General features: G+C 45.8%; 2 protein-coding genes and 1 pseudogene across 3 annotated transcripts; 1 reads left to right on the forward strand and 2 right to left on the reverse strand.

The window, feature by feature from the left end:
- Positions 1 to 13,911: 13,911 nt before the first annotated feature.
- LOC136530797 (UMP-CMP kinase 3) lies at positions 13,912 to 17,859 on the reverse strand. Of its 2 annotated transcripts, XM_066523518.1 has the most exons (10): positions 17,546 to 17,856; positions 16,606 to 16,664; positions 16,203 to 16,254; positions 15,885 to 16,002; positions 15,568 to 15,724; positions 15,361 to 15,441; positions 15,177 to 15,284; positions 14,600 to 14,671; positions 14,310 to 14,361; positions 13,912 to 14,214 (listed from the first exon to the last, which is right to left on the reverse strand). In XM_066523518.1, the coding sequence occupies exons 2-9, from the start codon at positions 16,648 to 16,650 to the stop codon at positions 14,353 to 14,355; spliced, it is 642 nt and encodes a 213-aa protein (XP_066379615.1). In that variant the 5' UTR covers positions 16,651 to 16,664; positions 17,546 to 17,856; the 3' UTR covers positions 13,912 to 14,214; positions 14,310 to 14,352. The 2 variants fall into 2 exon arrangements, with proteins under 2 accessions (XP_066379615.1, XP_066379616.1); XM_066523519.1 differs by lacking the exon at positions 16,606 to 16,664 and having other exon boundaries at positions 17,546 to 17,859.
- Positions 17,860 to 27,050: 9,191 nt separating this feature from the next.
- Positions 27,051 to 29,791, forward strand: LOC136530796 (subtilisin-like protease SBT1.4). Its single transcript, XM_066523517.1, is given in 2 exon segments — positions 27,051 to 28,623; positions 28,625 to 29,791. Coding segments are annotated over 2 exon segments (2,340 nt in total). The 5' UTR covers positions 27,051 to 27,102; the 3' UTR covers positions 29,444 to 29,791.
- Positions 29,792 to 31,745: 1,954 nt separating this feature from the next.
- On the reverse strand, positions 31,746 to 39,020 carry LOC136530798 (putative protein phosphatase 2C 24; annotated as a pseudogene).
- Between the last annotated feature and the right edge of the window lie 20,980 nt (positions 39,021 to 60,000).

Consider the following 60,000-nt stretch of genomic DNA (forward strand, 5'->3'; position numbering starts at 1 on the left):
CGTGGAGTTTATATTCCACCTGGGCTGACCGAGATGAAGTTGGGAGAGTTCTTGGCGTTGAATCAGGGCACCAAGACCGTGATGTAATATTTGCATGCCTTCAACAACTTGTGTTGTTATGCTCCCCACATGGTTGACACCGATGCTAAGAGAATCGCCAGTTTCAAGAGAGGATTCAATCCAAAGATGATGAAGCATGTGGGTACCAACACCCGCGTTAGAGTCAATGACTTCATCAGTGATTGTCTAAAGCAGGAAAAGAACAACAACGCCAGCACCATAGCTAAGACTCGCAAGAGAGCCCTAGAAGGTGGTCCATCCCAAGCAAGAGCACCTATGGGAGGTCGTCCTCCCTATCATCCATCAGCACCTGGCGCTAGGTTTAGGCCATCTTAGCAGAGAGGTCATACTTTTAGGGGACCCTAGAAGCCTTACAAGATGGCGGTGCAGTCCAACAAGGCAGCCGCAACTGCGGTATAGGGCAGTTCCAAGGGAGCTGTGGGATCTGCTAGTATAGTGAGGGGACCCTGCTACAATTGTGACCAACCCAGCCACTTCTCAAGGTTCTATCCTTATCCACCAAAGAAGAAGCAACAGACCTATAATGCTAGGGTGCATAGTACGACTATGGATGAGATTCCTAAAGGAGAGCCCGTAACCGCTGGTAAGTTTCCTGTCAATGAAAACCCTACAGTTGTTCTATTTGATTCTGGATCATCGCATTCTTTTATGAGTCAAGCATTTGCATAGAAACATGAACAATTATGCATAGAATTGGGTTATGGTTACCGTATAAGTTCAGTAGGGGCTGATGTTTTGACCAACCGGATGGTTCGAGGGGCAACCCTTGAATTAGGTAGCTGAAAGTTTCGAGTGAACTTGATAGTTATGCCTAGACTAGTTCTAGATGTCATTATAGGGATGAATTGGATGAAGGATTGGGGAGCAGTTATAGATACCGGAAGTCGGGTACTTACCCTTAAGGATCCCCTAGGTGAGGGTACTTTCCAAGTACCATTACCTCGGAGAATAGACCTTATAAGTGTGACATGTGCTACTGAAGTTATTCCTATTCATCAGATTCCGGTAGTGTGTGAGTTTCCGGATATATTCCCAGATGAGTTACCTGGTCTTCCGCCAGATAGGGATATTGAATTTGGAACTGAGTTAATCCCCGGAATAGCTCCAATTTCAAGGAGACCCTATCGGATGCCTTCAGATAAATTGGTTGAGTTGAAGAAGCAACTAGCAGAGTTATCAAAAAAGGGGTTTATCCGACCAAGCAAGTTTGAATGGGGATATCCCGCCTTATTTGTGAAGAAGAAGAAAGAGGGCACGTTGAGAATGTGCGTAGATTACAGGCCACTTAACGCTATAACCATCAAGAATAAGTATCCCTTGCCTCATATTGATGTTCTATTTGACCAGTTAGCTAAGGCTAAGGTGTTCTCAAAGATAGATTTGAGATCCGGTTATCATCAGATCAAGATTAGGCCCCAAGATATACCAAAAACCACATTTTCCACCAGATACGGGTTGTATGAGTATCTTGTCATGTCCTTTGGCTTGACAAATGCTCCTCCATACTTTATGTTTTTTATGAATATAGTTTTCATGCCAGAATTGGATAAGTTCATGGTTGTGTTCATTGATGACATTCTGGTGTACTCTGAGAACGAGAAGGGTCATGAAGAGCATCTGAGAATTGTCTTGACCAGACTTAGAGATCATAAGCTATATGCTAAGTTTAGCAAATGCGAATTCTGGTTTGTCGACGAAATATGGTCGGCAGTCCACCGAGGGGGGTGCCCGTGGTGGTAGATTATCGGTAGGATGCGTGTAATCAGGAACCAGATGGTGACACAAGGCGCAGAGACAGCGATTTAGACAGGTTCGGGCCGTCTGATCGACGTAATACCCTACGTCCTATGTCTTTGGTGTATTGTATTGAGATGTAGATGGATTGTCCTGTATGATCTGTCCTTGAGGGGGACCCCTGCCTCTCCTTATATACTCTAGAGGAGGAGGGTTACAAGTAAAGTATCCTATTTGGTACTATTACAATATCTAGCACAACTTGTAATCTTGATGTGCATGCCTTGATCTTACAGGCCGGGCCACCTCGGATGGTGCGGCCCATGTACCATCTTGTGGTACCTGGGGGTATATCCCCCACAGCTAGTCCCCGAGCGCCATGTATTCTGATGCGACACGCCGTTTCAACCTTCTCCAAATAGTGAGGCTTGAGTTCTTGACATCTCCGACCACCGTTGTCGCTGGAGAAGTAGGTTGTCCGAAGAATGTATGGTGCTCTTAAGAAGAAAGAAAAAGATTTCCGTCCTAGGAAGTGTGCCCACTTGTATTTCTGAAAAGAAATGTAAGTGCGTCTTGAAGCGTAGCATCTTTGATCATCAGAGGCGTAGTGGTCGAAAAATAAGCACATTCACCGCAAGGTGAAGTGTGCCCACTTAGTCCCCGAGCCTGGTAGTAGGTGACTTAGGCACGTGGTGCCAGGGTCTAAAAAGAATTTCCAGTTAAATTGAGAACTCAATCGTCGTACAGGTGATACAAGATGCACCGACAGGTGCATCGTACCGATGTAGTCCCCGAGCTTGCTGGAAGGCGAGGTATGAGCCTTGTAGCAAGGTCTAAGTGAGAAAAAATATCCCAACTGTATGCGAGTTGCCAGTCACATGTAGTCGAGACGCAAAGTCTCTGAGCCATGGTCGGAGAGTGGTCGAGGCAGTCCCCGAGCTACGGTCGAGGAGCGAGATGCAAAGTCCCCGAGCCGTGGTCGGAGAGTGGTCGGGGTAGTCCCCGAGCACAGGTCGAGGAGCGAGCGACAAAGTCCCCGAGCCATGGTCGGAGAGTGGTTGAGGCAGTCCCCAAGCTACAGTCGAGGAGCGAGACGCAAAGTCCCCGAGCCATGGTCGGAGAGTGGTCGGGGTAGTCCCCGAGCACAGGTCGAGGAGCGAGCGACGAAGTCCCCGAGCTGTGGTCAGAGAGTGATCAAGGCAGGCAGTCCCCGAGCACAAGTCGAGGAGCTAGCGATGAAGTCCCCGAGCCGTGGTCGGAGAGTGGTCAAGGCAGGCAGTCCCCGAGCACAAGTCGAGGAGCTAGCGACGAAGTCCCCGAGCCATGGTCGGAGAGTGGTCGATGCAGTCCCCGAGCATAGGTCGAGGAACGAGCGACGAAGTCCCCAAGCCGTGGTCGAAGAGTGATCGAGGCAGTCCCCGAGCGTAGGTCGAGGAGCGAGCGACAAAGTCCCCGAGCCGTGGTCGGAGAGTGATCGAGGCAGTCCCCGAGCATAGGTCAAGGAGCGAGCGACGAAGTCCCCGAGCATAGCTCGACATTCCTGCAATATAAATATGTAGAATGGTAGTACATGATGTACAAAATAATAAATTATGGAGAAAAAATCAGCGGTGAAGAAATAGCGTATGACGCTCAGCAGTCATGAGCATGATGTGATAAAGCAGTTGGTGCTTTGTAAACATCAGTGTTAATGTGAAGTTTGTGTTTATACTTAATACAAAACGTTCGACTAGTTAATATGTAGCTGAGTCTCCAGCCCTAGCTAGCCTGTGAACCGTAATGCGGGGCGCGGAGCCCGTGCACGTGTAGGAAGAACAAAGTGTCGCTAAGGAGCCGCTGCCGACCACCCATAACGCAGAGGGCAGACGCTCATGCACGTGTAGGGAGGAGCCAGAGACAGGGCCTTTTCTGGAGACATCGAGCATCAACATGACTGGTCGAGGAATTGCATTAAGTATAGCTATATGTTATATTTAAGATTGTATACATGGATAAACGTTATTTGAAGAATAATCATGACAAGGATGTTGTGGAGAAACGTCGTAATGAAAATTATATTAAATATAAATATTTGAAGTGTACTTATCTTTGGATAGAAATCTGGTCGGTGGCGATGAAGTTGTCCGGTCCTCGAGATTTCCGACTTGTCGTCACGACGATGGTCGCGGTTGTCGTAGCGCCGTTCTTCGCGGCGATCTTCATTATGATGTGGTCTAGTGATCGAGGTGGTCGGAGCTCGGCGGAGCCGCTCAGGACGTGGTCAACGTGGTCTGTGGTCGGAGTTCGGCGGAGCTGCTCGGGATGTGGTCGGAGCTCGACAGAGCTGCTTGGGACATGGTCGACGTGGTCGGAGCTCGACAGAGCTGCTTGGGACATGGTTGACGTGGTCTGGTGGTCGACGTGGTCCGTGGTTGACGTGGTCAGAGCTCGACGATGCCGGTCCACGTACGTGCAGTCGATCTGCTTCATACGTAGATGTACCTTCCTTCCCGATGCATGTGTACAGGCAAGTCTCGGTAGCTTGCATGGCGGTGTAGATGCAAGTACGTAAAGTAACTTGATTGGCTTGCATGTCTTTTCATATGTACGTGAGCATGTACAGATTAATTGGCTTGGCTTGCATGACGATCTAGCTTGCTGGCTTGTTGTCATTCGGCTGACGCAAAGGCACGTAACCATGTACGTACTTGTCCATACCAAATCTATCAGGCCTCACGGACTCAGCGATAGGCTCCTCGGTGACGCGAAAACAACGGGCTCCACAAAAAATAGAACGGCAACGACCAAAAAAAGAGACTCAGGCAGTACGAGATGTAGCAGATGCGGTGCATGGACTCGCCTGGATCTGGCGCCTCGTACTCGTCCGATGCCTTCACCAAGTTGATGGGAACCTGCTGGCCCCACCTTAACCAGAGTAGATGTCGAGTTCGATTGTTGCACGACCACGCGAATCTTTGATCTGGGTTGCTGGTCTTGGCACGACAACTTGAGTTCGGCAGCAAATCTCCATGTTGACGTCGCAGGCAAGATGAAAGTCGATCTCGCCAGGACATAAGTCTTGAGATCCCATCTGGTTCACCATAGATCAGCGCGCACACCCCTAAAGGGGGCCCCTATCTGGCGCGCCACTGTCGACAAAATATGGTCGGCAGTCCACCGAGGGGGGTGCCCGTGGTGGTAGATTATCGGTAGGATGCATGTAATCAGGAACCAGATGGTGACACAAGACGCAGAGACATCGATTTAGACAGGTTCGGGCCGTCTGATCGACGTAATACCCTACGTCCTATATCTTTGGTGTATTGTATTGAGATGTAGATGGATTGTCCTATATGATCTATCCCTGAGGGGGACCCCTGCCTCTCCTTATATACTCTGGAGGAGGAGGGTTATAAGTAAAGTATCCTATTTGGTACTATTACAATATCTAGCACAACTTGTAATCTTGATGTGCACGCCTTGATCTTACGGGCCGGGCCACCTCGGATGGTGCGGCCCATGTACCATCTTGTGGTACCTGGGGGTATATCCCCCACATGGTTGAAGAAAGTTCCTTTCCTTGGTCACATTCTGTCAGAAAAAGGAGTTTTAGTCGATCCAAGTAAGGTGCAAGAGGTTATGGATTGGAAGGCACCGACCATAGTTCCTGAGATTAGAAGTTTCTTAGGATTAGCCAGTTACTATCGTTGTTTTATACCGGACTTCTCAAAGATTGCCAAGCCAATGACAAGTCTGCTATAGAAAGATCACAAGTTCGTGTGGATAGAGGAGTGTAAAGTAGCTTTCCACACCTTGCGAAAACTGTTGACCACTGCTCCTGTTCTAGCACAACCGGACATTGAGAAACCATTTGATGTGTTTTGCGACGCATCGAAAACTAGTTTGGGCTGTGTTCTTATGCAAGAAGGAAGAGTCATTGCTTGTGCCTCACGTCAATTGAGAAAGCACGAGGGCAACTATCTGACACATGATCTTGAACTTGCTGCAGTTGTGCATTCCCTAAAAATTTGGAGACATTATCTACTTGGTAATGTGTGCAATATTTTCACAGATCACAAGAGTCTTAAGTACATCTTTACCCAACTCGAGCTGAACATGAGACAACGAAGATGGATGGAATTGATCAAAGATTACAACTTGAATGTGCAATATCATCCTAGAAAGGCCAATGTAGTGGCAGATGCGTTGAGTAGAAAGTCACATTGCTTGAATGTGCAGCCATTACTTAAAGATGGGTTCAATCTGATGCATCCTGCTATATTACATAGTATTCAGATTAGTTGCTCTTTGGAGAGTAAGATAATAGAAGGCCAGAAAACAGACAAGGGAATATTCCACATTAAAGAGAAAATAAAAGAAAAACCGTCTAAGCACTTTAGAGTGGATGAACATGATGTGTTGTGGTTTGACGACCGTCTTGTGGTTCCCAAGGATCAAGAGCTTAGGAATAAACTCATGGATGAAGCTCACCTTTCTAAGCTATCTATCCATCCGGGAAGTAGTAAGATGTATCAAGAACTAAGACCTCGTTATTGGTGGACCAAAATGAAGAAAGAAGTTACAGCATATGTTGCTAGATATGACACGTGTTGTAGAGTGAAAGCTATTCATATGAAACCTACCAATTTATTGCAACCTTTGTCCGTACCTAGTTGGAAGTGGGATGATATAAGTATGGATTTTATCTTAGGTTTGCCCATGACTCAAAAGGGACATGATTCGATTTGGGTGATTGTGGATCATCTTACCAAGACCGCTCATTTCTTACCTATCAAGACATATTATCGACCACCTCAATATGCCGAGAAGTATATCGCAGAAATTGTGAGGTTGCATGGTATACCAAAGACTATAGTATCTAATAAAGGGCCACAGTTCACGGCTCACTTTTGGGAACATTTACACAAAGGCTTAGGAACTAGTTTGATTTGTAGTACCGCTTATCATCCTCAGATAGATGGTCAGACTGAACGAGTGAATGCTGTTCTAGAGGATATGTTAAGAGCTTGTGTGTTGTATTCTAGGGGTTCATGGGAGTCATGGTTACCATTAGCTGAGTTTGCTTACAATAATAGTTATCAAGAAAGCATCAAGATGGCTCCATTCGAAGCTTTGTATGGCAGAAAATATAGAACACCACTAAATTGGGTCGAGCCAGGAGATAGAAGGTATTATGGCATTGACTTTATAGAAGAGACTGAGAAGAAAGTTCATATTATTCAACAAAATATGAAGGCGGCCCAATCGCTTCAGAAAAGTTATGCAGACAGAAGAAAGATACCCCTTGTGTTTGAAGTTGGTGACTATGTTTATTTGAAGGTCACACCAATGAAGAAGAAACGGTTTGGAGTTCGAAGAAACCTTGCCGCTAGATTCATAGGACCATACAAGATCTTGGAAAGAAGAGGTCCAGTAGCTTATAAGTTAGAGTTACCTGAGACAATGAGTATCGTCTTCCTAGTTTTCCATGTATCACATTTCAAGAAGTGTTTGCGTGTTCTGGAGGAAAGAATAGAACCTCGGGGCATCCAACTCAAATCAGATTTGGTGTATTGTGAGCAACCGGTCCGTGTGTTAGACACTAAAGAACGTGCTACTCAGAATAGTGTGGTGAAAACATACACAATACAGTGGAATCATCATGATGAGGGAGATGCAACTTGGGAAACGGGAGAATATCTACAAAAAGCTTATGAAGATTTTTATAACAAATGGTTCATAACCCAAATCTCGGGACAAGATTTTTATAAGGGGGGAGGGCTGTAACACCCTGGTGTTATACAAGCATTTAGGCACTGCAAATCATGCATATTGTGCATCATCAAGCATCCTAATCATACATGCCTAATCATGTAAGTAATAAGTGAAACCATGCTTCGAAACATATGAAACATGCTCATGAAACATGAATGTTGCATACACTTGTTTAGAGTTGTTTTTGCCCTAATTATGCTTGCTAGGTTAGTAAAACATGTTTGGCTATAATTGTAAATCATCTAGAATTATTTAGCACAATTTTTGGAGCAAAGTTTGTATTCAAACTTTTGACAAAATATACATTTGAAATCTTTATTGAAAATGGTCAAAAATCCTCCCTATTTAGCTTTTACTTCCCAATTCAAAATCTATGCAAAATTTTTAGTTGGTCCCTAAAGCAAAGTTGTATATCTCGAAAAATGGAGCAACTTTCATTTTTGCACCAAATCTTGAAAATGATTTTTGTTGCTCAAAATGATGAATTTGGGGCTGTTTGAATTTAGATTTTAAAAAGAAAATCGTTTCATTTCCTTAGCGGGCCGTCGCCCTCGCTTCTCGGCCCACGGCCGAAGCCGGCTTGGCCTACCTCCGCGCCCACCGCTCGCTCGGCCGCCCTACGTCTGGCCCAGCAACGCTTTGCCGGCCCAGGCCCATGTCGCGGCCGCTCCTGCGCGCAAACACGCCCGCCTTTCCCGCCTGCCCGGTCGCCACACGGCGCCCGTACACCGATGGCGAGGGGTGGTGCCTGTTCCGACCGGCTGTGCTCTGCCTTCAAAGCTGTCCGAACGCGCGCACGCCACTCCACCCCGCACGCCATCCTGTCACCTCCTCCTTTCTCTCCAGTTCAGAGCTCCACGGGAGCTCTCGCTACCGAGCGCCGCCGCTGCCCCGCCGGCGACGTACCCCTCCTCATACACCTTTTTCTTCGATTCCCGCTGCCAGCAGCTCCGCCTTGGGTCCCTGCCTCGCTTGCGCTCGCTCGCGGCTACCGTCGTCGAGGTAAGGGCCGAGCTTGGCCACCTCCTTTGTCTCCGACGAGTGCGCTGCCACGGTCGCATGGACCGTCACACCGCCGGGCCAACTCCACCCTTCCAGTCGGTGCGGCTCAGCATGGTGTGCACGCTGGCACCGCCTGCGCCACCGGAAGAGCTCGCCGTCGGTGAGCACCGGTCAGCGGGGCTCCTCCCCTACTCTCGGGTCACTGACCCATGGGGCCGCAGGGCCTAGCCATAGTGGCCGGTGGAAGTTCTGGGTGCACAGCACCGGGTGCACCCAGCGTTTGCGCCCAGCTGATTTTTGTTTTTAAAAGAAAAAAAAAGATTTCTGGAAAATGCTTTTAAAGGATTCTAAAATACATAGTTGCTGTTGTGGTGCCCCAATTTTGGTGAAACAAATTTCTTTATGTTTCTTATTCTTAGATCTACAATATAAAAATGTTGCATGTCAGTTTTGGGATACATTTATGTAGAGCTTTATTTAATTCTTGATATTGCTGATATCTTGTAAAATGGTTAGTAAATCCTATATGTATCAGAAAAATATGATTCCAAGTTTATTACTCTTCTTGTGTAATGTACTTTCTATGAAAAATATATTCCATGCATGTCCTATAGAAAAATTATGAGGTGTAGTTCAAGTGCCTTTAATGGCTGATTTTTATTATTTTTGCTAGAGAGCAAAATTTGTATAAAACATGCATGTGATAATTTTTGTACAGTGATTGTATGCTATGAAGATCATGGGAAAAATACTAAATCTGTTGTTTGACACTTTTCATAATACAAAGTATTTTCACATTCATAATTAGGTCCAAGCTTGTCATTTTTGTGTAGGCTATTCCACTTATCCAAATGCTATAAAAATCTGATGGTAGACTACTTAGGGTAGTACTGTGCTATGGTAATTTTCTAAAAATTTTCTAAGCTATAAAAATAGATGTTGCTATTCAAACCTATTATTAACTAGGGTTAATCAAATGTTGCTTTGTGTATGCTTAAGAAATTAGTGAAGCTTTGGTGTATCTTTGAAGCATTTAATGAGATGTGTTGACTTAGCATATTAGTAGTAGAAGAGAATGCAGTAGATGACATGTGCTTGTAGTACATGTTCTTGGATGATGTTGACTACCTTGCAATCAAGCATATTCATTGTGTTCATTTCATCCGATGCACCTTTTGCATAAGCACTTACGCACCTGCACCATACAATATCGCAAACCGAGAGCCCAATCGTCATACCCAAGGAAACCAAGGAGCAGCTAGAGGTGCAGCCGCAGGAAGTGACCGAAGCAGACGAGGAGGACGTTGAGGAACTTCCAGAGTGCCCCGATCACCGCCCGAGCTCCTTCGAGAGAGGCAAGCCCCAGAGCATTTTTCTCCCTGGTTTGCAATTATTAATTAAATGCTTTACTTTAATTGATGCATTACGTTCAGGAGTTGTTTGCAACCGTTGCTGCATTATACCTTGTCTACCTTTGTTATACTATATCCTTGTTACCCTGGTATCCGCAGTCGAGTCAATGCTTAGCTGGCTTAGACCGGTAGAAGTCGGGTGATTTCCTGTCACCTATGAGCTATAGGTGGTTACCTAGATCTGTTTGGATAACTATGTAGTCATGGTATAACTAAGTGTTAAATGAAGTTGAGACTGGACGGAGACTTACAGAGTTTTGGACTGTAGTGCTTTCCGTCTGTGTCGATTAAGGACCGACCGTTGTTGGGCCTCAGGTCATGTTGAATAGATGCCTTACATTTAGCTGACCGAATAAAGTACCTTTCGACCATAAAGCTAGGAGATTATTCAGGCCGAGTAGATTGCCTGCAGCGCACTGTGCCGGAGCAGGTGTGGTAGGACATGGGGGCACGATGATAAGACCAAAGGGTAGTCGGTCGGCCTCGGGTACATGTGGTTCCTAGCAAACTCGAGATTCCTGGATAGTTGACTCGGTGACCGACACCTCACTTTAGCGGGTGAGTGAGGTTTGTGTAAGGAATAAATCACCAGCTGGTTAGGAATCGATTCGAATCGCCATCGCTCCTAGATAGTGAGCACTTGACTTGAGTTACTTCATCGTAGTAATGTTGATGGAACACTTGGACAGTTATAATGAATATAACATTATAGAAGTTGTTGATGATCATGGGTTATCATTATTTGCTTAATCATATGTTTGCTCTAGTATAGGTGCAAATCTAGTCGACAGGTTAATAATAATTAACTCAACAATAATGCTTTTGTAAAGGTTCTTGAAATGCTAAAATGCCTCTTTTTGCAAATGAGTCAGCTACCCGACTATAAAGCCCTTCATAATCCTTGGTGTCACTTTATTTTTGGTTATGTCGGGTAAGTCTAGCTGAGTACCTTCTCGTACTTAGGGTTTTATTCCCACTTGTTGTATATGGGCAGATGTATTATGGCTACTGTATCAACTACCTTTATCCTGCGATGGGTGATACTTAGGACCATGGGCATGGTCATTCCTTATGTCTTGTCTGATGCTTTTGTTGGAGATGACATTAGCTGGCACTGTATTTGAACTCCGCGTGAGTGGGTGTGGTTTTGAACAAATGGCTTCCACTACTTTTATTCGAACTCGTTTTGTAATAACTATGTTTAAACTCTGATGTATCTATAATGCGAACTTTTATGTAATATGTGATGGTGACCGCTAATCTTATTACGATCTTGGCTGGTATGTGAGTTGGTTTGAAATCCTTCAGGATTTCACGGACTACCGGGTTATACGGGCTTAAGTTTGCTAAATCGTCTGCTCTGGCGGGTGATTTTCTTACTTAATTTCATATAATTGGTCGGTTCTGTTACACATATCATATAGGTACGATGATGGATCGATGGATCGATTGAAGGATGATTGGAAATCCAAAGGTGATGCAATGGATTTTCTACCTAGATGATGTGGATGATCTGAGGATACAGATACTAACTTTTAAATATATCTTACCCAGGCAAGCTCCGGTGCATAACCCCTACTTTTTGTAGTTTAAATTATATTTGTGCATTAAGTTTTAAGGAGTTGAATGAAACCCACTTGCATATACATCTTTATTCCTATGAGTCTTACTAGTATGATAGGATCGTGTAGAATGCTATGCTACAGGACTCCGGTAGAAGTCGAGTGATTGCCTATCACTCGCGAGAGATAGGAAATATATTATTGGATTACTATCACTTGGAAAATATAAAAATGGTGGAAAGGAAAATGGTGACCGAGCAGAGATATGGTTTGGGTATTGGTGAGTGTAAGGAGTTGTGTCGCCGTGGACACGGGGCATAGCTTGGTTACACTATTTTTCCCTGCCTGGTCGGTTAAGGACCGATCGTTGCATATGACTCTAGGCAGGTCACGGACTTATTATCTCGAGCACATACTTGTGTATCGGTGCTTGGAAGACTTGTTGCTCTCTTGTCGCAGATCTGGCTCTTTTCGGACCGACTGTCAGGGTTTGTTTTTGGTGGAGGAGGTCCTTGCACCGCACTGAGTCCGGGACTCAGGGGCGGGGGCTTGGAGTCCCAGTTTGGACGGGGACCTAGATACCCAGGACAGGAGAGTGATGGGTTGGTCCTGCTTGTGCCTGGGGTACAAGCGAGCGTGTGTTTTCGGGGTACCCAGCTGGGGACATTGATTCGCGAATCGCCGGGCTATCCGGTACGGCTTGTCTACGGTTTAGCATCGTAGTAAGAATTGAAAGATGAAGGAGGGAAGATGGACAAAGGAAATCTGATTGCTTACCACCTGCTTGAAAGCAGCACAGGTGCTTACATAGAATGGTTAGTTAATGAACCAATGTGGCTATTATTAAAAATCAAATATAAGGACGCACGCTTAGTAATGCTTTCTGCAAATGCAACCCACAAACCAGATAGCCTTGCATATCCTTGAAGTCTTTTCTGTTCTCCTGTCGGGTAAGTCTTGCTGAGGACAATTGAGTACTCAGGGTTTTATTCCCCCTGTTGCAGGTGACAGGTGGATGCTAGAGCTGACCCTTGTATGTGGACTCCTCCTGGTGGGCTCAGCGATGATTCCTTTACGCTGCGATCATAGTTGTTATTTATAACCCTCACCAAATACTGTTATAAACGAAAGTTTAATAATCTGTTGTCGTAGTTTATATATCAATACTTCATCATGTCGTTAAGAGATGTTTATTTCCGCTGTAACTCTGATTACATGCTTATATTCCGCTGTTTAATTAAATTGTTTATAACTCTGATAATATGATTATATTCCGCTATTATAATAATAAATGTTATACTCTGATGTACATGTAAAGTGATGTAAGAACTAGTTAAGAATGATGTAAGTTTTATTTTCTCATTTGTGACCCTGAGGAAAAAAATGTGGATTTTCGGGTTCTCCCCTAGGGTGTGCCCGACGGAACCGAGTAATTTAGTGTTCTCCCTTGGGTGATTAGTGTCTAATAGAAGACGAGCACTTCTGTGAGGCATTAGATTAGGCGGTTCTGCCACAAAAACAGTCCGTGTTAGATTTAGAATTAGTTTAAAAAAGTGTTAAAATTAAAAAAATAGCCCCCCCCCCCCCCCCCCTGGCCCGGGATTTCAGTTGTAGAGGAAAGAAAATAGTATATAATAATTGTGAAGTGTGGACCATCCATTCATTCAGCCATATACTTTGGGCGTCGTTGGAGAGGGGCCCAAGATTTGTATCGTTTTCCCTTCTCAAATTGGAAGGTGCAACATTCATTGAATCTGGCCCAAAGGCCTCAAAAGCGGGAAGGAGGAACGGGAGCTCTCACAAATGGTGCAGAACAGTCGGATTCCATCATATGTGCTGTTATGATTTTTTTGGCGACATCTTCGACCTGAGAAGAGAGAAGAGAACATGCCTACCTCCAATTAACCTTATACGACCTCCGTCCAAAAAAAAAAAAAAAAAAAAAAATCTAGACCATACGGTTCATTCAGCCATTCATTGAATCTGGCCCAAAGGCCTCAAAAGCGGGTAGGAGGAACGGGAGCTCTCACAAATGGTGCAGAACAGTCTGGATTCCATCATATGTGCTGTTGTGATTTTTTTTGGCGACATCTTCGACCTGAGAAGAGAGAAGAGAACATGCCTACCTCCAATTAACCTTATACGACCTCCGTCCACAAAAAAAAAAAAAAAAAACTGGACCATACGGAATATGCTATGGTTCTGGACCTCTCTGGCTTTATGATTCATGACACTGGGGTACTTCGAACATGTCATTATACTCTCAATCTAAGCAGCAGCATCTACAAGAGGCTTGTTAAGCGTATATATTTACTGCCGAGAGGGTATTATTACAAGTTTATCAGACAAAAGTTCGGTGCAATGAATATATTTCAACGCATAAAGAATATGGCAGCAGTTTTACACTTTCCATAGAACAAGAAACCTGGTGGAATGGCACAAGGTCTCATCAGTCCATAAAGTAAAATTACACATTGGTACAACACAACATCAAAGGATACATAAACAACACAGTGGTAAAATGTTACTCTAGCAGAACCACTGGGAATCAGATCTACTTATTGCTGGTAACAAATCGAATTGCCTACAGATATGCTGGTAGCTCATATGAGCCAAAACTTTTGTTCTATATTAAAGGGTTCTTAATCACAGATATGTTTGTGTGGTGCCTGCAAAAAGATTATGAAGATTGCATGAGAATCTCACTTATGGTGGCAAGAACCAGATGAAATCATTTAGGCCAGGCACAATATAGAGGGTATACCTATGACACCATGTATCACCTTTATCATGTCCCTTAGATTGCTCTATTCAGCCTGGTAGAGAAAACGAGGTGATGAGTGAGTAGATTTGTACTAGTATTTTAGTCATGCAAACATAAGAGGAAAAATTGAAGTTTTTAAAGGTGAACATAATTTAATGTTTGTAGACATATATTTAAAGATGGAAAACAACATATTCAATGCAATGCTAAGGCAAACATGAGAATAAAGATCCATCTGGAAATGCTACATTTGCAAAAGAATACACAAAGAACAAGTGAAACCTAATTACCTTTGGAGAATATGGGGCAAAAATGGCTTTGACGTCTTCAAACACCTCAGGAATTGGTTTTGCAGCATCAATCTGAAAAAATGAAAAGTTACTATAGGGGCTAAAGTGAAAACATTGCAAAAAGAGAAGGCCATCAATTAATTAAAATGTGGCCTTTAATGGCCATTAGCAAAGGAACACACACACGATGGATCTAAAATATCCTTCTAACCTCAGGTACTTATTCTAATTGCATCTTACTCTGGCTTTATTTCTACTGTATAAGACATCACATATTTGCGTCTTAATTGATATGTGAACTATAATGGCCATTAGCAAAGGAACACACATGATAGATCTAAAATATCCTTCTAACCTCACGTATTTATTCTAATGTGCATCTTACTCTGGTTTTATTTCTACTGTATAATACATCACGTGCCTGAACCTTGATTGCTTCTTCTGGGTTTCAACTCTAGCCTACCCCAACTTGTTTGGGACTTAAAGGCTTTGTTGTTGTTGTTGTATAATACATCACATATTTGCATCATCGGAGTGCAATAGGAGTACCGCTGGCAAGATAAAAGTTCATCAATACCTTTTTAACCTTGTCCCTTGAGTTGTAATGCTCAATGACAGGCAGACTTGATTCAACAAAGGTTTTGAACCTTTTTTTGATAGTTTCAATGTTATCATCAACTCTTCCCTGCAAAGACAGTAAGAAATATTGGAAATGAGAATTTTGTGACTAAAAACCACAATTGGTTAAGGATGAAGGAAACCTGATTGCGCCCCAAGAGACGTCTCTCCATCTCTTCCTCGGAACAGTCAAAGAATAGCACAAACGCAGGAGAAATTTTGGTCTGAAGGAATGAGAAAGAATTAATAGTCTAAAAATTCATTTATAAGTAACTAAAAGAATGGAACAATAATTTCTTAAACTGGCAAGAGAACCAGAAAAATTTTGCGTACAAAAAAGAGGGACTTACAACATTCTCAAACGCTGCACGATTCTCCTCGTTCCTTGGAAATCCATCAATCAGGAATTTGTCATTTTCATTTTTTATCATTGCCTCCTGCAACAGCTTTATAGTCACCTCCGATGGAACAATCTTTCCCTCCTTTATCATGTTCTCGATCATGGTTCTGTGAAACATCAAGGAGCACCGTGGAGAGAGAACGCACAAATGTCAAATGTGCAGCTCAACAAGACTGATCCTGCGTTTTCTCTAAGAAAAAAGTCTGTACAGAAGGAAAAATAAATGAAAAGGATAAGTTAAGCTTTCTTATAGAGGGAAAAACATACCCATTCTCAGAGCCAGATTTAATCTCTGCACGCAAAAGATCTCCGGCACTAAGATGGGTGAATCCAAAGTGCTCCACAATGTTGGCACACTGTGTGCCCTTTCCACTTCCAGGACCACCTATGTGTAAATTCTTGGTCAGATGCAAAACAAAATCATCTATTTAAAGTGCACATAGTAACCCCATAGAACACATGAACTCATTTAAGTTCAAAGCTGTTATAAGCTCCTGCTCTTCTATGCTAGGACACAAATAACCAAAAATTCTCTTCTGTGGTAGGACACAAATAGCCGAAAATTACTGAAGATAGAACAGATACCTAGAACAAATACAACTGTAACTTTCTTGCCACCCAACATGTTCTCAGTGACCTGCACATAGAGCACATTTCTAAGATGAACCATAGTTTATGAATAGCACGAGTCATATGAGATGATGAGGACATTTCTTTAATGAAAACATGCAGGAAGCACAATTTCCTTAAGGATATGGGGATTGATTTGATTTCAAGAAGCATGAATCAGACAGGAAAATAAGCAAGGCATACGTACTAACAAAATCAGCTGAAATTTAGTTATAAAAATGCAAGGTTCAAGGGCACCAACTGTTAATGAAAAGGTAAGACGCTGAACATTCTCAATGAACCTAGTGCTTTGCAGCAGAGCCAATTATTGAATACATAGGGGATAAGGAACTCCAAGTAGATGAGTAATGCAAAGTACCTCCTCAGCCACAACAGCTGGAGCGGCATCCACAACTGTGCCCATGGCTCAAAACTACCCTGCAGTTTGATTACAATTGGTATTGCATCTTTGTACAACAAAATTCCAAACTTGCACATATCAAATGCAAAAAAAAAAAGGAACCATTTCATAATAAGGGCAAAGCAAGTAAGCAACCACTTTTGTTTACCGAGAAATACAATGTTACATAACAACTAGGTTGTAACGACAGATTAGCTTATACTGATTGTCTCATGTTTGCAGCATTAGAAGTCAATCAGCTAAAATATTGATTTGCCACCAAGCAATTCAAGTGCAACCCATTCCATGCATTCTATTGGGCGCTATACTCTTAGGAGTGCAAAAGGTGCTGGCTTTATGAACTGAGAAAAATTATACAGCGCCTCAATGAAGAAGGCATCCTAGGTAGGATCCGACAATGTTCTACCTTTACCAACAGATGCACTGATTCATGTCATTAACAATCAGAAGATCAAATAATCATAAGTCATAACCTGATCTGAACTCCCCTGATCTCGTGGCACCAGCTATTTTTGTATTATTCTGACAACTCCCGCCAATTTCCCGGTCCCAGCGTCACAAGGCGACAAAGATCACACAGCAGGAGCACCTGACGCACCCTTCTAGAAGCAGAAAATCAGGGGGCCTCCCTATACGAGTACTCTCCTTAGCGAAAGGCGGAACCACCTCTAGATCCGGCTCCAAACGCCCCATCTCTGGATCCCTACTGACCAGATACGCACCCTAAACTGCCAAATCAACTCATTCAAACCGAGATCCCCCTCCCCTCGCCCCCCGAGCAACTCAGATCGCACCCACAAGACTCGAGGGATCAATCAACCAACCAACGATACATGGACGGAGAAGGTCGAACGCCATAAGCATTAGCAAAAAATGGTGGCGGGATCCGCGTCCGTACCTTGCGGGAGACGCGCGAGATCTGGGAGCGCGGATGAGGGGGGCCTGGAACGAATCTGTGTGCTGGTCGCTAGGTGCGTGCGCTTCCCTCGGCCTTCTGGGGCGGGCGGGGGAGCGAGGTGGCCGTTATTAATACGCGCGCGCGCGGGTTCTCGGGTCCGGGCGGGGTGGGCTGACTGCTTCAAGGATCCGGCAACGCCAACGCGGCAAATGGTCGGTGGCGTGGTGGCGCTGCTGGTGACCGCCTGACCAGACACCAGAGGCGTCGGCGCGGAGGGTGGAGACTGGAGAAGGGAGGGCGGAGATGGGAGGGAGGCGGGAGATGGGAGCGAACGGGGGAGGAAGGCGTGAAAGGAAAGCGACACGTTCCGTTCCGTTCCGTTGCGTGACACTTACGGTTGGGGGTAGCCAGGTGCCCAGGTGGGCCCGTCTAGAGATTTTTTCCCACCAGGAAAATGCAGGCCAGTTTTTTCATTCGAAATTTATGCCGTCATTTCAGATTTCAGATTTGGATGTTAGCACGTGTTTAGTTCGCGAATTTTGGAAATTTGACTACTGCAGTACTTTCGTTTTTATTTGGTAATTAATGTTCAATTATGGACTAATTAGGCTCAAAACGTTTGTCTCGTAATTTTTCAACCAAATTATACAATTAGTTTTTTTGTCTACATTTAATGCTCTATGCACGTATCGTAAGATTTAATGTGATGATTAGTGTAGCACACTTATTGTGCCACCATAAGTGCCTCATGGTTTTGGCCTTTTGGGGGGGGGGGGGAGAAGGACGGGTGCTTGGTTTTAAGCACCGACGAAATGACATTTGAATGGTCTTCTGCCAGATTTTAGGTACAAGTTGACTTAGGGGCCGGTTTAGTTGGCGAAATTTTTGGTGAAATAGTACGGTAGCACTTTCGTTGTTATTTGACAATTAGTGTCCAATCATAATTTAATTAGGCTTAAAAAATTCGTCTCGTGAATTTCGTCTAAACTGTGTAATTAGTTTTATTTTTTATTTATATTTAATACTTCATGCATGCGTCCAAAGATTTGATGTGACAGAAAATCTTGAAAATTTTTGGTAACTAAACACTACCTCAAAAACCAGCTCGGAAAGCCTTGGTGACCAGATTTCTAGAGGCGACATGATTGCCACATGAGCCAACGTGGATCCCGAGCGGTAATTTTTCACCCTCCTCTTGGGTGATGCACTTCTACAATAGCTCTTCCTTAGCGTTCTTCCACATGGCTTGCCATCCATGAGCACATAGTGCTTGCTATGATGAATGAGTCATTCCATCTCTATTCTATTGATCGAGACCTCAGCTATGGTGAGGTACTTGATGAACTGCTCTCTCCAACCAGAGCTAGGGGTAGGCACTGCTGGACTAACTACTTGGAGAGAGGCATTTCATCGACTGGTTACTCTTCCTTGATGGATGGAGTCACCAGATCTTGGACAAACACACCTACTAGGACTTTAGCTCTAGAAGACCCAAGTTTAGACAGGCGATCGACTGCTTGATTAGCATCACAAACGATATGATGGAACTCGATGCCGTAAAATTTGCCTTCCAATTTTCTAATCTCGGTGCAGTAGGCATCCATGTTCTCACTGGTGCAGGACCAGTCCTTGTTAATCTGATTGATGACCAAGGTGGAGTCGCCAAAAACCATGAGTCGTTTTACGCCGATATGAAGGCCATAGAGGCATGCTTCGTATTCGACGGCGCTATTGGAGGCTAGAAAGTGGATCTGGAGTACATAACTTAGCTCATCCATGGATGGAGTAATGAATAGTACACCTACCCCGGCGTCTTCAATGTTGAGAGCCCCATCGAAATACATCTGTCAATGCTCGGGGCGATCGGCCGGGATCGGCTCTTGGATCTCAGTCCATTCAGCGATAAAATTTGCCAGAACTTGTGACTTGATGGTCAGCCAGCTCCTGAACTTGATGGAGTAGGTGTCGAGCTCGACCGCCCATTTGATGATACACCCACTGGCTTCTTTGTTGCAAAGAATGTCACCAAGAGGGAATTCGGTGACTACGATGATCTTGTAATACTCAAAGTAATGGCGGAGCTTGCGGGATGTAATCAGGGCCGCATATAGAAGCTTCTAGACCTAGGGATACTGAGTCTTAGACTCATTCAGGACCTCACTGATGAAGTAAATAGGTTGTTGGACCTTGTACGCATGCCCAGCCTCCTCGTGCTCAACGACGATAGCTGTGCTGACAACCCAAGAGGTCACAACGATGTAAACTAGTAAAGTCTCACCGGATTAAGGCGTGGTCATAATTGGAGGTGAAGTGAGGAACTATTTGAGTTCGACGAAGGCCTTGTCGACCTCTTCCATCCACTCAAAACGCTCATTAGCCTTCAACAGCTTAAAGAAGGGGAGACCTTTCTCACCCAATCACGATATGAAGCGACTCAGGGCCTCCATGCATCTCGTAAGCTTTTGGACATCTTTGACATAGGTCGGCTACTGCATTCTGGTAATGGCTGAGACTTTCTTAGGGTTCGCCTCGATCCCTTGAGCATTGATGATGTAGCCTAGAAGGATACCTGATGGGACACCAAATATACACTTGGTGGGATTCAGTTTCCATCAATATACTTTGAGAGCTTTGAACGTTTGCTTGAGGTCGACGATTAGGTTATCAGCGGTCTTTGACTTGACTACTACATCAATGATGTAGGCCTCCATGTTGTGGCCTATTTTATCTTTAAGGCACCGTTGGATGGCCCTCTAATACATCGAACCAGCATTTTTGAGTCCGAAGAACATGGTGGTGTAACAGTAGGCGTCAAATGGCATGATGAAGGACGTTCTGATTTGGTCCTCCTCCTTTAAGGAGATCTGGTGATAACCAAAATAGTAATCTAAAAAAGAAAGCAATTCACAACCAGTGGTGGAATCTATGACCTCGTCGATGCGAGGGAGACCGAAAGGGTCTTTAGGGCAGTGTTTGTTGAGATTGGTGTAATCAACACATATTCTCTATTCTTTATTCTTTTTTTTGAATGAGCACTAGGTTAGCCAGCCACTTGGGATGATACACCTCTTTGATAAATCTAGCTACTAGAAGCCAGTTTAATTCTACCCTAATAGCCTCCTTCTGGTCTTGCATGAATCATCAGAGCTTCTGCTTGACTGGCTTGGCGGTCGGCAAGACATGTAAGGAGTGCTCGATCAACTACCATGGTACCCTAGGCATGTCTGCATGTTTCCATGCAAACACATCCATGTTGGTACATAGGAAGCTTATGAGCGCGTCTTCGTATTTAGGGTCTTGGTGGGCCCCGATCTTCACGGTCTTAGCCAGATCGATGAGGTCGTGGCTCACTTCTTTGGTGTCCTTGGCCTTAGCAGCTTTCTAGGGCGCCTCCATCATCTAGATCTCCTGAGCTTCTTCGGGCACCTTCTTGGATTCGGTGAGACAAGCCTCCATGCGTGCGAAGAGGTTGAAGGCCTCGGCAAGGGCGAGGCTCTCCTTCTCGCAATCATAGGTGATGGTGAGGTTGGCCTATAGAGAAAGGACTCCTCTAGGCACTGACAACTTCAAAACTAGATAGGAATAGTGTGGTATGGCCATGAACTTGGTAAGCATAGGTTGCCCAAGAATGGTGTGGTAGGCGATGTCAAAGTCAGCGACCAGGAAGGTGGTGTACTCAATGTGGAACATGTTGAAGGTGTCAAACTGCACAAGCAGCATAATCTAGCCAAGAGGCTGAGATGCCCTACCTAGGACAATCCCCTAGAATGGAGAATCTATGGTGGTAAGGTCTTTCTCGGAGAGGCCTAACTCCTTTAAGGCACTGGTGAAGAGGATATTGAGGGCACTCCCCCCATTGCGAGAACCTTCGTGAAGTGGACCTTTTTGAATGATGGCATCCAGAACAAGCAGGAAGCGTCTGGAGTAAGGAATCTCCGCCCACTGGTCAACCCTAGTGAAGGTGATGGGCTGATCCGACTAGGGGAGGTACCTAGGATTGGTGACAATGCTAGCAGCTTTGACGGACAGGATCCACCGTCCTATGAGCTTCTGGTCATGCCTATTCTCAGTGGCTGCTCGGCCCCCGAAGATTGTATGGATGGTCTTGCTAGGTTCTTGGAAAGTGCCGCCCGTATCCCTAGGGGGCTCGCAATCCTTGCCTGCGTCATTATCACGATCATCATGCTTCTTGTTCTGCTCATTGAGTAGGGCCTTGGCAAGGCCCATGTTGTGCTTCGCACCCTTATGAACCGGGCATGGACCATTGAGCATGTTGTCGAACTACGCACTATAATTGCGCTTGGCATGAGGTTGCTTGATGGAAGCAATGAAATTGTCTGGTCGATGACATCTCAATTGTCCTTGCCTAGAACCCTCTGGCCTGTTGTGGTAGTCGCGGTCGTCGAATCGATGTTCGCAATCGTTGCGACGACAGTCATGGTCATTAGGGTGTCTGTCCTCACGACGGTCGTCATCGCGGCGTGCAGGGCGATCGGTCTGAGGATCCTAGCCAACTTCTTTCTTGTGGCGTTGTTCGGCTTCTTCAACATCGACGTACTGGTTAGTCGTCTAGAACATCTTGCCCATCGATGTCAGTGGCTTCCTATTGAACTTCCTTTGGAGCTCATCATGATGATAGAGCCCTTGGACAAAGCAGGTGATTACCTTTACCTCGAGGATGTTAGGAATCCAGTTCCTTACTTCTGAGAAACACCGGATGTAGCTCCGAAGGAGCTCTCCCGTCCTCTGATAGACCCTTGCTAGGTCATGCTTCGTGGTCGGCCGCTCACAGGTCACCTTGTAGTTCTCAATGAACATATTCTTGAGGTCATCCCAAGAGTCGATGATATCTGGTTGGAGTCTAGTGAGCCAATTATTGCGATAGGTTGGAGCATAACTGGAATGTAATTTGCCATGATGTTGGGGTTGCCATCGCCGGCCTTCATGGTGATGGCATAACATGTCAGACATTGCTCAGGATTGGTGTGGCCATCATATGGCTGGACTTCGTAGATCTTAAAGTTGGTGGGCCACTATACGGTGCGGAGCCTCATCGTGAAAGCTCATGGACCATCAGTGATGATGGCGTCATCAACGATAGCTTGTGGAGCGGTGGCTCCTGTAGCTCATGGGGTGACAACACCGGTAGTAGGTTAGGATCACCCTACTCTCAGTCATACTCCTGCAGGCAAAGAATTTCCCCCTCGTGGCACAAGTTGTGGTTTCTCTTGATGTGACGATGAATGTCATGGAGCTAGTTGAAGTGGCTCTGAGCATCACCACCACGGCGCTGGTTGACTTCCTAATTGGCGTTAGGGTTGACATAGCGCGATGGCTGTCCATGGTTGACAACATAGTTGCCTCATGACCCTCTTTGGAGATAGGGGCCGCCAGCTTGAAAACGGTTGCCACCTGGATGGTTAGGGCAAGACTGCCGTGACCTCCTAGACTGGTTGGACCTAGTGGAGTGAGATGGAGATTGATTCTCATGGATTTCGAGGACCTAGACTGCCGCTGCCTTAAGCATGACGGTGGCTTTGGCGAGCTTAGGGTCTGTTGGAGCCTACCGAGCTTGTTCATGGCCACCGCAAGATTGGCGCTCGGCGTCGGCTGCACTTGGTGCCCATTGACTTGTAGGAACTCATCTTCAAGATAACGGGTGATGTGGCGAGTGCCCTGCTGGTCGGCGTCACCTCCTGCCACTATGTAGCCGCAGCGGCGCCTTCTGCTGCACGACGTTTGGCACGATTGGCGTTCTTGTGCTCTAGAGCGACACGCTGGGAATCGGTTTCCCTATCTCGAGGAGGACTGTCATAGCTAACCAAGAAAAGTCCCCCAAGGAAACGCCTAGGCTACGATGGGGTCTCGGCGAGGATGTCGGTGACGGTCTTGGTTCGGTCTTGGTGGAGCCCTCAGATTTGGCCCTTGGATCCTCCTCCAAGATGGGGAGTATGGACTCTTCATTGAGCTGCCAGATCTACACCATGTTGATCGCCGAAGCGAACTGATCTATGATGGGCAGATCAGGCTTAGAGAGCGGGTAAACGTGGCCGATCTGGTCAGCATAAAATTCACGCAAGGCATCTTGATAGACGGTAGCCGTGTTGGCCATCCATAGGGCTAGGCAGCCATGGAGTCCTACGTTATAGCTTCTTGCCTAGCCCTAGGCAGATCGGGTCTGGAGAGAGGTTGGCGCTGCACCGTGCGCCCCATTGGGGTCACCGTGATGATCAGATCTAGATCATGTTGCCTCGGGCGGTGCGGTTGAGCAGAACGCTTGGTGCAAACCATCATGAAGTGCTAAAGAGACGGAGACTCGTCATCGTGAAGAGTCCGATCCATGACCGACTCTACGAGCGACAAGCACTCGACTAGCTTTTCATCAACCCGATCTATGGAGGGGATCAGATTGTCCTGCTGGATGGGCTTCCTCTGCCAGCATGGCAGCGGTGGTCGAGTTGCTAGAGAGGAAGGCAACCTCAGGAGAGTTCCCAAGATCAGATCTGCTGACACAGACGTAGGCACAATCGGTGCAGGGTTGACCTACACTGGCTGGGCGATCTCCCCATCGTCGTTGGCGTTGATGATCTAGGTGACATATCCGATTGTGAAGGATTGGCTGGGCCTAGGAGCGAACAGAGAGCTTGGGAAACATACCATCTGGCTTGCCATGAGATCAAGCACACACCCCTACTCAACTGTTGACAAAAGATGCTCAGCAGTCCATCGAGGGAGCTACCCACGATGGTAGATTGATCGGAGAGGTGAGCCAGATCAGGAGCGAGATGGTGACAAAACACAAGATTTATATAGGTTTAGGCTATTAGCTTGACGTAATACCCTAATCCTATGTCCCATTGGTTTGTATTGGCTATCGTATATGATTACGTGTGTTTTGAGGGGGTCCCCTACCCGCCTTATATAGCTTGGGGGTAGGGTTACATGTCGATTAGGTCAGAGTCTGATCGGGTAAGAGATAATCTATACATGGAATCATACATTCGGCATATCCTAACAGATTCTAAGTGATCTTCTGGATGCCACCGAGATGCCTTGCGGCGTGCGCCGAGCTGTGCCATGCGCTATAAGCCTTTGTCTTGTGGGCTGGACCATCCCTATTGGTGCAGCCCATGTGTATCGCCATGGGTACCTAGGGTCAGACCCCCACAGTACCCTATGTCCAATTTGAAGTAGATACCTTTGTTTGTATGCTCAAGTTTATAGGGGTTGCGATTGTAGCTATGCACTAGTATGGATGTCAAAGATTGCCCATCGAAGGCTCCCTACCCCTCCTTATATAGTCTAGGGACAGGGTTACAAGAGATCCAATCGGCTAACAAATGTGTTTCCTAGTTGATTACCTAGAAAGTAGAGCAGATCCTTCTATCATGTCCCATAAAGATAGGAATGCAAGCTATCTACACTAGGTTGCTTGCTCATCACGTCTGGTGCTATGCCCTACGTGCGTGGGCCTCATACTCGTTGTCTTTGGCCTATTTGCCAGCCCCTGGTCTGGAATATAGGCGGGAGGTATCCCTGGTCCCATATCTTCGATAGGGACCTTCTCGTTGGAAGCTTCACTTGATGATGCATCTTCTCTTTGAAAACAAGCATAGTTGTCATAGCTGAAGTAGTCGACGTAGTCGAAGTAGTTGTGCTGAAGGTTGTTGTGAGGTCCCCGAATCTTCTCTCACGAGCACCGGGCAAAATACTGCACCCTCCGGAGTGGCTGGCCCTCTGGCATGCTCCCCTAGCCCCTCTTGGTCAGTGCTCATGACCGTATCCTCAGTTGTGCCTGGTGTAGTCGATGTAGTCGTAGTAGTGGAAGTAGATGTCCGGAGCGAAGTTATCGATGAGCCCCTCGAGTCAAAGTGGTTGACGAAGGTGTAGTAGACCTCGGTGCCGAAGGAGTTGACGTAGCACCTAGAGCTCAGCGATGAAGGCAAGTCGTCGTAGGCATTGATGCCAAAGTTTTGGACAAAGGCTCTCGAGCCGTTGTAGTGGGTGAAGATGATGGTGAAGTCCCTTGCGACAGTGTTGGCGGAGGTGAGCCATAGTGGTTCGCTGAAGATGTTGGCGAAGCCCCTCCTGCAGAAGCGTTGGTAGAGGTGTTTTGTTGTGGTTCGCCGAATATGTTTGTGAATGCCCTCCTGTAGAGGTGTTTAGTTGTAGATGCCGAAGGTGTCAGCGAAGCTCCTCGTGCTAATCATGTTGATGGAGGTGAGTTTTTTCACGTTGTGGAAGTCTTGGTAAAGGCCCTCCTGCAAAGGCATTTGGCAGAGGCGATGTTGGTGTAGTCGTCGATGGTGGTGGTGAAGCCTCTCATGCTGAAGAGCTTGGCGAAGGCGATGTTGATGTCGAAGGTGTCGGCGCAACCCCTCGTGATGAAGGTGTCGGCGGAGGCAGTGTTGGTGTAGATGCCGAAGGTGTTGGTGAGATTCCTTTGGCTGAATGACGGGGAAGTAACGTGAAAATGCACCTAAAAGAACAAAGAGCCGAAGTTTTTTTTAAATACGATGTATAACTAGAGCACTCTATGTTGTGTATAAAAGAACAAAGAGTCCAAGTTTTTTTCTAAAAGAAAAAGGAAAAAAATCTCATGATCATGTCATAAACACACTCTAGGCTTGTTTGACTGCATCTGTATACTTCTCAATTCATGTGTGTTAGAGTGAGCTAGGATCAAAATTAGTTGATTTTCACCTTAAATCCATATAAATTGAGACGTATACGAATGCAGGCAAATAAAACCTCATCGGAACTTTCAAAGCCCCAAGCCATGATTTCTTCCACGCAATGCCTAGAGTACCACCATTACTGCTCTGTAAATTCTAAAGAATTACGTATAGCTAACAACAATGGTCATGAAAGTTCCAAGTACACATCTCGCATCAGTTCTAATAATTTCAAAAAGAAAACAAGAGAACAGTGTCCCTGTCGAAAAGCTTGGGCGCATCACGCAAAAGCTTGAAGTATCTACTGTACAACTGCTCTTGCTTGCGAGGAGTGAGTGTAATATAATGCCTTTACCGTGTACTGCTTCTGTCCAAAAAAAAAAAAGGGTGACGTTTTTTACTTTTAAAAATATCGTATTTGACCATTCATTTTATTCAAAATTTTTATATAAATTATAAAATAAATTAATCATTATTAAAATATTTTTAATGATAAAATAAGTCATAATAAAATAGATGATATTTATAAAAAAGATTTGAATAAAAAGATGGTCAAATAAGATGTATAAAAGTCGAAACGACACTTTTTGGGACTAAGGGAGTACCTTGTATTAAGACGTGTGCACGTACATACGCAAAAACACCCACCAAGACATTCCACGTTTCCACCGCTGACAATGAGGCAGCGAAGGTAGGCAGAGCAAGCGGCCACTCAAAGAGCAAACTCAGCCAAGAGCCTGGGGAAACCAGACTCCGATCTCCTCGACAGCGTGGCCAATCCAAGGTCCACACTCCACACATCGCCTGGGCCCACACTTGTTTTATGATACTACTGTGGTACTGTTATCCCAAACCAACCCCTTCCAATCTGCTCCGAGCACCATGGCGAGGGTCAGGGGCCCGAGCCTCATCGTCCTGCTCGCTCTCGCCATCCTCGCCGCCGTCGCCGCCGCCGAGGCGCCCCCGCAGTCCACATACATCATCCACCTCGCGCCAGGCCACCTGGCGCTGTCCGCAGCGCGCGCCAACGGCGGCGGCGAGGCGGTCCTCCGCCGCCTCCTCCCGCGCCGCCTGCGCGCGCCGAGGCCGCGCGTGCTCTACTCCTACCAGCACGCTGCCACGGGCATCGCTGCGCGGCTGACGCCCGAGCAGGCGGCGCACACCGCGGCCGGGGAGGGCGTCCTGGCCGTGTACCCCGACCAGGCGCGGCAGCTGCACACCACCCACACCCCGTCGTTCCTAGGCCTGACCGAGACCGCCGGGCTCCTCCCAGCCGCGGCGGGAGGCGAGTCGTCTGCCGTCGTCGGCGTTCTCGACACCGGCCTCTACCCCATCGGCCGGGCCTCGTTCGCGGCAACTGCTGGGCTCGGCCCGCCGCCCGCGTCCTTCTCCGGCGGATGCGTCTCCGCGGGCTCCTTCAACGCGTCCGCTTACTGCAACCGCAAGCTCATCGGCGCCAAGTTCTTCTACCAGGGGTACGAGGCTGGTCTCGGCCACCCCATCGATGAGACCAAGGAGTCCAAGTCACCGCTGGACACTGAGGGCCATGGCACGCACACCGCCTCCACGGCGGCTGGCTCGCCGGTGCACGGCGCCGGGTTCTTCGACTACGCCAAGGGGCAGGCCGTGGGCATGGACCCCGGCGCGCGCATCGCGGCGTACAAGATCTGCTGGGCGTCCGGATGCTACGACTCCGACATCCTCGCCGCCATGGACGAGGCCATCGCCGACGGCGTCGACGTCATCTCGCTCTCCGTCGGCGCCAACGGGTACGCCCCTCGCTTCTACACCGATTCCATCGCCATCGGCGCTTTCCACGCGGTGCGCAAAGGCATCGTCGTCTCCTGCTCCGCCGGCAACTCCGGCCCTGGCGAGTACACCGCCGTCAACATTGCGCCGTGGATCCTGACCGTCGGCGCTTCCACCATCGACCGTGAGTTCCCCGCAGATGTGGTTCTTGGTGACGGCCGCGTCTTTGGCGGCGTGTCTCTGTACGCCGGTGACCCCCTGGACTCCACTCAGCTGCCGCTGGTGTTCGCCGGGGACTGTGGTTCCCGCCTGTGCCTGATAGGCGAACTCGACCCGAAGAAGGTGGCCGGCAAGATCGTGCTCTGTCTGCGTGGTAACAACGCTCGCGTCGAGAAAGGAGCGGCGGTCAAGCTCGCCGGTGGGGTCGGAATGATCCTCGCCAACACCGAGGACAGCGGCGAGGAGCTCATCGCCGACTCCCACCTCGTGCCGGCGACTATGGTCGGGCAGAAGTTCGGCGCCAAGATCAGGTACTACGTCCAGACGGACCCGTCGCCGACGGCGACCATCATGTTCCGCGGCACGGTCATCGGCAAGTCGCCGTCGGCGCCGCAGGTGGCGGCGTTCTCGAGCCGAGGCCCTAACTACCGCGCGCCAGGAGATCCTCAAGCCCGACGTCATCGCCCCCGGCGTCAACATACTCGCGGCGTGGACCGGCGCCGCCTCTCCCACCGACCTGGACATCGACACGAGGCGCGTCGAGTTCAACATCATCTCCGGTACGTCCATGTCCTGCCCGCACGTGAGCGGCCTCGCCGCGCTGCTCCGCCAGGCGCACCCGGAGTGGAGCCCCGCGGCGATCAAGTCGGCGCTCATGACCACGGCGTACAACCTGGACAACTCCGGGGAGACCATCAAGGACCTTGCGACGGGCGAGGAGTCGACGCCGTTCGTCCGTGGCGCCGGCCACGTCGACCCCAACGCCGCCCTCGACCCGGGCCTGGTGTACGACGCCGGCACCGACGACTACGTCGCCTTCCTCTGCACGCTCGGGTACTCTCCGTCGTTGATCTCCATCTTCACACAGGACGGCTCGATCGCCAACTGCTCGAGGAAATTCGCTCGCTCCGGCGACCTCAACTACCCTGCCTTCGCCGCCGTCTTCTCCTCCTACCAAGATTCAGTCACCTACAGCCGGGTGGTGCGCAACGTCGGCAGCAACTCCAGCGCGGTGTACCAGCCCAAGATCGTCAGCCCGTCCGGCGTGGATGTCACGGTGACCCCGAGCAAGCTCGCATTCGACGGGAAGCAGCAGAGCCTGGGCTACGAGATCACCATCGCGGTGTCAGGCAACCCGGTGATCGTGGACGCCAGCTACTCGTTCGGGTCCATCACCTGGAGCGACGGCGCGCACGACGTCACGAGCCCCATTGCCGTGACCTGGCCGTCCAACGGTGGAGCAGCGGCCATGTAGACTGATTGCTGTTGTTACTGGCTACTGCTGTGGGCAGAAGAACAGGGCTATCAGATCCGAGATCTCCACGCATCCTGCCTGCCATTGTATACTCGACTGAACCACGGAATAATTCAGCTGCCCCTACCATGGACCATGGTTGTGCGGACCAATGGACCATGCTTGCAGCTCTCTTTTCATTTAGGAGTAGGTTGGTTGGAGTAGTGTATGTGATTGGCTGCTTGCAACTTGCAAGGCAGCGATGGTGTCATTATGGCTGATGGCGATTGATGAACATGTATGAACAAGTTTGTAATGACTGGAATGATCAATGTGCCATCTTTTTTTTTTTATGCTGGCATGTTTATAGCTCGATGCTTTGTGTATGTCACTTGTGTACGCATACTAAGAGGCAAGCATGGCTATGGAACACGTGAGTGCTCCTAAGCCATTCAACATTTGATTCTTTTGGACCATCTGATGAAGCTTGAACAAGTCACATTATCTTCAAACTCCGGAGGTCCTCTTAGCTCTTCTTGGACAGCAAATAGCCAGTACACGGTGAAATCAGCTTATTTAGCTCACTCCAATGGAAGCGTTGAGCACTACAAAAGAAACATCCTTTGGAAAGCTCGATTTGAAGAAAAGTGCAGATTCTTTGCTTGGACTGTGATTCAAAACAAAATTATAATGGCGAAAAACTTAGGCGTCACATCAAAATTTGTGTCATTGTGTGATCTCTGCAAATGGACCTTTGGAGACAATCACCCACACCTTGCTTGCATTGCCCTTTCGCCTAGATGGTGTGACACCCACCAAGTTCTCTCACATCAATTCACTTTGAGCAACACATCACAACTAAATAATTTGAATTTCATTTGCATTATTATCCTGTGCTTGAACTAGATTGCCTTTACAACAACACATCTTTTTGGCTTCTCATTTCAACACTTTCAAGTTTGCCTTTATGATTGAACCATTGATACACTTCAAATGATACAACATCTCATATTCCACATGTATGCAGGGGCTGGGGCGGGGGGCTCAAGCCCCCTACCCCCATGAATTTTTAGACAAAGTTCTATAGTGTAGGGAGGGCTGAGACTTAAGATCGAATAATAGTGTTGTTCAGCCACCCTGAAATATTTTCTGGATCCGCCGCTGCATGTATGTAATATAATCAACTTCCTGTTCAACACTTAGCAAATTTGTTAGTCCTTTAATCGTGTTATCAATCAATCATCCAAAACCTAAAAAAAAAGGCTATGCAACTGGTGTGGCGATCCAAAGTCGTGGGAAGACCTCTTTCCAGTCTTCCACACACATGAACTTGCTTGCCTTAACTTTCGGTGATATCACCCAATGCGGAAGTTGGCAATGAACAAATAGGAGTGAGCAAGGGGCCCTTTCGGTGATACTGTCGAGAGAAGACCTACTGTTGTCTGCCATTGTTTATCTGATCATCAAGGTCAAGGTGAGGATATGCTGCCTGATTGTGCGATGTGACATCAACATTTACTCAGCTGCCCCTATCGTGCCCGTGGGCCCTGCTTACAGTCCCCTTTTTTATTTACTCCCTCCACTTAAAGCTATAATTCGTTTTCGTTTCTTTGGGTGCGTAACTTTTGTGATGCATCTTAGATAATATCTAGATATATAATAAAACTTTTTATGTATCTAGAAAAATTAAAATAGATTATAATTTGTAATGGAGGGAGTATTTATTATGATTAGTGTGTGCTCTTGTAACTTGCAAGGCTGCGAGCGTGCCATTGTAATCACTGAAATGATCATTGTAACATTTTTTTTATGCTGGTATGTTTATGAGATGTGCATTCTCTATGCATTATGAATCTAATGCTATGCCTTAATAGTGTTTTTCGAGAACGTGGTTAGCACGTATTTCAATATGCCTTAATAGTGTTGTAGTATTTCATTTTATTTCTTTCAAAAAATTTAGGCTGAAAGCCCTGCTACTGCCCATGATATGATGATAAATAAATAAGAAAGAAGATTTCAGTTTGGTGTTGGTACACAACATGTACTCCGCATATTAGTCATATTCAGATTCATCTTTGTTCTTCTCATAGAAACAGGTCTCCAGATTCAGATCAATGCATGGATTGATAACACCAAAGTCTAGTGGCTGAAACATTTTATTACGAGTTATTAGGATCCATCCTTAAATAAAGCATAAAACAAAGACAACAAAAGTGCAGGTGGAAGCCATCTAAAATGCTCAGATAATATTTGATTTTCCTTTTTGAAAACTATGGCCGGATAATAATAACCACGTTCAACTCTGATAATGAACCCCAGGCCATCATAAATCGGTTTGAACAATGAACGCTACTAGAACAGTAATGTCGTCCGGCTTCCCCTTGCGCAATCGCCTTGAGCTTGTTTGTTTTGACCTCTCGTAAGCGACGCCGGCGATGATGTCCGCCATGTTCTTGGGCGAGAAGCCCAACTTGGTGCCCATCTGCACGGCGACCTCCAGCTGCTCCTCGAGAATGTTGTCGAACAACCCGTCCGTGCCGACCACCACCACGTCCCCGGTCCTCACCGCGAACTGCCCCGACTTGGCATCCACGACCTGTTGGTTTGATCTTCCAACCACAGTGGCCCAACGGCCACTTGGGCCTTGACCTCGCGCCCTGATCGGGGGCGCCCAGTCCATCTATGGCTGGCGGGTCCCCGTCACACTGCGCATTAAATAGAGGTGGGGTCGGCGGCTCTCAGAATGAGGTTCGCCTGAGCCATACGCCCCCACCTAGAAACCCTACTCCGATCTAACAGAGGGGCGCAGCCAGTGACGGGAAGCACCGCCGCCGCCACTGCACTGCGCCACCACGGTCTTCACCGCTACTCCGACTGTCGCTGCCGTGTTCAGATCTTCATCGACGAACCAGCGAAGGCAGGGAGCTCCTCCGACGGTCAGATGCTCCTACTCTCTCTCTGTCTCCTACTCCCAAAGAAACTCTAGGTGTATTTGATTCAGCTGATAAAGAAATCACCCACTGGATCCGCACCTAGATGATCCAAAGTAACTAACAATGGTATCGGAGCTGTCGATCTAGTGTGTGGATTGTGTTAGGGGTAGCAGTGTAGAAGGAGATGAGTTAGATCCGGTTCGGATTGAAAGAAAAGAAATACAGAGGGTTCATCGAACCCTAAACCCTAATCGGGTGATAGAAAGAAAAGGAAGAAGGGGATTCGAATTCGATTCGAATTACCCTAAAGAACCCTAACCCTAAAGAAATTGGACGGTCCGGGGGAAGTCTTACCAGGGCTTCCCCGCCGCCGTCACTACCGCCTCACGCGGGATGGAGCACCCGTCGCCGGCTTGCTGACGCGCGGGAAGAGAATCAAAAGAGCAGAAAAGATAAGAACGGTTTAGATCCGTTCGGATCTCGACAAAGAAAGAAGGTTTTCTGAACTCTAACCCTAACTGGGTTAAGGAAAGAAAGAAGAACAGTTAATCGAATCGGCCCTAACCCTAACTTGTCGAAACCCTAACCCTAATTCCAATCCCCGTCCCCAAATCGAATCAGATCCGAGTAGAAAAGGAGAAATACAGAAGGGGAAAAGGGGAAGATGGGAAACCCAGAGGGACTACCTCGCCGTTGTGCAGAATGGCGCACGGGGAAAAGAGGGCCGGGCCGGGGGCTCTCCTCGCCGGGCTCCGGCCAAAGAGACGCCTCGGCTAGGCCACTCGACGGCGGTGCGCACACCCACTGGGGAGCGCACACACCGGCGAGGGGGCCGGCGACGGCGTCGTTGCTCCATTGTTTCTCCTACTCCTCACTCGGTGGCTGGCTCCGCTGCGCTACGAAGAGAGAGTGGAGTGAGGCGAAGAGAGAGAGAGGGCCGAAGAGAATGAGGTTAGGGTTTCCCCAGGGGCGCGCGGCGTCGGGTTTTTTAGCCTCCCGAAAATGGAGCTCGACCGTCGGATCCTGAATGACGGCCAGCATTGTTTCGGGCCGAATAGAGCCCAGGCGGGCAAGAGGAATCCCGGCCCAAGCCCAGGTTGTGGCCTGAGCGCGGGGGAGAGGCGCCGCGAGCGCCACGCGCTGCTGCTGCTGGGCCGCACACGCGGGCAGGCCTTCGGGCCGAGCAGGCTTCAGGCAGGCCGGATTACTGCTGCTGCAGGCCGGGCCAGAATGAATAGTAAATGATGTTTTGAAGTGTATTTATTTTCAGAAGCATATTTGAATGAATTTTGATCAATTTGAAGATGTAAATTTCTGGTAAAATTACACCAACGTGTTAGATTTTCCAGATAGTAGAAAAGTACAGTAAAATGTTTCTGAAAAGTATATAAAGAAATTTTGTAAAGTTTCCGCTGCAAAGTTAAAGATGTTGTCTTCTTATTAAATTCAAACCAACGGGAGAATTTAATTTGAAGAGCAGTTATAATTATTCAGTAAATGATGAAAAGTTTATCCTCCAGTTAAAATTGGAACCAACTGGAAAATTTTTTAATCGGAGGAATAGTCGGTTGATAGTTAAGATAAATTATAATATTGTTATTTTCTGACCAACGTTGATGATAACAATATTATAAGTTTATTTATAAGTTTAAGTTTAAAGTTAAATTATGGCATTGTTATTTTCTGACCAACGTTGATGATAACAATATTATAATTTTATGAGTTTTATGATTAAAGTTTAAATCTCTGATGAATTTTGTATCAAAGTGACCAATTTTCAGAGAATAGATAAAGTTCAAGGAATGCTCTTAAACTAGATAAATGTATTTTCATGTTTCCGCTACAATGAAGTTGATTGTCTTCTAATTAAATTCGAACCAACAGGAGAATTTAATTTTGAGGAGCAGTTCTATGTTTTCAAGATTATTGAATTTCTATACGTTAATTCCATTTCTGCCCAACGGTGATGTGGAATTAATGTAGAAGAATGATGTTTTATTCTATTTCTGCCCAACGGTGATATAGAATAGAACATAAAGTTTTCAAAATTTAATGAGCATTATTGTTGAATATTTTTCAGACAAAAGACCTACATGCTTTCATTCTTGAAGGCAGAAAGAGAAATGAGCTGGGTACTTGTGACTCAGATGATGAAATGCCTAAGGGCAAGTTATGTATGAAAGAATGCCATTGGTTAAGGGACTGTGTTCTCTTTAAAGAATGGCTTCAAAAGAAAAGAATTCTAGGATATTGATCCAAGAAAAGAGATAGATCAATGAGAGTCTTCATTGAGAAATGTCTTTTATGTACTCTCTGTGAAGAAGAATTTATTTTAGTTTCACTTATGAGAGTTGTAAAAGTCATATACATGTTTAATTTGACTAACATTGGATTAAACATGTGTGTTAAAAGAATATTTGGATTTATTTCTGAATTTGATGATTGAACACGAGTCAATCCTGGCAATTATGTCCGTTCAAAGGAATATCTCGCATGGCGGGAAAAAGTTTGTGATAGTACCCGCATGGCGGGAAAAGTTTGAGAAAATACTCGTATGGCGGGGTAAAGTTGGCATAGTACATATGTTAACCAATCCTGCATGGCAGGAGAGTTTGGCATAGTACTTATCCCGCATGGCGGGAGGAGGATGTGATGACTCATGTGCTCTAAAGAAATATCCCGCACATGGAGAGAAGTTTGTGATAGCTCTTATGCTATCCTAGTATTGACCGTACACTCTGATTATGTCGTGGTCATTAAGTACTCATCGAGTTTAAGAACAAAAGAAAGTTGCATGTGAACCAAAAGATAAGAATGATATGCAAGTGTGACTTGCAGAAGTATTGATAATAATAGACTATGTTGAGTTTTGAAGTGTAATGAGGAAAATGTACTCCCATACGAATTTTGTTTGCATGATGTAATCATGTGGATGAAGTAAGTAATCAAAGTTTCCTCATTCACAAGAGTTCTGAATGTTTTCGAAATTGTGGTAGAAAAGTTCATACCACATTTCGAGGGGGAGAAATGTAAGATTAATTAAGAAAGATCAATTAAGAAAGATACTTCCCCATACTTCAGATAATGCAATGCATACTATGCATTGAAGGTAAAAGTGATCTATAAAAGATGAATGTGATCGTTGAGGGAGTAAGACGGTCATAATAACGATACCCCTAAAGTAAAGAAATAGCTAAATTCCTGGACCTTTTTACAGTTCCGATAGGAAGATAGCATAGTCGGCTAGTATTCATACTGGACGAGTTCAGAGTTATCAAGGCGGTGCTAAAGCGCCATATGAGTTTTTAGCAGATTAAACCCAAAATAAGAAATTTGAAGATACACCATCTTTACAGAAGATGGAGTAATCTGGGGGAGCATGGTATGTAGATACCTAAGGCTTGAATAGAAGTGGGATTACATATCCACTACAGTGTTTATTAGAGCAACAAATTGTTTATACATGCTGATGTTGTATGACATATACAACACCAGATGTTAGCTCTTAAAGAGGATGAATAAGTAAACAAGGATCTTGTGATACAGGAGGCTATAGAACAATTGCCTTTTGGCAATGAAGAGTAACAATAGCCCCATATGAAAGAAGTGCCACGAGGCCCTAGAAGGTCTCAAAGAATAAGAAAATCAGATATTACTGGTGACTAAGAAGTAAAAGTTAAGAAAAAATTCAAATAGAGAGTGATTCCACCTCATTTGAAGAAGCCATGATAGGCGTTCACTCGTCTAAATGGCAAGAAGTAAAGGAACATGAAATGAAATCGATAAATACCAACGGTGTTTGGGACTTAGAAAAAATTCCTAATGGAGCCAAAACAGTAGGCTATAAAGGGTCTACAAGACAAATGTGACTCCAAAGGGAATATAGAAAGATATCCAAAGGGAATATGGAAAGCTATAAAGCGCCACTTGTGGTGAAATGATTTACATAAAGAGAAGGAATAGATTATAATGAGCATGCAAGGATTCTTTTAGAATCATAATGGTATTAGTGGCACATTACAATTTACAGTTACATCAGAAAGGATGTAAAGACACATTCCTCAACGGGGATTTGTATGGAAAAGTTTACATGGCATAACTCAAAAGGTTTTGTCATGGAAGGAAAAGAACGTAAAGGGATGTTGTCCTAAAGAAATCCATTTATGGATTAAAGCAAGCTTCAAGACAGTGGTTCTTGAAGTTTGACAGTACAATAAGAAAGTTTAGGGTTTTAAAGAGAATATAGAGGACAATTGTATTTATGCAAAGTTTAAACATGGGAAATTTATTTTCCTAATCCTGCATGTGGGTAGCACCTTACTCGCTAGTAGTGGTGTTAATCTACTGTTGGAGAAGAAGCAGTTCTTGTCCTCAAGTTTCAATGAGAATGGTCTTGGTAAAGCATCATTCGTTCCAGGAATTGGAACTTACCGAGATAAAAGGAAAAGGGGTATTAGAACTATCTCAAGTGTATACTTAGAGAAGATTCTAAAGAAATAAAGTATATATGTGAATAAACCTGCGCCTGTTCCTATAGTCAAGGGTAATAGTTTTCGGAACTTTCAGTGTTCCAAGAATAAATGTGAGATCGATCAAATGGACGTCCTATATGCTTCAGCTGTTGGAAGCTTACTGAATGCTTATAAGCAAGAACTTACCCTTACACAGTTTATGTATCCGGGATGTTTTTGGCAGAAGTCCAGTCCAGATATAGATCACTGGAATAGAGTTGAGAATGTTTTGCAATTGTGCAAAGATTTATAGGCCTCATGGTAAGTAAGAAAGAATAAGTACTCTCAAATAGTTGTGGGTACAAATGTTAAATTTTGGCGAGATGTTTAGTGAAACCCACATAGTAGCTAACACTCGTCAGTTGAGTTTTATTAGTGGAAAAGCTCCAAAGAAACAGTTGTGGTGTCATCAAAGATGCATACCCATGGTATAGCTTGTTATGAGGCTTAAGGACAGGCGAAGTGGTTAAAAGAACTTACACCCGGAATTGATAATGGTATACAACAGCAATAACCATTTAAGTAGTTCGCTCCTATAACAACGGGTCAAGTGTGCTGCCAAACACATTGACGTTAAAGTTGTACGTTGTGAAGGAGAAAGTCCGGAATCATACTAAAAGTATTGAACATATAAGTAACAAGCAAGTGCTTGCTGGATCCGCGTACAAAAGGCTTACCACCCAGTGTGTTTGGAGAACACACAGTCGACATGGGTTTATGGTATAGCCTATGATTTCCGGACAACAAAGGGCCCAAAGTTAAAGAATCTGTTTCAGAACAGAGATGTGTATTGTAGCTGTTAAGTCTATCGGCGATTGACCGTGACGATGAAGCATGCTCTATGCACTAATCTGTGATGGAACAAATAAAAGTGAAAATGATTAAAGTCAAAGTTTAAAGTTAAAGTATGAGTTGAGATCAAGGGGGAGAATGTTGGTTTGATCTTCCAACCACAGTGGCCCAACGGCCACTTGGGCCTTGACCTCGCGCCCTGATCGGGGGCGCCCAGTCCATCTATGGCTGGCGGGCCTCCGTCACATTGCGCATTAAATAGAGGTGGGGTCGGCGGCTCTCAGAATGAGGTTCGCCTAAGCCGTACGCCCCACCTAGAAACCCTACTCCGATCTAACAGAGGGGCGCAGCCAGTGACGGGAAGCACCGCCGCCGCCACTGCACTGCACCACCACGGTCTTCACCGCTACTCCGACCGTCGCTGTCGTGTGTAGATCTTCATCGACGAACCAGCGAAGGCAGGGAGCTCCTCCGACGGTCAGATATTCCTACTCTCTCTCTCCTACTCCCAAAAGAAGCTCTAGGTATATTTGATTCAACTGATAAAGAAATCACCCATGGGATCCGTACCTGATGATCCAAAGTAACTAACGCGACCCTGTCGCTGTTTACGGCCTTGGCGCTGAGCTGAAACGTGGGGTCCCTAGAGGAGAAGAGATGTTGTTTCCACCGGGCTTCGCTGGAGGCGAAGCGACGCTTGGCTCGCGTGGTGCGGGACAGGTGCCGCTGCGGCGTCGAAAGGAACAAGATCTTGCTGTCCCGGAGCACGACAAAGGCACTGTCGACGATGTACGCCCAGTCCAGATCGTTGCCCGCGAGCGACAGGATCACCGCCGTCGACGCCGCCATCGCACCCGACGCGACCGTCTCGTCCTAGGCCCGCTGCAGCAGCGCGGAGGGGCAGACGTGCGCGCCGGGCTCCAGTGCCGCAACCTCCGCGGAGGCGCTCGTCATGAGACCGCGGGAGAAGGCTCCAGCGTCGACGCCATAGTCCGCGTAAGCGCCGATGCCGTCCGCCACGCCGAGGACGCCAGCCTTGGCGTTCCCGAAGTGCGCGTCGTGGTCCTGTAACGGCACGTAGCATGACGCCCAGTCGATCATCGTCGGCGCTGACGACGGGGCGGCGTCGGGTTCCGTCGGGCCGCAGTCATCGGCGTCCGCACAGGCACCGTCCTCCGTCGGCGGCGGCGGCTGCAATAGGGAGGCGGCGAAGTCGGCGACTTCGTCGTCCTCGCCGGGAGCTGGCGTGGGGGACACTCGATATGCGAACCCAAACGCGACGCGGAGTGCGTCAGGGACGCGGGCGTCAATGTCTTCGAGGGTTTGACGGATCTGCTGTAACTTCTCCACCGTCGTTGCCATGGTCCGTCGCCTTGGTAGTTTGATCTGGTTTGATTGACAGCCACGTTTCCGTGACTTACTCGTGTATATATACTGGATCGTCTCCGTCTCCGTTGTCCGTATTCGTGTTGTAAACCAGTACTTTTTTTTAGCAAATGTGGACCTACTTGGAGAATCAAGGAAAGGGAAGGCTATCAAATCTCCAAAGAGGCCTTTACTGGGCTTAATTACCTTTATTATATTCAGGCCCATTTGTTCTGGTCTGATCCGCTGCTGGTTTTTTGTCTCCGAAACCTGAAAATCGAAAAGGACTTCGTTGTTCGTTGACAATGCTTGTGCTTCCCGCCCGTGTCCACACTTGCAGTTTCTCTTTTTCCCTTCTTTTAGTTTAGTGCTAGCGTTCGGACGCTTGGACAGATAGCCATGCCTTCACCTCATTCTCTATCGCGGCGCACGTAGGTCCCTCCGCCCCACGCCCATCGTGCTTCGGATCAACGTCCGTCCGGACGGAGCTTTCATGCTTGTGCCCAACGCACGCAGCTCCCTCGTCTCCATTGAAAGCTCTAGTTTGATTTTGATGAATTGATAAAACTCTTAGTGCTAATCTAGTTTATCAAAGTGATTATGAGATAGGTAGCACTATTCCAAGTGATAAAGCAAATGAAGATCGTGACATGATGATGATGATGGCATGGTGGTGATCAACAGGCTGTTTGTTTGGTCGTAAACGATCGTAAATTTCCAGCCAGAACATTATTTTTCACTCACACCAAACCAGCCAGCAGTAATAATCCACGATCGTATATGATCGTATCAGCACCAGCCGAGCAGGCTGCAAAATGCTTAGACTTGAAAAAGAAGAAAGAAAAACAAAAAAGCTTAAGGCAAAGGTGAAATTGATAGGAACTTTTCGGTTTAGTGATCAAGACACTTAGCGAGTGTGATCATATTTAGGATCGATAGCCGTACTATTAAGAGGAGTGAAATTCGTATCGAAATATGGTTATTAAAGTGCCACTAGATGCTCTAACTCATTACATATATATTTAGGATCTAGTGGAGTGCTAACACCCTTGAAAATATTTGTGAAAATATACTAACGCATATGCACAAGGTGATACACTTGATGGTTGACACATTTGTGCAAGGGTAAAGAAGATAGAGTTGAAAATGAGTTAGTTGTGCTGGTTACAGAGTGACCGGACGTAGCGACCAGACGCGTCCGGTGTGGCTACCGCACACGTCCGATATTTGTACCCGAGGTGATCGACTAAGTGAAAGTAACCGGACTCTAACTCAGTGGAGTGACCAGACGCTGATGAGTTACTGTTCAGCGTTCGGTCAATGTGATTTAGCTCGATGCTGATCGCATAGAGCGACCGGACGTGTCTGATGTGAACCAGCTAGTCTCGAATTTCAGCGTTATAATTGATCGGACGCTGGGAGCGTCCGGTCCGGGATGACTGGACGTGTCCGGTCGGCCTAGAGCGGCTCTGGGAGCTGTCTAGAATCGATCAGACGTTGTGTCTCCCGCGTCCGATCATTTCTAACAGTGTGTCCGATCACTGTACGTAGAGATAGCCGTTGTGAGCAAATGAAGGACACGTGGCAGTCGGGCTACGACTGGAAGCTACGACCGAACGCGTCCGGTGCACACGACCTGTGCGTTTGGTTGTCCCACAGTCAGCCCAATAATTGAGCCAATGGCTCTATTGTTTGGGGTGTCTATAAATATCGTTTGCCTAGCTCTAGCTCACTCTCTTGGCCATTTGCATTGACATAGCAACCTTTTGAGCTTAGCCAAAGCCCTCCCACTCATCTTCAGCATTGATTCATTATCTTTGTGAGATTGGGAGTGAATCCAAGTACATTGCTTCAGTGTTTGCATCTAGAGGCACTTGCTGTTCTTGTTTTGCTGCGGGATTCGCTTGTTACTCTTGGTGGTTGCCGCCACCTAGATGGCTTGGAGCAGCGAGGATCATCGAGCGGAGGTTGATGATTGTCTTCGGTTCCGAGCATGGTGATTATGAGGGGTTCTTGACCTTTCCCTGACGGAGAGCCAAAAGATACTCTAGTAAATTGCTCATGGCTTGTGTGATCCTCATCTTGTGTTGGTTGTGCGGCACCCTATTGAGGGTTTGGCGGGTGATGCCAATCAGCGCGTGAACCTCCAAGTGAGTGAATCACCACAACGAAGACTAGTTTGTCGGCATGCAAGTGAACCTCGGTAAAAAATCATTGTGTCATGATTTGATTCCGAGGTGATTGGTCTTCATTGATATTGATTCTTGTGATTGATTGGTTCATTCCTTGACTCGATGGTATAACCATCTTGCTCTCTCTCTCTTTACATTACCGTAAACTAGTGCTTAAGCTCTTTAATATAGCTAGTTGTGAGAGCTTGTTAGTTTGGTTAGTGTGGCTCTTTAGTTAGCCTTTGAGAGCACACAAACTTAGTGTAGTGATATAGCCATTATGTGAATTGTGACTATAGAAACTAGAATTGTGGTAGGTAGCTTGCATTTTTAGTAGGCTAGCGCAACACTCGCTTCGCCTCATATTTGTCTGACCAGTTTGCTAAGTGTTGTTGTAGAAATTTTAATAGGCTTTAAGTGTTGGGAGATATAATGACCAATGATACATATAGAGATGATGATAAGAATAAAGAAAAAGGAGAAAAAAGATGAGAAGAAGGATAAGAAGAAGAAGAGTGTGGCATTCAGGGCCACATCATCCAAGGGCAAGGCAAAGCAAGAATCATCAAGTGAAGATGAAGACTCAAACTTTGATAAGTTTGATGATGAGAAGATGGCTCTCTTTGTGAAGAGATTTGGCAAATTCATGGTGAAGAAATGCTATCGTGCAAGAAGAAAGAAGTCATCATCAAGGAACAAGGATGAAACAAGGAGGTGCTTCAAGTGTGGTAGCAAGGATCATTGTGTTGCTCAATGCCCATACAATAGTGACAATGATTATGACAAGAAGAACAAGAAGATAGACAAGAAGAAAAAGAAAGACAAGGAGGACAAGATGACCTTCAAGAAGAAAAAGAAGGGTGGTTCATATGTGGTCACTTGGGATAGTGATACTTCCTTAAGTAATAATGATAGTGATGATGACAAGACCACCAAGAAGAAGGCACTTGCAAGCATTGCTATCAATGAGAAGCCTTCTCTCTTCGACACTCCATCATGCTTCATGGCTAAGGCCTCTAAGGTACAAACTTGTGATGATGGAAGTGATGAGGAACATGGTAATGAAAATGAAAATGAAAGTGATAGTGATGATGATGAACCAACTTAGAATGAACTAGTTGACATGCTATATGATGCTAAACAACACTTTGACATTAAGAGAAGGGAATGCAAAACCTTGCATAAGGAAATAAAAGCCCTTAAGTAAGTCCTTGATGAGCTCAATGCATCTCATGAGAGGCTAGAAGAAGCTCATGAGAAGCTTGGCAAGGCTCACAAGAAGCTTGAAAAAGCTCATTCCTCTTTGCTTAATGAACAAAATGATAAGAAGCATGTTGAGACATGTGATGTAGGCTTAACTTGTGATATAATTGATGAATAATTCTATAAGCCTATTATTGTTGCTCCCACTAACCCTTCATGTAGCACTTCTACTTCCACCATATCTATTAGTGATGGTTTCACTTATGATGCCTCACTAATGGTTGAGAATGAGACCCTCAAGAAGAAGGTCAATGAGCTCACTCACACCTTGGCTAAGGCCTGTAGTGATGAGGACCGCTTACTTATGTGCTTAGGTAGCCAAAGAGTTTCTCTCTACAAAGAGGGACTAGACTATACCCCCAAGAAAGGCAAGATGACCTTTGCTCCTCATAAGACTAGTTTTGTGAAGAACAATGATCAATTTTGCACTAGTTGCAAGCAAGTTGGTCATAAAAGAGCATGAATGCAAGAATAAGAGCAAAAATGCTAATGTATCCTCGATTAAGATTAATTCTTCCTATGTGCTTACCAAGGTTGCAAATGGTGTAAAGGCTAAGTTTATTGGTACACCATGGATGGGCTCAAAGAAGAAAGCCATTTAGGTGTCAAAGAGCTTGGTCACTAACCTTCAAGGACCCAAGCAAGTTTGGGTACCTAAAAAGAATTGATTTTCTTTTATAGGTCAATTACAAAGCCAGAGAAAGGCATTGAGTTCTTGATAGTGGGTGCACTCAATATATGACTAGTGATGCAAGAATATTCAACTCAATCAACAACTATGGCAATGATAGTATCATATTTGGTGACAATGGTAAAGGCAAGGTCAAAGGGCTTGGTAAGATTGGAATATCCAATGACATGAGCATTTCCAATGTGTTGCTAGTAGAGAGCTTAAACTTCAATTTGCTATCTGGTTCAATTGTGTGATCTTGGATTCAAATGCATATTTGGGGTAGATGATGTAGAGATCATAAGTGTAGATGGCTCTAACTTGACCTTCAAATGCTTTAGATATAAGAATCTATACTTGGTTGATTTCAATGCTAGTGAAGCTAAATTGTCAACATGTTTGTTTACTAAGTCTAGCATGGGTTGGTTATCACATAGAAGGCTTAGTCATATTGGAATGAAACAATTGAATAGATTGGTTAAGCATGACTTGATTAGAGGCTTGAAAGATATTGTGTTTGAGAAGGATAAGCTTTGTAGCTCTTGTCAAGACGACAAACAAGTTGGAAATACCCATCCTAAGAAAAGCATGATGAGCACTAGTAAAGCATTTGAGTTATTGCACATGGATTTGTTTGGGCCAACACAATACACTAGCATCGGTGGAAATAAATATGGCTTTGTGATAGTGGATGATTATACTATATACACTTGGGTATTCTTTCTAGTGGACAAAAGTGATATGTTTGCAACATTCAAATCATTTGTCAAAGGCATTCATAATGAGTTTGAAACAACCATCAAGAGAGTTAGAAGTGACAATGGTAGTGAGTTAAAGAATACTAGAATTTATGAGTTGTGTGATGAATTTGAAATTAGACATCAATTCTCGGCCAAGTACACTCCACAATCAAATAGCCTTGTTGAGAGGAAGAATAGAACACTCATTAATATGGTAAGGTCTATGCTTAGTGAGTACAATGTGAGTCAATCTTTTTGGGCCAAAGCAATCAACATGACTTGCTATTGTAGCAACCGCCTCTATTGTCACCCAATGAAAGAGAAGACACCATATGAGCTCTTGAATGGTAGAAAGCCCAACATTGCATATTTTTGGGTCTTTGGTTGTAAATGCTATATCTTGAAGATAGTCACTAGATTGGACAAGTTTGACAAAAAATGTGATGAAGGATTCCTACTTGGATACTCAACTACTAGCAAAGCATATAGAGTTTGGAATTTGGATAGTGGTACTCTTAAGGAAGTTCATGATGTTGAATTTGATGAAACCAAGAGTTCACAAGAAGAGAACGAGAACTTGGAAGATGTTAAAGGCATTCAACTTTTAAATGCCATGAAGAATATGGATGTTGGTGAATTGAGGCCTAGGCAAGTGAATGATGATGAAGATGATCAAGTGCAAGTGCTCTCTAACTCAAATGTGCAAGATGATACAAATCAAGCTAGTTGTCGATGGAGAAACTGACCAACACGTAAATATTTGTAGTTTTGCCGTACGTTGTGATTGGATGTGGCCTCGCACTCAATGACATAGGGTTTATACTAGTTTAGGCAACATACCCTATGTCTAGTTTGAGTCAGTCGGTGACTTTATTCCTAAGCCCAGGTGCTCGAAGTTTGTTGTGGGGTTACAAACAAGAGGGAGTAAGATGGGGGTGCAAGAGGTTCGGTCGAACTCTAGATTGAAGGGCCGAGAGAGACAGGACCTCCTACGTGCGCTAAGTATTCGAGCATATGCTCTATTGGAATCATTCGAATCGTAGGTTGTTTGAGTCATTTGTGAATCGATCCTGGTGGTTGAATCCTCTCCCTTTTGGAGAGAGCGCATCCCCTTTTATAGATGAAGGGGATGGCTTTACAAGAGAGAGTGTGAGAGAAAGAGTGTGTGTGTGCTACCTAGTCTTGTTACTCATGCCATCGGGTATAAGGGGTGTGTCGGCACCCATAACACTGTTGATGTTCAGATGCATGTGGTAGGTTCCATTGTCTTCCTCTGGTATGGCAGATGTCGGCGCCTACCATACTATAGGATAAATATTGGCGCCCACAACATTGTTCATGTTCTGACATGTCTAGAAGGTTGCAGTGCATCCTCCTAACATAGCCTGATAGTACTATCCTACAGGTGTGTAGGGTATGGCCCTTGATATTGTGGTTGACTAGAGCGCCCTGCCTTACTTGCTCTGTATGTTTCTTAGGTCTTCAGTGAACGGGTGTCCCCGGCCGGTTGTTCCCTAGTTTGCTCCAACCTCCTGGTCGGAGAAGAGCTGTAAGCAGAGGTTCGATATACTCCCGGTCAGGGAGGCGAGTCGGAGTCAGAAGCGAGCGTCGTTCCTCCTTGCCTAGGCCTTCCGGTCGAAGAGGTAGGCTAGAGTCAGAAGCGAGCGCCAAAGTTAGAGGCGAGTGTCGATCCTCCTTGTCTAGGCCTTCTAGTCGGAGAGGTAGGCCAGAGTCAGAAGCGAGTGTTGATCCTTCTTGGCCAGGCCTTGATGAGGACATGGCACCTTCGGATACGAACAATGATTATAAGGTGCGCTTGTTCCTACATTTGCATAGTGGCTTTGGTTATAGTTCACTTGGTTTCACATGTACATGTCACTATTTAATTGTAGGTTCAAATGTGTTTCATAATGGAAGTTCATCAAAGTTGAACTTTTGGTTCGTCGGTAGCCCGACAGTGCCTCATTGGGAAGGTCATAACTCATCCATCCGGAGTGCGATCGAGGTCAATGAGCACTTGATGGAAAGCTTGTTTGATAAGCTTTCAAATAGATCTGGTTCCATCTCAATATCACGTCGGCAAGGCCTTCAAATCATCAATATATTCTGTGACTATTTCTAGCAGGAGCTACACTGTCGTCATGGACTTGTTAGACATCCTTGGGACCCAGGCCCAAGTTGGAGCATGCCCCAAGAAGATGGAGAACACCTAAGAGATGACCTTGGACGTCCTCCTCCTTGGCCACCACCTTAGGAGGCTAGCAAGGATGTCCAAGCCAAGCCAGAGGCCCAGTCCAATCCGAGTTCGAGTCTGCCTCGGCTGTCAGGACCAGTCTGCAATAAAATGGATGCCTAGGACGCATCCGAACTCCATTTTCGATGATCCATATATGGATGGAAATCTAATTTGATAAGAAAGCCAATCCAAGTGGTTTCATGTCAAAACCTCTTCGGAATCAATGGAAATCATCGAAACAAGTCAGCGTCCAGAATCTACCAAGGTGCCGCGACACCTACTTTTGGTCCGTTGGACCGTGTATTGTGTTTGGGCCCATTAGGGGGCGCGTCCAGGGTAGGCGACGACCCTAAGACCTTTATAATCATATGCCGCCACCGTCATTAGGTTTTGGGTTTTGTTTTAGATCAATCTATCATTGAACAGTTGCCGTTATCGGTTTACAAGACCCCAACTTTGAGTGCTTAATCATTCATCTGTAATTGTCACTTTAATTGAGTCGCTTTTTATCTTGTTCTTGCTTATGTTCTTCGATTCGCAGTAGGGATTAGCCTTCTTGGTGAGGTCAACTGGATTGTGACACGGTTGATAACCAGAGGAGACGTGGTGCTAAGGTTGCAGGGTTTGGGTCTTTGTGATCTGAAGCCGGATCGGTGTGTCGCTCTCCGAACAAATCGTTGTTTATCTTGAACCTGACGGAAGATCGGGACCCGTCTCCATTAAGTGGTAATCAGAGCTAAGGTATATTGTCATGTTCACTTTTATCCCCTAGTTTGAGAGTTTTGCATTCGTCCCATAGTCCAGTGCCATACTTTTATTTCCTGTCCTAGAACCTTCCGCGCCATAGCCTTTGCATATTTCAGTTTCAGAGTCCGCTTTGTTGAGTTTGTGTCCTAGGTCAAAGTCTTGTTGCTGGTTTAGATTGTGTTCTTTTCTAGTTTGTGTTGATCCCTTCATCCGGCGCTATTTCGTATCACCATCGGTTTGCATCTTGTGTCCACTAAATCCCTGATTCGAGCAGCTTCCTTAAAACAGTCATAACTTTTGCATCCGAACTCAAAACGGGAAAAATTTTATATCTACGGAGAACGCCAGAAAATTTTAGATCTATTTCATCCTAGCATAGCTAGGTTCACGAAAATTAGATTTGTGAAATTCGATTAGGAAAATTGAGTTTCTGAGCCCACAAGTTTTGGTATGCTTTTTAGAGCACAGTCCTAATTTTCTATAGGCCACATCTTTTATTCAATTGAGCTCAAATTTTTTGTGGTTTATTCTTGTGTGCTCCTTGCTGAGAAAAAAATATCAAAAGAGGAAAATCAAGAAAAAAAAGATTGGACAAAAAAAATAAAAGAAAAAAATAGTAAAAGAGAATAGAAGATATCGAAAAGGAGCACATAAGGAACACTCAATAGCTCTATTGTTTGTGGTATCTTTTGCCTTGTTCATATCCGTTGCTACCTTTAATACTTGTTTCCTTTCATCCTTGTTTCCTCTCTTGTTTATCACAACTGGTGATAGGAACACGTATAGGCCAGCAACTAGGACAAGTGCTCTGGACATTTATTCAATATTATTGTCTGTCACTAACTTGTGTGCCACATATATATATTTGTTTTTTTCGTGCCTCCCAAGCTCCACATATATATTTTAGATCAGTACAGAAAAAAGGTCCTTGCAATCTCGGTACCACTACCTCATAGGTATCACGAACCAGCCGCCGGTTGTACCGCCCACTGCTTGCATTGGTAAGAACTTTGTAAGAGCTTGGTAAGATGCTTCCACTTGCTGTCAAAAGTGACACCACTGCAACCACATAGTCATTTGATAGGGATAATATTTTTGTATTGTCTTTTGCTGTCTTCTAACAATGACAGGTTGTTCGTATCCACCGACTTATGATGGTATAGGTGTTGATGAGTACATGGAGTGGGAAATTGCCATAGATAATATATTTGCTACTCGCTTTATGTGTCCAAGGAGGAAGGTAAAAAATGCAGCTAGTGTTTTGCGACATTCTGTTTTATCTTGGTGGGAGTCTTTAGATCCTTCTAATAAATCTCAAACTTGGAATGATATGAAACTCCTTATGCGAGAAACCTTTATTAATCCACCTCCTGTTTTGACTTCATATGATGAGGTGCACCATTTAGAGGAAGAGTATGTTGTTATTCCTCTTGCTATGACTAACCTTCTGCAGGATAATGTATATAAGCGAGAGGATGACATGGAAGAAAATGAGGAGCTCACAACCTCATATGCAAATTCAGAACCATCACTTCACAATGCACCTATTACTCCTGCTGAGAACACACGTAATGCCCATGGTGCTACACTCACGGAAGGTGAAAATTGTCTTAATGTACTAAATTTTTCCACAAACCATGCTATCATAGAGCAATTGTTAGTGGAACCCTCTCTTGATTTATCTTTGTCTCGTGATAATTTGCTTGATGTTCCTTGTGATAAAGATGAATTAGTTGATGATGCTTCAGTTTTCCATGTTTTGGAACCAATTACTTATGCTGAACATAAACGTTTGCTTCCCATTGCTACCAAAAAAAAGAAAAGAAATTATTGTATTCTTCAAATACTTTGGGTTATATTGAGTTTGATACTTTATATGCTCTTAGTAGTTTAGAAGAGAAACTTAAATATGTTGAATTGCCATGGTTGTCTACTTGTACATATCATTTTATTGGAAAATATAATTGTAAAGGAGAGTATATGGTGCATCGTGTCTATATTTGTTCAACTCTAAAATCTCCTAATATTGCGCAAAAGTATGATCAACCAAAGGATTCCAATTGCTATAATCTTGTCATGTCGAGTTTCCCTAGTTTTGTTATAAAGAAACATGTTAAATTTCAAGAAGGGGAGCAATGTTGGCTACTACCAACAATGTTTCTTTCAGCTAATCCTAAACTGAGGACGGTTTGTTGTCAAGAAGGGGAGGATGATGAGGATATGGCACCTTTGGATACGAACAATGATTATAAGGTACGCTCGTTCCTACATTTGCATAGTGGCTTTGGTTATAGTTCACTTGGTTCCACATGTACATGTCACTATTTGATTGTAGGTTCAACTGTGTTTCATAATGGAAGTTCATCAAAGTTGAACTTTTGGTTCATCGGCAGCCCGACAGTGCCTCATTGGGAAGGCCATAACTCATCCATCTGGAGTGCGATCGAGGTCAATGAGTACTTGATGGAAAGCTTGTTTGATAAGCTTTCAAATAGATCTAGTCCCATCTCAATATCACGTCGGCAAGGCCTCCAAATCACCAATATATTCTATGACTATTTCTGGCAGGAGCTACACTGTCGTCATGGGCTTGTTAGACATCCTTGAAACCCAGGCCCAAGTTGTAGCATGCCCCAAGAAGATGGAGAACACCTAAGAGATGGCCTTGGACGTCCTCCAATCCGAGTTCGAGTCTGCCTCGGCCGTCAGGACCAGTCTGCAATAAAACGGACGCCCAGGACACATCCGAACTCCGTTTTCGATGATCCACATATGGATGGAAAGATAATTTGATAAGGAAGCCAATCCAAGTGGTTTCACATCAAAACCTCTTTGGAATCAATGGAAATCGTCGAAACAAGTCAGCGTCTAGAATCTACCAAGGTGCTGCGACACCTACTTTTGGTCCGTTGGACCGTGTATCATGTTTGGGCCCATTAGGGGGAGCGTCCAGGGTAGGCGACGACCCTAAGACCTTTATAATCATACGCTGCTGTCGTCATTAGGTTTTGGGTTTTGTTTTAGATCAATCTATCATTGAACAGTCACCGTTATCGGTTTACAAGACCCCAACTTTGAGTGCTTAATCATTCATCTGCAATTGTCACTTTAATTGAGTCGCTTTTTATCTTGTTCTTGCTTGTGTTCTTTGATTTGTGGCAGGGATTAGCCTTCTTGGCGAGGTCAACCGGATTGTGACATGGTTGATAACCAGAGGAGACGTGGTGCTAAGGTTGTAGGGTTTGGGTCTTTGTGATCTGAAGCTAGATCGGTGTGTCGTTCTCCGAACAAATCGTTGTTTATCTTGAACTTGACGGAAGATCGGGATCCCTATTCCCATTAGGCCTTCCGGTCGGAGAGGTGGGCTAGAGTCGGAAGCTGAAATGGCCTGATTTCCATGAAGGGAAATCCACAGAGTTGAAGTGTAATAAGACCGTTGAAGATCATATTACCCAAATTCTAGTCGAATACCACATCCATACAACGGTAATATCAGAGTACAAATAGTGCGGAATTACATAATTTATTACATCGCCGCATTAGCAGAATCAAAAGTAGTATTCATTCAGAACAGCTTGAAGATAAGATCACCAAACTCGAGCGTAGGCACGAACCCCTCAACCGTCATACTTCTCAGAGCTATACTCCTCAGTAGAACCTGTGTGCCAAAATTTATCAGTACGATTTGTACTGGCCACTCCCACCCTATGAGCATTGCTTTATGGAAATTGGATGCAAGTTGAATATAATCAAAAGGAACCTATAAGGCTAGGGTTTCCTATGTATTAGCATATCAAGTATATAATGGTATAGTCAAGTTTTAACACCATTCCCACACACATTCCACCCTATTCCCTTTCTAGAGCCAGGTTTCGATCCTGGGATCGATATACCACCATCTCCACATCATCACCATACCATCGCTCAGTCGACAGGCCAACTCCCTCTCGGCACTATCTCAAGGCCCGTAGCCCCTGGCTACGTCCGACACTCTCTCACGGGGAAAGAAGAGAAGGACTCATCTCACTATCTAGTTTAAGCGAAACCCAGGAAAGGTCCATAGCCGACAAGTCGGCACATGTATCGATCGATCAACCATACACTCTACAGAGGTTTTACATAACCACAAGATCTGCCTTCTTCGCTAACCGTCGTCAACTGGGCTGATTCCGGCCGCTTGCTAGCCTAGGATAATGCCACTCTACCATTCAACCCTGGTACACCCCAAGTCTAGTCTGGGGTGGCTGAATCTGTGAGTCATGAGCTAGGTCCACAAGGTCTCCATGAAGTCTCGGAAGGGTGTGGGGGAAATCCTCCGCTCCCCTTACCTCCTTACACTGTCCGCTGTCAACCTAGCAGTAGCGGCAATATCCTACCAAGTAGTCCGACCGTCCCGCACCATATAGAGCGAGTGGTACATAAGGCTTCCCGGTGAATCTGAGTACTAGTAAGTCCTTAGGGATGACCAAGCCAGAATGTCTCCATCAGGGTTTCCATTTATCGTGCCACCATAGCACCTCCATCTTGGGCTCCTCCCATCACAGGTTCACACCCAGGACCACCTCATATACCATTTACCCACCACAGGTATCCATTCTAGGGGTGCCCAGGTAGCACCACATGGCAAGACTTGCCCCAGGCTCGTCGTATACTCCAGCTTGGTTGACACAACCCTTACCCTCCACACACCCAAGTCACACACGCAGCACTCTCCCCATAGTCCAGATAACACCAGTTCCCACCACGCATTAATGTAGTATAAGCGTAGTAGAAGTATAAGCAAAAATATAGAAGTAAGCGTGTGTCTAGCCTAATAGCGGGGTATGCAGGGGTAAGGTTGCGTCAAGGTAAAGGCCATTAAGTAAGCATACTACCATGCAAGTCCTATCATAGTCTGATCATAGCAGTAAAGTAAAGCAATAGCAGCTCTATATTAGCCATGCATAATAGGTGCTACGAGATTGGGTGGGATGTGACACCTTTAGTGTAGTCATCTCCGTTCTCCTCACGGTACTCACGATCCTTGTCCGTCTGGTTCTCCTTCGAGTCTGCAACGATCGTATTATAGTCGCGTTAGCGACGTCTATAGAATAGCACAAAGAAGCAATAAAAATTCAAAAGAGCCAAATACACTCAAACATGGGTTCATTGCGTAAAGCTCGATTTTAGATGAATTTTGGTCCTAGTTTTGTATTTTTTTGAGGTCGTATGAATTTGTTATGAATTTCTGAAGTTTAAATCATTTCTAAAAATAGAAAAGGCTGAATTAATCCTGGGCTGACACGTGTCACGCTGTGACTGGTCCACGTGGCATGCTGACGTCAGCATCATCTCGGATCTGAGCTGACAGGTGGGGGTCCAGCTGACGTCAGCAACGTCATCAGTTCCAACAGGTGGGTCCAGGGACTCTTGGGTCACTGACATGTGGGTTCGGTCAAAGTCAACATCAGTCAACGGCGAGTCAATGGTCAACGGATAGGGTCACTGACATGTGGGGCCAGGGCTGCTGATGTCAGCAGCTGATGTCATCGTGCCGTCAGCATGACATCACCCCGGCTGTGTTGGCCTCTGACGTGTGGGTCCCATGTGACGTCAGCATGACATCAGCACCTGACATGTGGGTCCAGAGTGTCTGTGCCACTCACATGTGGGGCCAGGTCAACATTGACCGGTCAACGGTCAACACGGGCCGGGTCCAAACTAGGCCGGTTGGGCCTGGATTTGGGCTGGGCTTTGGCCCGCCATGTGGCATGCTGTGGCGCTGCCACGTCATGTCCTTGGGCCTCTACTGGGCTTTGTTCCAGGCTGTGGGCATGAGCGTGGCTCACGGTGGACCAAGAGGTGCTGGTCTATGGACCTAAGGCCGGGTGCATGGTGGACCAAGTCCACCTCTCTTTCCTCAAGCATGGTCTACGAGCACCGGGTTCATGCGCGGGAGGGCCGGCGAGGGGAGTTTCCCATGTTTCTCCCGTGGCCATGCTCTTGCCGGCGGTGAGCTCATTGGGTGAGCCCCCACGGTGGCGCTGGTGTCCAATTGAGGAGGGGAAAAGTTCCCTCACGCCGTGGCGACTGCAATGGTGGGGGTCGGCTAATGGTTACGGATTCCCAGGGCTTCTGGCCACGGCGAACGGTGGATCGGCGTGGCGGTGCTCGTCGGCGAGTCACGGATAGGGCGATGTGGTGGTTGGAAGCTTGCTTGGCAGGGCACGTTAGCTTCCTATGGCTCTAGTGAACGGGGTGGATGAGTCAAGGTAGCTCCAGGCATTTCCAACGGTCCTAGCCATGGTGGTGGTGCACGGTGGAACTCCGGCCGGTGGTTCATTGCTCGTGGCCAGGGCGCTATGGTCGGCTATCGATGACTCTGTCTACGCGACTATCCTCCAGACATCACTGTGGTCCTCTACGGCTGCGTTCTAGTCCAGCGAGGCGGCCGAGTGCGCCAGCGGTGGCCACGCCATGGCGGCGGCGCCGTGAGCGCGGTGTGCGCATGCTCTGCTTCGGCATCCATGGGGCTAGGAGGGTCTATGGCATGGTCGTGCGCGTGAGTGTGCTGTGCTTGTGTAACCCAGAGGCCAGGGATGGCCTTGGCCTACGCGCTCACGGTACGGAGCGCCATGGCTGGAGTAGTAGAGTCCGGCGGCAAGCTAGGGAGAGTCGGGCGCTCACCGTAGGTGTTGTGGAAGATTGGATGGTGATGCAGTGGCGAGTTGCGGCCATGTAGCTCTGGAAGCAGCGCAGTGCCATGCAGCGTCGTGGCGTCGGCTCCTGCTCCGGCGGCTTCGGAGGTGTTCCGATGGCGCCTCCTTCTTCCTCCTTCCTCTCCCTTCCTTCTTCCTCGCTTTTCTCTGGCTCGGGTGTGCATGGGATGGCCACAAAGTGGTGGTGGGGTGTTAAGAGCTCAGGGCACCGGGGCCAGGGCTTTATAGCTGATCGGGGAATGGCAGAGCCCGGTGATCGGTGGATGGGGATCAAGGGCAATCGGAGGCGCGAGTTTGCATCCAACGGCCGTGAGTGGTTGTGTGGGCATGGCATCAAGGAGACAGGGCCATGCCCCAGGCGTGACCCCCCTGGCCCACCCCTGCCAGGGCTGTCGGGGCTTGGTCAGAGGCATGAGCGATCAGGGGAGGAAGACGACACTGTGGACGGCGTGCGGCTGACGTGTGGGGTCTGGCGACAGTGACAGCAAGCGAAAGCGGGGAGGCGTGTGGGCATGAGCGGCGTGTTGGGCCATTTGCTGGGCCAGTTGCATGGTCGCATGAGTTGGCCTACGTGTGATGCAGGGCTGGCTTGCGGGCTGAGCAGGCCGAGCTGGCCTGCGAGGCCTTCTTCTTCCCCTTTTTCTTTTTCTGTTTTATTTTCCTTCTTCTTTATTTGAATTCGATTTTGATTTTGAATTTTGGATTCCAAATTGGTGCACCGTATTCATTAGAGTTTGATATGTGAGGCCCACAACATACTTATATAAATATTAGGAATTTATTTAGCTATTTTGGTATAACAAAAATAGGTGTAGTTTTGTTATACAAAAATAGAAGTAATTTTCTCTTTAAACCCTTATTCCTTGGTTTGAGTAATAATTACTTTTATGGTGTGTTTCTTTAAAGGAGTTGTTAAGCATAACATAAAGCAAATGGAAATCCAAATCATAATTTGAGTTAACAATGTATGCAACACTTTATTTGTCAGTATTTAAATAAACAGGATTTAACATATGGCATGCCATGCTTATGTGTTGACTTGGGTTGGGGTTAGACCTAATGCATCTCTTAGGTTAGGTTTCTATACATGACACTCATCATCACATAGGAGTTTTAAGAAAAAATTTGTAGTTGGTGTTTTTGGTGTATGGATTTTTGGGTTGTTACAGTCCTACCCCCTTAACAGAATCTCGTCCCCAAGATTAAAGCGTAACATACTCTTCAAAGAGGTAAGGATATCGTAGCCAGAGGTCAAACTCTTTCTCCCATGTTGCCTCTCTCTCCGTGTGATTGCTCCATTGGATCTTGCACATAGGAATAGTCTTGCTTCGGGTCTCTTTGGTATCTCTGCCTAGAATTTTGATAGGATGTTCTTTATACTCAAGTGTATCTTGGATGTCAAGTGTATCAGTTAGAACTACTTCATCGGGCACTCTCAAACATTTGCGCAACTGTGAGACATGGAATACGAGATGTACACCCATCAAATCCTCAGGTAGCTCAAGTTTGTAGGTGAGCTTTCCAATCCTCTTGCAAATCTTGTATGGGCCAACAAATCTATGGGCAAGCTTTCCTTTCACATGGAATCTGATAGTTCTACGTAGTGGGGATACCTTGAGATAGACGAAATCTCCCACATTGAACTCAAGTTCTCTTCTTCTTTTGTCAGCATAGCTCTTGTATCGACTTTGGGCAATCCTCAAATTCTCCTTTACTTGAGCAACTCCTTCTTCTGCATCTTGAATCTTAGCTGAGTCAAAGAACGATCTTTCTCCCAGTTGGGACCACATCAAAGGTGTCTTACAAGGTCTGCCATATAGAGCTTCAAATAGTGACATCTTGATACTGGCTTGGTAGCTGTTGTTGTAAGAGAACTCTGCATAGGGTAGGCATTTCTCCCAATCTGAGCCATAATTCAGTACACTAGCGCGAAGCATGTCTTCTAAGATCTGATTTACTTGTTCTGTCTATCCATCTGTCTGTGGGTGATAAGCGATACTGAAATCAAGTTTGGTTCTAATGGACTTGTGCAGGGCTTCCTAGAATCGAGACACAAACTGAGGACCACGATCAGATACAATACTAGAGGGAGCTCCATGCAGTCTGAGAATATGCTCAACATATAGATCTGCTAATTTTTTAGCATCGGTCTTGGTCTTAACTGGTACAAAGTGAGCAATCTTGGTCAAACGATCAACAATCACCTAGATGGAATCATTACCTTTCTATGAATGGGGCAATCCAACTATGAAATCCATGGATATGCTCTCCCATTTCCACTTGGGAACGTCAACAGGCTTAAGCAATCCTGTAGGCCTTTGATGTTCGGCCTTGACTCTATTGCAGGTGTCACATCGTGCCACATGTCCTGCAATGTTTGTCTTCATGCCTTTCCACCAGAAGTATTTCTTCATGTCTTGGTACATCTTTGAACCTCCAGGGTGAATACAGTACTTAGAATCATGAGCTTCTGACAGAATTTCCTCTTGTAGTACCAGATCAGATGGAACACAGATTCTATTCTTGAACCAAATGGTTCTTTGTTCATCTTCCTGGTGGTTGGTCTTATAGCCTAGTCTCATCAGACCATGGAAATATTCGATCTCTTCACAACTTTTCTGAGCTTGACGGATACGATCTATGAGATCATACTGTATACGGAGCTCATTCAACAAGCCATACAGTAGTATCTCTAGTTGGAAATCATCAATCTCTCCCTTGAGCTTAGGTGGTACGGATTTAGTGATCAAAGTGTGACAGTAACTCTTACGACTAAGAGCATCTACGACTACATTAGCTTTTCTCGGATGATAGTGAATTTCTAGGTCATAGTCCTTGATCAATTCTAGCCATCAGCATTGCCTCATATTTAGATCTTCCTAAGTGAAAAAGTACTTCAAGCTCTTGTGATCCGTATAGATATCACACTTGTTGCCTATCAAGTAGTGTCTCCAAATCTTCAAGGCATGCACAACTGCTGCTAACTCAAGATCATGAGTTGGGTAACGGTTCTCGTGTTCTTTCAACTATCGAGACGCATATGCTATCACTCTCCCATCTTGCATCAGTACACAACTAAGTCCTTGACGGGATGCATCACAATAGACCATGAAATCTTTGCTGATATCAGGCAATGCTAGCACAGGAGTTGTGGTGAGCTTCTATTTTAGTTCTTAGAAGCTTTGTTCGCACTCGGGCATCCATTCAAACTCCTTAGTCTTCTTCAGAAGGTTGGTCATTGGACGGGCTATCTTGGAGAAGTTCTCAATAAATCAGCGATAATATCCAGCCAATCCCAAGAAACTTCTGACTTCTGTCACATTACGGGGTTGATCCCACTCTTTCACAGCTTCAATCTTGGCTGGATCAACTACGACACCTTCAGCTGATAGTACATGGCCTAGGAAGGCAACTTCCTATAGCCAAAATTTGCATTTACTAAACTTTACGTAGATCTAATGTTGTGCTAATTTCTCAAGCACGGTTCTCAGATGATGTTCATGTTCTTCGACGGTGGGTGAATAAACAAGAATGTCATCAATGAATACTACCACAAACTTATCTAGTTCATCCATGAAAACCTTATTCATCATGTTCATGAAGTATGCGGGAGCATTTGTGAGTCTAAAGGACACCACGGTGAACTCAAATTGCCCATACCTAGTCACAAAAGCTGTCTTCGGGATGTCACTCTCCCGAATCTTCATCTGATGATAGCTTGATCTGATATCAATCTTGGAGAAATACTTGTCACCTCGAAGCTGATCAAGCAGATCATCAATCCTTGGCAGGGGGTACTTGTTCTTGATGGTGACTGCGTTCAAGTTCCGGTAATCAATGCACATTCTCATTGAGCCATCCTTCTTCTTAACAAACAGAATAGGGGATCCCCAGGGTGAAGCATTGGGTCTGATATATCCCTTCAAGATGAGCTCATCAAGCTATTTCTTGAGCTTGGCCAGTTCATCAACTAACATGCGATAGGGTCTCTTAGCAATAGGTCCTGTTCCCGACAAAAGATCAATGATGAACTCTACATCACGGTCTAGTGGCATACTCGGTAATTCTTCAGGGAATACATCGGGATAGTCTCTGACCACAGGCACATCATGAACTATCTTCTCCTCTTTCTACGATTCTAAACTCGCTTTAAGGGCACACAAGATAGAGGTGGACTTTCTAGACTGGGGTTCACATCTAATAACTTGGCCTGATGGGTGGGTCACTTGGACATATCTAGGTGAACATGATATGATACCTTGGTGAATGGTTAACTAATCCATACCTAAGATGACATCTAGGTTTGTGGAAGGTAGCAGGGTTAGGTCGGCTTTAAAGATAAGACCCTCAATGGTAAGACTGACTCCCTTACAGATGTGGGTGCATTTTAGGTCTCCTAAAGGTGAGCTGGTGATGATAGGATTTTCACGTGGGGTTACAGGCAGGTTATGTTCTCCTGCAAACTTGGATGATATGTATGAACAAGTTGCTCTAGAGTTAAATAGAACTGATGCAGTATTGCCATTAACTAAAAACATACCGTTCACAACGTCAGGGGCAGCCTGTGCTTCCTTGATGTCCAGATGGTTGAGATGTCCACGGGTAGCAGATCCCTTGAACTGAGACTTCTGAGCAGCTGAGTTCTATGGGAACTCAGTGGCTTTGTGACCTGGCTAGCCACAAGCAAAGCAGGTGAAAGGCATACCGCCTATAGGGGTTAGCGCGGGTGCCTTCCAGTTTCCAGTGCTTGGTGTGGAGCGGTTCTATGCTGGGCGTTTAGTCATAGAGTGGGAACGGTTGAAATGGTCTTGAGTGTTGTAGTCCTGAGCATAACGGTCCCGGGTATAACGATCCTGAGCAGGGTGGGAGTATTTAGCGATGTAGCCTCCACTACCCCTACTCGATCTAGGGTTGTCATCCCTGTTGTGGCGAGAGCGTTCCCTGGATGGTGCATCTCTACGGAACCTCTTGCGATCACAACCATGGAGAGACTCCTCAGGCTTACGCTTCCTCTCCCTGTACTCTTCTCTAGCTTCAGCACGGTCCTTCTCAATCTGGATGCAGCGATCCACCAGAGCACGCAACGTGTTACTCTCAATACCACCAAACTTCAACTTGATGTGCGGGTTAAGTCCCTTGCGGTAATAGTATAGCTTCTCCTTCTTAGAGTTCACAACATAGGAAGGTGCATAGCAAAGAAGATTGGTGAAACTGTCGATGTCCTACCACCGATAGCCTGCCACGGGGGTACCCGGGGCAGTATGTTCGGGCTTCGGCGTATGCCGAACTCGATGGTTAACGCAAGAGACAGCCGATTTATCCTGGTTCAGGCCCTCGATCGTAGATCGAGTAATAACCTTACGTCTAGTCGGCCTTAGCCTTTGCGTTGGATTGATTGTCAAGAGTTGTGTCGTACAATTGTTCTCTTTCTGCCTTAGGAGCCCTGCCCTCCTTTATATAGTCAGGAGGCCAGAGTCCTAGTCGGTTTACAATGAGGTTTCCTGGTAGGATTACTTAATAGTTCTACTACTAAGATTACATGGAAAGAATCCTAGTTGGACTAGATCTTCTTTCTCCTTTGCGGGGTATCCTGTGGGTCCCACATCGACAAGCCCCCGAGCACTTCATGGTTGAGCTCTGAAAGTCTCGCTTTGCTCTTTCAAGTCTTGTTGAGTAGGAACAAAATGTCATCCGAGTGCTTTCTAGAGCGAAACCTTGTAGCGCTTCTTGGGATCTTCGAGTGGTGAGTGCTTTTTTGAAAAAAGTACATCCATCTGGTTGTAGCCCCCGAGCCTCTTGCTAATTGGAACAAGGAGCTGGAGGATCTTGTCTTGAAGTTGCTCTGATTGTTCGTTGAAGTTTTATGAAAAAAAAAACTCGAATATGGCTCGTTCCGGGTTCTTTTTGTCGTAATGTCTTGAAGTGGTCTGCGTTGAGTAAGTCTTTTGGTGAAGTGCGCTTTTTCGAAGAAAAAGTGCACTCACTGAGTGTAGCCCCCGAGCCTCTTGCTATTTGGAACAAAAAGTTGGAGGGTCTTGATCCTTTATGTTGCTTTAAAATTTGTGTTCTGAAGTAGTTTCCGAGACTTGGATTATTTCATCATCCGAGTAGTTACGCGGCAAGCAGCTTCCGAGCTTATGTCCGGGTTCTTTTTGGTTGGGTGCAATTTTTCGTAAAAATTGCACTCACTGAGTGTAGCCCTCGAGCCTCTTGCTTTTGCTTTGCAAAAGTTGGAGGGTCCAGATTCTTGTCTTCAAAAAATTCTATGGGTATGTATCCTGCTTTCTCCGAGTTCTTCTCTTTTAGAAAAGGGGTTGGATGAAGAGTCTTGATGTGTCTTGTATTCTTGGTCCTTTGTCTTTGGTTCCGAGCCTCCGGGAGTGGTTGAAAATGAAAGCCAAGCTCCCTAGCTTAGTGTTGATTAAGCTATGATATTGGCCGAGCCCCCGAGC

Source organism: Miscanthus floridulus, unplaced genomic scaffold, assembly GCF_019320115.1.
Source record: "Miscanthus floridulus cultivar M001 unplaced genomic scaffold, ASM1932011v1 fs_207_2_3, whole genome shotgun sequence".
NCBI lineage: Eukaryota > Viridiplantae > Streptophyta > Magnoliopsida > Poales > Poaceae > Miscanthus > Miscanthus floridulus.

Excerpts from the sequence above, each read along its gene's own strand:
- LOC136530797 (XM_066523518.1), bottom strand. The coding sequence starts at position 16,650 with ATGGGCACAGTTGTGGATGCCGCTCCAGCTGTTGTGGCTGAGGAG. Across the intron at positions 16,003-16,202 it reads TACAGTTGTATTTGTTCTAG|GTGGTCCTGGAAGTGGAAAG; the intron begins GTATCTGTTCTA and ends ATTTACACATAG. Across the intron at positions 15,442-15,567 it reads GTGCAGCGTTTGAGAATGTT|ACCAAAATTTCTCCTGCGTT; the intron begins GTAAGTCCCTCT and ends TCATTCCTTCAG.